Source organism: Lathyrus oleraceus, chromosome 1 (assembly GCF_024323335.1).
Source record: "Lathyrus oleraceus cultivar Zhongwan6 chromosome 1, CAAS_Psat_ZW6_1.0, whole genome shotgun sequence".
Lineage (NCBI taxonomy): Eukaryota > Viridiplantae > Streptophyta > Magnoliopsida > Fabales > Fabaceae > Lathyrus > Lathyrus oleraceus.
The window spans coordinates 286,480,202-286,552,290 of record NC_066579.1 but is presented as its reverse complement, the minus strand read 5'-3'; the positions used below and the strand labels follow the sequence as shown (position 1 = coordinate 286,552,290).

General features: G+C 39.2%; 1 long non-coding RNA gene across 8 annotated transcripts; it reads left to right on the top strand.

Moving 5' to 3' along the window:
- The first annotated feature begins 32,011 nt into the window (after positions 1-32,011).
- On the top strand, positions 32,012-63,309 carry LOC127130747 (uncharacterized). 8 transcript variants are annotated; one of them, XR_007806493.1, is made up of 7 exons: positions 32,012-32,549; positions 32,652-32,784; positions 61,324-61,506; positions 61,607-61,977; positions 62,078-62,503; positions 62,666-62,787; positions 63,002-63,309. It is a non-coding gene; the product is annotated as an uncharacterized LOC127130747 (long non-coding RNA). The 8 variants fall into 8 exon arrangements; XR_007806490.1 differs by lacking the exon at positions 62,666-62,787 and having other exon boundaries at positions 32,652-32,688; positions 61,311-61,506; XR_007806487.1 differs by lacking the exon at positions 62,666-62,787.
- Positions 63,310-72,089: the final 8,780 nt, after the last annotated feature.

Here is a 72,089-nt window from a genome sequence, read left to right as displayed (position 1 = left end):
TATAGACAATCAGGTACCTCAGTAGGAGCTTGATGTAAAGGATGGCGTTGTGCCTATTTAGTTGACTGTCAGTCGAGTCTATAGTTGGAGTCGCTCTGATATGTAACACGAGGGGAACAAGATGTCCTTTTACTCTTTTTATGTTGCATATATTTCCTTTGATTTTGATATTGAACCACTTTTCAAACTTATTATTGTTGAGGCATTTTATGCCAAGTATTTTTTAATTTATGTTGCTTATCAAATGATTTAAGTTTCAATTATATCGTTCATGTATGTTTTGTTATTGTAATGGTAGCATCCTACTTGAAGGATTTATGTGATATACATATTATATTTAATTATTTGTCGAGTCGGGAAGTAGGGTGTTACATAATGGTATCAGAGTAGGTCGGTCCATATGACCAGGTTTTTGTAATGTTGATTGTCCCCTATTATACGACATATGTGTGAACATTATCGATGTATTATTTATTCTAATGTATGGTTGCTGGTATGCAGAGTGATGGTTGGAGGAAACGACCGAGCTATTGTTGATGCTTTGGAGGCGATGGCTCAGGTGTTGCAGGGTTAGCGGAAATAGACTGACAATAAATTATGTGGATTGGGAAAGTTTCATAGAAATAACTTGCCAATCTTCAAGGTCATATATGATCTAGAAGGTGCATAAACGTGGCTCAGTGATATTGATAAGATTTTTTTAGTGACGGCTTATAATGAAGCTCATGAGGTGTAGTTCAACACTCATATGTTGTCATATGAAGTCGAAGACTTGGTGGGATAATCCGCGTCAGAGACTAGAGGTTACAGGTACAGAGATTACTAGTGTTACGTGCGCATTAAGAAGGAAATAGAGACTCATGGTACTCCTTCATTCTTTGCGGCTAAACTCACTGATCGATAAGAGACTCTGGATGGGAAACATAATTCTTTGGAATAAGCAAGTGCTTCTACTATAGAGTCTCCACCCTAAGTGGTTGTCGTCTAGAAGGCCCTGTAAGAAGAAAATGGGTCTTATAAGGGATGGATGAAGGAGTATAACAATGCTATTGACAACGGTATTTAAGGTGCGCTCATACTGCTTTTCATCAGGCCATCAGACATATTCAGTTTTTATGTCCTGGGATTGAGATTACTTTGGCTAAAATGGGCATGAAAAAGAATATCATGGACGGGGAAATAGTCAGTGACGACGAGGAGGCGACTGAAGGAGTGGATACCAAGGATGAAGCAGAGAAGTCTAATGGGGGCGTATGTTGTCCATGATTATTTTTTATTCTTTTGAAAATTGTAATATTTGGATTATGTTACTAGCCTCTTGGTCTTATGTATTAAAAGTTACTTTCTTGACATTCTTATTTTAATTCCCCACCTTTGTTTTGTTGCCTCAATGTCTTCTTTCTTGTCCCTTTATTGCTCTGTTCGTATTTTGTATGATTTTTGACGTTGTCAAGGACCCTTCTCGGACAAGGATTGAATCCTCTTGTCTTCCCCTAGGTCTTGGCCTAGTTTGGTTTCAACGTTTTTAAGGCTTTATCGCCTACGACCTTAGAGTGGCTAGCTCCAAAGGGGGGGAGGGGTACCACTTATGATGCAACGGTTGGCCTTTGTTTTCCTTATTTATGCTAAAACGATAATTTAAAAGCATCTTACAAATAGTATCATATTCATTAAAAAGTCAAATAGATGTAAGAAGTTACATTTTTCTTTGTGGAGTGACTGCATGTTACTTAAATGTTACACTTCTTGAGCTTCTTAGCATTCCATGTCCAAGGTATTGGTTCTCCGGCTAGTGTCTCCAAGTTGTATGCTTCTTTCCATGTGTTGGAATTAACTATGTACGAGCCTTTCCAATTAGATGCTAACATTGCATCACTAGAATTCTTTCCTCCTACATCACCTTGTCTCAATACAAGATTGCCAAACTTGAACTCTTGGGGTATCACTCACTTATTTTAATTAGCGATTGTTGCATTATTTATGGTTGCGCTCAATAGAGTTGTGGCACTTACTTTTTCCTCTAACATGTATACGTCTTCTTCGATTACATTGGAGTTATTGTCTCCAGTCAGGAAGTGAGCTCTCCTCCAACTCAATTCTTCAATTTCGACAAGGATGATAACTTTTGTTCCATAAGTCAATTAGAAAATATTTCTCTAGTGGTTAAATGTGGTGTTGTTCTATAGGCCCAAAGGACATGGAAGTTTATCTGACCATTTTCCTTGGGTCGTGGTTAACCTTCATTTCAACCCTCTAATAATTACTTGATTCATTGCTTCAGCCTGCCCATTGGTTTTAAGGTGTTCCACCGACGTAAAATGTTATTTAACATTCAACTTTTCCAAAAGGCCTTTGAACTTTCTACCAGTGAACTCGGTACCGTTATCTTCAATGACGGATTACGGAATTCCATACTATGCTAGGATATTTATTTTTAATAACTTCATAATATACGTTGCTATTAAATTTGACAATGCCTATGCTTCTATCCATTTGGTGAAGTAATTTACTGCCACGATCAGGAACTTGAGTTTCCATAGGGCTTGGGGGAAAGTTTCGAGGATGTCTATTCTCCACAATGGGAAGGGACACAAAGATGTCAATGAATGTAGCTCAGATAATGGTGTGTTATATACATCATTGTGTCACCAATACTGATCAACCAATAATACCCGACTCTCATGACTTTTCTTGCTAATGCTCGAGCACCAAGGTGCTGCCCAACAATTCCTTTGTCTATTTCGCGCAAGGTATATGTGGCTTCTTCCTTTTCTAAACACTTTAGCATGGGAGTGGACAATCATCTTATATACAATATTCCATATATTAAGGAGTATGAGTTGTCCCTCCTCTTTATGAGACTTAATTGTGATGGGTCAAAAGGAAGCCTTCCTTACTCTATATACCTAGAAATATGTGTCGTCCAAGACGTACATTCATTATTTTTTACTACCATCATCACTGTCGCGGCTGGAAAAATAACAGAGTCACCACCATCCTTTATTCGTTCCTAAGGGGAAGGTGTTAGACACCCCTTACCTCCATTGTATTCAATGGGATCCTCCTTTAATTCTAGGGTTAGTATGTTTATAAGGAATGTTTACTTTGTATAGATTAATTTTTTAATTATTTATCTATTTATTGAAAATTATTTTATTATTTAAAAGAAAATTGATTAATTGAGAAAAAAATGTTTTTGATTATTGTACTCGCTAGAGTCTTACAACTCTATGCCTACGTATCCTCAAATTTATTAAAGGATCAGAGCCCCGTTGTAACACCTATATATAATATATGTCTAGAATACATATTATACATAGTGTAAAACTGGTACTGAAATACATAAGCGCCTAGCAGCACAGTGTACATATACTAATACATGCCCAAAATAAATACAACATGGCACAAAATGTACACAAAATTGCCCAAAATAAAACTACTGATCTAGATCATTAGACAATGATCCCCAAAATATATACACAACGGAAAGTAAAGCCATTAGTCATCAGGTAAGCGAGACATCACTCTATCTTGCACTTACCCTTCTCCTGCTCAGAACCACCTGAAAAGTAATCAACAACATAGGGTGATATAATAATCTCAGTGGGTTCCCTATCTTATGGGTCCACTTGGCTCTATAGGGTTTTCTAATCAATACTCAACTCATATCCAACTCAAGTCAACAAGGGAACAAAGACTTGAGCGATGGGGAAACTAACTCGCAATGTATGGCAACATGCACCTGAGTTCTCACAACTCAACCACGATCATTATTAAGATCAAGAAACATCAATTCCTGAACGGACTTACGTCTAAGCCAGGCCCGGTTCATGCATGCTCGTATGATTCGACTTTCACGGTGGATATCGGGTCCTCTATGAGGCTTAATCCCCAGTTTAAGCGTCCGTCACCCGTATGGGAATCTAACCCACTTAGGGTCTCTTTCATCGTATGGGAATCCAACCCATTTAGGTGTCCACCTTTCCCCCACGTCCGCCGTGGTTGGGGCTCAAACCCAATTGAGGCTCGAATCATCGGTCTCACATCCCAATGCTAACTCATTTAAGCATACCAAATAGAGATATGCACCGTCACAGAAAATACACATTCTAAATACATGATCGGTTCCACAAAACATTGGTTCCACGAACTATAACAAAATCCATCAATCACAAGTGACTTCATTCACCATAATACACAAATAATAACATGACATATTCTATACAATGCGTATCATTCTCAATCATGGCAACAATTCGTCCACGACCTCCACATAAGCGTCGTACGAATGAATATCATATTATCATATTATCTAGGTTATAAACCTAACTCGTGACCTAATTTCAATCCTAGGTTAACTCACTAGATTCATCATGTAATTTTCACCATTAGCATGTACTCAACATAAGCATAGAATCACAATTGATTAATGGTTGGAAGAATGCATTTAGAAACACTTAAGAAATGGATTTTGAAGTTTTTAACTTAAGTCAATCGATTGGTTCCTCTCTGTGACGGTGTATTCGTCGCTATATGATTTATTGATTAAACCATAAGCAAGAGATACATTGAAATTTCGAGTCGCCACCGCACTTTTATTTATCCAAAGGATTGGCTAAAAAGCGAACAAAAGCCTAAGAAGTTTTACACGTAGAAAACTAATAAAAAGATCAGAGATTCTGGGTAAGGGGTAAATTACGCATTGGGAAGGTGTTAGGCACCCACTACGTCCTAGGTACTCCTAGGGAGCCCTTTTCACACTTGTTGTAAAAGATTGTTATTTGTTATGACATAAATATTGTGCAAACATGATTGGGATGATGAGGAAAGAATGTACAATTTTATTATTGGGTTATTGGGTTTGAACGGATGAACCCGCTGCCTACGTACCTTCCATCAAAGGTAAGGATCAAAACGCCGTAGTTCGGCTAAAAGATTTCCAAAAGTTGGTGGATTCAATTTTAAACACAAGCACTGAGGCTTTTCATTATCAATGGGAGAACACTCGACCAAAAACAACATCCACCATGCGAGGATAGCTTCGACGTACTAGAGGGGTTAGCCCTGTTTTCAGTACGGAAGTCTTACTGTCGACTCACTAAGGATAGGCAAGATTTACATCAACCACAATGATAATTGAAACCTATGGCTAATGCATGAAAAGATTAACAAATGGACAGAGCCAAAACAAGTGAATGAGTGAAGTTAATTGATTGTGATTATGAAAGTGAAGTCAGAGTATGATTAAGATTGATTTGAAAGAAGTATTATGAAAATGGAGTTTGAAAAGAAAGTCAAGGACTTGGGTCCAGGTTTTTAGTTTGAAAACATGAAGATGTTTGCACAACACTTATGTCAAGTTTGAAGGATGAAGTGTGAAAAGGTTCTAAGACATAATGGGGATGAATGGATGAAGATGGAAAGTAAAACTTCTTAGAAGGTTCACTTCTTGAAATCATATAGCAGATGATTCAAGTGTGTCCTTTGGAATGGAAGTAGATAATAACAAACAAACAAGCAAGAAAGCGGATATCGGATGCCAATCACTGGGCTTATACCAATCTCCTAAAATAAAACTGGATCTCAGATGCCACTCTATGGACTTACACTAATCTCCTCAAAAGAAAACAAAGATGAGAAATGGAAATCAACTGCCAATCTGTCTGGACTTAGGTTAACTCCACAGCATGGTCCTAGGAAATCCAATGCCACATTACAGGGACTTACAATGGATCCTCACATACAAGAACAAAAGCAACAATATGATCACAGGAATGCAAATGCCAACTTGCTGGGACTTACAGTTGCAACCTCACATAAACAGAGAAAGCAAAACGTGGATGTCAGATGCCAATCTGTCTGGACTTACTCTAACATACACAGTATGATCCTAGGAATACAAATGCCAACTTGCAGGGACTTACAGTCGTATCCTCACATACAAACAAACAAACCAACATGTGATCATAGGAGAGCAAATGCCAACTTGCAGGGACTTACAGTTGCTTCCTCACATACAATCAAGTAAATGCATCAGGCAAAGATAAGATGAGTGGCCAAGGTGATGGTCTTATACTCACTTCCATATCATAGGAGCAATGGCCAATGGATGGTCTTACAATTGTCCTCAATGGGTAAACAGCAATGATAATGCCACAAAGACAAATGATATGATCATGCACTAATGGCAATTGATGATGATAAATGCATAACATACAAGCAAACATGTGCATATGAAGCGATCAATCAATCAATGAATATCAAACAGCACACTCTATAGCCAAACAAGGAGGCTCATACAAGAGGGTTTGACTATGAAAGTCCACTGTAATAGGTATATGTCGCTCTTAACCTTGCCATTGAGAGGCTAAGGTGAAGCAGATGAAGAGGAGATGAGGGGTGTGCCTCATTGCTTCTATCTCAGGTCTGAGAGAGCATCAAATAATAGAAAGTGGGGGAGTTCAGAAAGATGGAACTCTTTCCCCATTATTGACTCGATTAGATCTTGGGTTTTTATCTCAATGCTTCAACCATGTAATGGGAGCAAAGAGAGGACACACTGAATAGTGGGGGATAGATTGCTTATCCCTACCTTCCACCAATTGCCTCAAATGAGGACTTTTCCTGCTTGGGACAATTTTAAACACACACAGGCATTGCCTCTTAAGGAGGACTTCAGACAGTTTGCCCGGTCAAATAACAGACCGGGTCTCCAGACTACATGAAGAAGAAGTAATTATACCTCAAAGCAAATGCTAAATAGCAAAGCAAGCAAGTTCAAAGAACTTAAGCAACTAAAGTACCTGAAAAGGTCAAACAGATCAGTATGCAATTAAACAGTTAAAAGCAAAGGAATGGGATTCACAAACAAAACAGATGATCAACTGTGCAAGGCACAAGACTCAAACACATGAGTCAAACCTATAAAACAAAGGTTAGCATATGGTAAACAATCAAGTTCAAACAAGTTTGAATGATCTTTGAGGCATTGGTGCTTAACCTGAAACAAGAACTCAATTGTAAGCTCAAAAGACCACTAGGACTAGCCTAGGGTCAAAGATGAAAGAAAAAGTCAAAACAGCAAGGAAAAGTCAACCCAATTCATGTTCAAACATTTAAGAAGCTATCTCAATTGGATTCACAATCAAATCATGCATCATTATCATTTCATGAACATTTGAAGTCAAAGTAAGGCAAATGAAAGCTCAAAGAAGTCAACAGAATGACTTGCATCAAAAGTCAACCCAAACAATCTCAAAAATCACCAAATAAATCACATTCAATCCTAACATCTAACATGGCAAGCATGTCAAATTTCATGGCATTTGGATGAGAGGAAGGCAGTCAATTAAAATCAAGAAGTCAAACCAAATTCAAGCATGCACAATGAAGGTCAACAAACATGGGTCAACTTCAAAAAAACATATCAAATTGAAAACAGATGAGAAATGGATGAGATTAACACCAATGCAAAGCTCAAGATGTCTAGTTATCACATATGAAATTTCATGATCATTCAATAAGATATGAGAATTTCACAAAGGAAATGGCAATGTGTAGCACAAAAAGTCAACATTTGACTAGGCAGGGAAGAAAATTCACAATCAAATGGAAAACAGCAAGATTAAATCCAAGAAAATTCATACACAAACTAGACATGTAAGAGATCATTCATGCAAACTTTTGGGATCATTTGGATGTAAGGAAGCATGTGAACAAAAATTGGGAAAATGCATATCATTCATGTAGCACCAAATGCAACACCTTACTTCAAAAATTTGTAACTCACAAACCACATATGAGAAATGTATAAACTCTATATGGAAACAAAGGTAAAGGAGTCTAGTTTCACCACAAAAAATTTCAGGGGCATTGGATACATTATGACAATTTCACAAAAGAAATGGCAAAGGGAGTCAAATGTGCATACATGTTAGGAAACCAATTACCAATTAAAATCCAGCCAATGAAAAATTAATTAAAAATCATAATCAAATACTAGACATCCATGTGAAGATGATGCAAAAATTCTCATGATTTTTGGATGAATAATGAATGAGAAATGAATTGTTGAAGTTTGATGAATAATTGGATGAAACATGAAACACATAGCATGGTATGGAGTCAACACAAAGTCAGCGCATGGCAATGTTGTAAATATGTATTTCATTTAGCAAAACGCACAGTTTTGGGGAAGGAAATGAAATGTTCTGATTGGTCCTCACCAATAGAACAGTAACTCGGCCAATCATGTTCAAATTTTCTGGTTTTAGAAACCCTTAGGGTTTATGCAGCATGGTTAACTTGGTTCATCAACAAATCAAACACGATACAACAGCATGGCCATGAAAAATGAATCATGTAATCACAAGCAAACACAGCAGTCAATCATGTTCAATATTTCTGGGCAGCCTTAGTTTTTTTAGAAACAGCAGCAGGGCATTCATGGCAACTTCATGCAAGTTCATCAACATCAAAACAAATTCAAACACCATCACACAACAGCATGGCATTAAGTAATGTTCACACAGCAACCAGACAACAACATACAACACAGTTCATATGGATTTTCTGGGCAGGGTAAGGTTTAACATGAACAGCATACATTCATCATCATCATGCAACTTGAAATTTCGAAATGTCCAGAAATCCAAATCAAGTATACCAATAGCATCATTAAACATCAGGCAGCACAAATATGGTGTCCAAATTCATTAAATCATCTTAGACAAACCAAATCGATGGGAAACATGTTTGTACACAAAAATGAAAACTCAGATTTAACACAGCATAGCTAACCAATTAATGTGATTCAAGTTGCAGTGGAACAAGCATACCAAGACCTATCTAAAACATCTCATGATTTGGTAAATGGTGAGGGTCGATTACTTACTTGATTTTTAAGAAATGGAGGAAACAGGGATGATTTGATGTTGTGAGTGCAAACAGATGAAGTTGAGGGTCGATAATGAAGGATGCTTGAAGAACCTTGGCTCAGTAGTGCTTGGAAAACTTCACAGCTCTAACTGCCATTGTTGTGTGCTTTGAAAAACAGAGTGAGAAGGAGGCTGCACAGGTGATGAATGGTGGTTCAAAGGAGCTCCAAATGTTGGTCAGAGCATGGAGGAAGCAAGAGTCCTCGAGGTTTTTTGGAACTTTTGAGCAGAAATCCAAAATCGTCCAAATTGCAAGTGAGAGAGTTTCTGGTTTTTGTGTTGTGTGGCTGCTGTTTTTCTAGGGTTGAAATGAGCAGAAAAGTTGCTTAAATATCCCTGTTTAACATCTGTAATCCATGTGCTAAATTGGTTTAGTTCAAATGAGGTGACTTGCCAAAATTGCTAATTTTGCATAAGTGTATATGGAGGGTGCAAGCTGGCACGAATGGGCTTGGAAAACAGGCTGTAAACAGACCTTTTTCTGCTGTTTGAACTCTGCTCATGAATTGCTCACTTGGTTTTGCTTATGTGAAGCCATTTGCAAAAATTGCCAAATTTGCACCTTGGTCCAAAATAGTAGTATGATGGTGGTATGTGCACAAATTGGACTTGGAACAAATTTCAAATGACATATTAAACATTTCCCAATTGGCCAAAGTGAGAAAAAGTGTTTAAATCAAAAAGTCAATGGTTGGTCAAACTTGATTTTAAATGAAAATAGGTCAAAAAATGCCATTTTGATTGGCAAGGTTTTGGTTCATGAAATTTATATTTTTGGAAAGAGGAGGAAAAATGTGGTTTGTAGGAAAAAACCCCACCAAATTTGGCCTTATGGTTCATGAGTTATGGCTCTGTGAAATTCACAAATTTCTGAAATTGAATTGATCATATCTTGACAACCACACATGGGATTTGAGAGTTCTTGGACTTTTTGAAAATGGGAGAACAAGATCTTCAACTTTCATGTTGGGCAAAAATTCATTTGAAGCTTGTATCATGATGTAAGTTGAGGATCAAGAAGTTTCCATTTTTGGCAGTTAAAATTACAGGTCCACTTTCTATTTTGGGAAATTTTCTGATTGACTTGATTTTCTTCCATGATGAGGTTTGACATGATAGATGAGGCTTATATAAGCATGAATGAACTCCTTCAGATCAATTCTATCCATCAAATCACTGATTAAATCCACAGTTGACCAAGTTTGACTTTCTGTTGACTTTTCTAGGGTTTTGCATGATTGAACCACTTCTGATGAATTCCAAACCCTAATTCCTTGAGAACTTGACTTCAAATGATGTCCCAAGTTGTATGAACTCTTGATTATTGATCATGGTGCCCAAATTCTGCAAGAATGGCCACCATCCACTACTTTGACTGACTGTTGACTGTCTTTGACCTAATTGCTGGTGATTGCTTCAACTGCAAGCAACAAGGTTAGACTGACAATATTTTTGTACTTTTTGGTTAGTAGACATATGAAAGGCAAAAATATACAAATGCAAAGCATGCTTGGTGATCAAGAATCAACCCACAAGGCAACCTACCCACTAGGAGGGAAGCTAAGGCATGCAGTGATCCTTGAGGCCATGATATGATATGATATGGGCCATGAGGGATCTTAGGGCCCAAAATTGGGGTCTTACAGATGCCCCTATTTAAGGTCATTCTAGCCGGAGAAGTGAAGTTTAGAAATCTTCATCTCGACGCGGTAGAATGGGCTTAAATAACAGTAATGAGACAAATTTTGGTCCCTAAGAGACCTCATGATGCAAATGTGTGCATGCAAAAAACAAAATTCTGTGGGGAATATGATTCACACAGAAGAAAAGACGATCCGTCGGAGTAACACACTCACCAGGAACAGAGACTCTGACAAGACTCTAGTTGGGGATAATAAAATAAAAAGAAATGCGTGAACGAGACACGACTCTAAACTGGGGAAAAACAGAAAACAGACTGGAGAACTCACTGGGGAGTGAAGGACTCACACTGGGGAAAAGAAACCCAAAGGAAAATAAATCCATGGGAGAGACACAAGCTGACTCCTGGGGAAAAGCAACAAGAAGTTCCACTGAGGGAAAGTACCAAAGAAAAATGAAATGTTACCAGGCATAAGGGTAACAAACTCAGGAAAATCTGACTCCACAGGGGGACCGAGGTCATAATAGGGAGCAGAAAGAAGGGAACACCAAGGATACCGGGTTGTAGGTATGTAACAGGTGACCGACCAAAGACGTGAATTGGTGTGTGTTCCAAAACACTCATCATCCTGAAGAGAGCTAGAAAAGCAAACTTGTTTATAGGACGGACATTCAATTCCACAGGGAAAATGAATCTTACTCTGAGGGGAAAACAATCAAAAGATTGACTCAAGAGCGGACGAGATATAATATCCATTACCGTCAGAACGTGGATAGAATACTCAGATGAGACATATTATTCATTACCGGCAGACCGTGAATAATATACTCGAAAGGAAAATTATCCTGAACCGGTTACTGGGTTGTTTATAGGATAAAATCCGAAGACGTGAATTGGTTTTCACTTCCAAAACACTCATCATCCGAAAGGAGGGCTTGAAAAAGCAAATCGACTTACAGGATGGGCATTCGAATCCGCAACGGGAAAACGAATCTTACTCAAATGGGGACACAAACCCAAAGAGTGCATGAGATATAATATCCATTACCGGCAGACCGTGGATAAGAATACTCGCATGAGATATATTATCTATTACCGTCAGAACGTAGATAATAAACTCGCATGGTAAGAAACACCAGAGATACCGGTTACTGGGTATATAATAGGTAATCTACCGAAAACGTGAATTGGATTCCACTTCCAAAACACTCATCATCCAAAACACAAACTGGTTAAAGGATGGCTATTCGATTCTACAAAGAATACGAATCTTGCTCGTTTGGGGAAAATCAACAAAGGACTCCAACTAAAGAGCGCATGAGATATATTATTCATTACCGGCAGACCGTGAATAATACACTCGAAAGGAAAAGACACCAGAGATACCGGTTACTGGGTATATAATAGGTGACTAACCAAAGACGTGAATTGGATTTCACTTCCAAAACACTCATCATCCAAAACACAAACTGGTTAAAGGATGGCTATTCGTTTCTACAAAGAATACGAATCTTGCTCAGTTGGGGAAAATCAACAAAGGATTCCAACTAAAGAGCGCATGAGATATATTATTCATTACCGGCAGACCGTGAATAATATACTCGAAAGGAAAAGACACCAGAGATACCGGTTACTGGGTATATAATAGGTGACTAACCAAAAAGAGAGACAATCGATACCAAGCATACGGGTAAACGAAAGACAACTCAAAGGATAAATTGCAAGCATCCGGCAATTATCCAACAAGAAAATATTCGACTCCGCAAAGGGACATAACGAATCTTACTCGACTGGGGAAACACCAAAGGGCTTCGACTGAAGAGTGCATGAGATATATTATTCATTACCGGCAGACCGTGAATAATATACTCGCATGGAAGATTATCCACAACCGGTTACTGGGTTAATAAAGGATAAATCAACCGAAAAGAAAGGTATCGGGATACCAAATTAGGTATATAATGATAACCAATCAAAAGGAGCAACAGACATTACCAACCAAAGGGTAAATGAAAGGCGATCTGCTGAGGATAAATTGCAAGCATCCGGCAATTATCCAAAGGGACTAGCTGGGGATGCATTGGTGTACAACCAATGATCCGGGGAACAAATCACTAGCATACGGTGAAAAGACCCACTGGGGATAAAATTGCTAGCATACGGCAATTATCCACAAAAGACTTGCTAGGGATATAAGTGCTGATCTGAGCAACTTATACAAGCAAAGGAAAATCAACATCAAGAACTGGATGAAGATAACCACAAAATTAGGGTTTACATCTACCGAATACGGGGTAGAAGACCAAAAACTCCGCGTGGGGATAGAACAAATCACAAATCCGCACGGGGAACCAAAATAAGGTTTATAACAAACCACAAACTGCTGAAGAGCAGGAAAATAGGATTTACAACTACCGGGTAGTAGGTAGAAAACCAAAAACTCTGGCTGGAGAATAAAAGGTGTATAACCGCAAATTCTGTTAAGAAAGCCAGGAAAGATAGGACTTACAACTGCTGGTTTGTAGGCAGAGGCCCAAAAACATTCCGCTGGGGAACAACCCACTGGGAAACACAAGACATCTGACAAATAGCCAATTCGGGAATGATCCGAAAAGACAGACTGAATAAAGACACGTCCTAATGAGGATGTAACTCAAATAGGAAAATCCATCCCAATATATGTGTTGGGAGGAAACGGAAGAAACCGTCATCCACGAGGATATATCTCAGTGGGGAACTGCAGAAGGAAAAGACAAACATTTTCTGCTTATGGGGTTGACTCTATATGGAGAGATTTATAACACCCGACATCTGTTTGGGGAGATCTATGAAGAGATCTATATCACCATAGCAGGAGACACGACAAACAAAAGATATATGGCAAGAAATGCAACATGAATATCTGAATGTTTATGAATATGCATGAATATGCGTGATTTATGTTTGATGAATGCTGACAAAACAGACAATTCTAACACAAACAGGTTCAGGAACAAAACGTCCGGTATTATACTTCCAGGGGAAAAAACCAGCTGGAGAGCCAATCTGCGGAGATCTACATGCTGTAAAGCAAAGGTCTGCGGGTACTGCTGAAGAAGCAGAGAATCAGAAATATCAGGAAACAACCCAATCAGGGTACAGAAAGTCACAACGGGCAGAACAGCCACCAAGACGAATCTGTAGGGGAACAAGAGAAAACCCAAAGTATCTGCAGGGGATCCCAGTGTCAACTGAGAAACAAAAAGGTGCATAAGCACAAGCGCAAGCTGCTGTAGAAGCAAATCCACATAACTCCACTGGGGGTCCACCCACTGAGGGGGAATGATATCATCCAAATAGAATCTTACTGCATAAGCAACTCTACTGGGAAAAACTGTCGGCTACTCTCTTGGGAACAAACCACTGAGGGAGGACAGATCAAACAAGCAGATTCTGCAACAAACCACTCCACTTGGGGAGAATACGCATAGCAAACTGATCACAACAAGTAGATTCTGCAATATAAGCCACTCTACTGGGGATCACAAACAGTCAGGAAATCAAATCCGTTCACGGAGGCTAGAGCCATCATCCGACCATACTGGGGGATTGAAGGAGTATTCAACAGGCAAGACTGCCACAACAAACATTCTGCAGACTAAGCTGAGGAAAAGATGGATGAAATACTGGGATATCAACCCAATCAACCACGGAATAGGAAAATAAATCCTGCTCTGCTGGAGAGAACAACTCTGATGGAGAGATAGTAATAATTCCGCAAACGACTTCGTCGGGGAAAAGGGTAAAGTACTGGGTATCAAACCACTGACTTACCGAGTCTTCAAAAAGAAAGCGATCGTGCTGAGGAAACAGACAACTCCTGCTGGCACACTGCATGGGGAGAAGAGGTAACAACTCTGCTTGCGATCCGGGTGGGGATATTAATGACAGTTCTACTCGCGACTCCGAGGGGAGTATCAGTCAATGGCTATACTCATGACTGCTGAGGAGATAAATAAAGTCTGGGGATATGACCCACTGGAGAAAGTGACGGGGCACCAAGGTGACGAACCATCAACCGCCGAAACTTCACAAGAAAACACCCATGCTAGGGGAACTGCTGCTGGAGAAAACGAAGTCTTCAACAACAAATCACTTGCGACTGTACTGGGGAACAACCCCAACAACAACTCCGTTTGAGGAACAGCCTCAACAAAGATCTGAAGAAAGAAGATACCACCAAACCAGGAATATGAACGAATGTCTTACCTGTTGGGAATCATGCCACCCTCGGGAGAGCACTGAGATATTCTCGAGTATCCTTTCAATCTTGTGAATGTTCACTTTGTTTAGAACAAATTTTTTTTTTTTTTTTTGAAAAATTTGATTTGTTTAAAACAATGACATTTTATCAATTTAAAACATGCAAAACATTTGTTGAATTGAAACAAATAAGAGTGCAAATAATTGGATAAAAAGCTCAAATTGATTTGATGGAATGGTAGTCTGCAAATGGCAAGACTCCATAGATCTGTACAAATTTGAAATCAGTGATATATATTGGAAGAGGGCTACATTGAACATAATGATCCTTTCTCTACCAATTTGAATCTCGATGTATCCGAAGCTTCAGTTGACGACGAATCGAGAATCTTCTGACGAAATGACGACTGATGAACCAGAAAGTCTTGTCAGGATGCAGTTACTTGCCAAATCCCTAATTTTTGCCTAGATTGCCCCAGGGTGAGGTACTCAATCTAGCGGGATGCGAATATATCATTCTTTTTCAAGTCTCTAATTTTTGCCTGGATTACCCTTGCGGGTTCTCCACCGAGACGCTCATTTTTGCCTAAGCCGCCCTTTCGGGTTCTCAACTTAGCGAGCTATTCTGTTTTTTTCATTTGTTTTTTCATTTGCATATACTTTTTTTTTTAAGCAAAGTATCTCTTAACTGCATCTGAATTCACAGGACGAGTGAAATCCTCCCCATCCATTGTTGTAAGCATCAAAGCACCGCCTGAAAAGGCTCTCTTAACAACATATGGACCCTCGTAGTTTGGAGTCCACTTGCCCCTGGAATCGGGCGCGAAAGACAAAACTTTCTTGAGCACGAGGTCACCTTCTCGGAACACACGAGGCTTGACCTTCTTGTCGAATGCTTTCTTCATTCTCTGCTGATATAACTGACCATGACACATGGCAGTTAATCTCTTCTTCAATCAAATTCAACTGGTCATAACGACTCTGAATCCATTCAGCATCAGTCAACTAGGGACTTGAGGGTATACTTTCTTTTTTCTTTTGAAGAAATCTTGAAAAAAAAAATTTTTTTTGCTGATTTTTGATTTTTCATCTTTTTCACCCTCTCTTTTTTTTTTTTTTTTTTTCTCTTTTTTTTTTTTTTATATATATTTTTTAATGCCCCAGTTTGACTGTTTTGCTGATTCTCATGATACAGCTGAATGAGCTTCCTTTGGTGCTCAAGAAGGCGGGTAATCTCATCAGGAATCCCCTTCAACATCATCTTCCTCTGCCTCAGATACAAGGACTTCAAGATTGGGAGATGGCGTTGGATCATTATGTTCAATGGGTTTGGAAATCCCTGCATAATGATTCTGGATAATGAAAAGCTTTTGAATTTAAACAAACAAATCATTTATGCAGATGAAAAATGTTGTTTTTGTTTTTCAGGGTTTTTTGTGATCACTGATTTCATGCAAAAGCAAAAAGTGAAAACAAAGGAAAAACAAATGTTTAACGATGCAATAATTGAATGAAAACATCATTGTATTAAATGCTTTGCCAACAATGTCATCACTTCTCCTTTTGGCATGGGAGAAGGGTTTTAAACAAAGTGAACAATTACTCTGATCTATGGATAACTGTAGGAACATCCACAGCGACCCAACAGTGGCAGACACCACCAGGTATGATGAAATTGTTCAGGTCCTCTGCATATCCTCTTCAATGATAGCAGCAACTTCTTCTTCAGGTTGATCATCATGGATAAATCCTCCACTTGCAAACAAACCTTGCTCCTTAAGTGCCCCAGAACAGTAGCCAATGCCAGCCCGGGATTGGTTAACCAGGAATAAATCCATCAACAGGAATAAATCCATCAACAGGAATAAATCCATCAAAAGCACTTGGTCTGGCAAAAATCCTTTGAGTCCACAATTCTCTTGCTCAGGATGATCCATCAATCTGGCAGAGGTGGCTCTGGTATAATACCGGCAAAGTGCGTCTTCAAAATAAATGAAGAGCCACAGGGGTCAAACCACAGGACGGGAGACCGGAACAAAACACCTGCTTATGCAAATGATGCATGAAGTGTTTATGCATATGCTTGTTCTTTATCAAAGGAACCCGAGGGTTTTATCTGCAAACTTTGAAATTTTTAAGCATTTTGATCATACATGAGAATATCTCATCAGATATATCAGGTGAAAAAATTTTCTCGGTTTTTTCATGTTTTGAAAATTTTTGCAAATAAACTCCTTTGAGTTCCTTGAAAATTTTCTTTTTCTGATGATATGGATGCGGATGAATGCATGAATGCATGAATGCAACAAACACACTCAAGGATCAAGCAAAGCACACCAAACAAAGGTCGCGGGAAAGCTCTATGTATCCCTAATATCAATCATCCATTTTGGTGGATTTAGGTTTTCACCTTATCGACACCCAAGTTCCATTGATATTAACGGTACATGAACCGGTTCGAACATTCTTAATATCAACCAGCCGCTTTGGTGGATTTTAGGTTTTACACCTGATCCGGGATCCATTGATATTAACAATGTTTGAACGACTCAACCACGAATCACGGGTTTGTTGAGAGTCACGAGCATGGAGTCTCGGTTAAGAACCACCCAAAGGGAGTGTACTAGGGTTTAAACCTGCCAGACATGTTCTATCAGAGGTTCCCATAATCATCGTTCCATCTTTCGAATATTATCGGAGGAACGAATACTCGTATTCCAAGAATATTCTCAAGAGAAACTCTTATGAGTGTAGTATCGCGTGACAATCGTATCAGAACTGACATCTGAACGACCTCCGCACTATGGTCCTAAAAATAGGCCAAGATGGGTTTGGTAAACTAAGGTCCTTGGCTTCTGCGGCGCATGATTGAAAGAATAATGCATAACCACAAATAACTTGTGTGACATTATTAGTTCAAAATGACCTCCACCAAGTGAATGGACTCGCAAGTCAACTGGCTAAGGAATACTCCACACCAGTCAACAAGACTATGCCATTCTCCTATCCTAGAGTGCACTCGAGTTCGGGTATAGAACTCATCTCACAGATCACCAAAGCAAACAGCAATTGTATATCAAGCAATTCACACATTACAATCAATACAGTCATCCCAAATTGTACAAAAATATGTCATATAACAAATAATAATATAGCACAACAAGGGTGAAAAGTAGGCAATACCACCAAGGATTCTGGTGAGATCTCCCCAGCAGAGTCGCCACTTTTCTGTGACATCTCCCCAGTGGAGTCGCCACTTTTCTGTGACGGTGTATTCGTCGCTATATGATTTATTGATTAAACCATAAGCAAGAGATACATTGAAATTTCGAGTCGCCACCGCACTTTTATTTATCCAAAGGATTGGCTAAAAAGCGAACAAAAGCCTAAGAAGTTTTACACGTAGAAAACTAATAAAAAGATCAGAGATTCTGGGTAAGGGGTAAATTACGCAATGGGAAGGTGTTAGGCACCCACTACGTCCTAGGTACTCCTAGGGAGCCCTTTTCACACTTGTTGTAAAAGATTGTTATTTGTTATGACATAAATATTGTGCAAACATGATTGGGATGATGAGGAAAGAATGTACAATTTTATTATTGGGTTATTGGGTTTGAACGGATGAACCCGCTGCCTACGTACCTTCCATCAAAGGTAAGGATCAAAACGCCGTAGTTCGGCTAAAAGATTTCCAAAAGTTGGTGGATTCAATTTTAAACACAAGCACTGAGGCTTTTCATTATCAATGGGAGAACACTCGACCAAAAACAACATCCACCATGCGAGGATAGCTTCGACGTACTAGAGGGGTTAGCCCTGTTTTCAGTACGGAAGTCTTACTGTCGACTCACTAAGGATAGGCAAGATTTACATCAACCACAATGATAATTGAAACCTATGGCTAATGCATGAAAAGATTAACAAATGGACAGAGCCAAAACAAGTGAATGAGTGAAGTTAATTGATTGTGATTATGAAAGTGAAGTCAGAGTATGATTAAGATTGATTTGAAAGAAGTATTATGAAAATGGAGTTTGAAAAGAAAGTCAAGGACTTGGGTCCAGGTTTTTAGTTTGAAAACATGAAGATGTTTGCACAACACTTATGTCAAGTTTGAAGGATGAAGTGTGAAAAGGTTCTAAGACATAATGGGGATGAATGGATGAAGATGGAAAGTAAAACTTCTTAGAAGGTTCACTTCTTGAAATCATATAGCAGATGATTCAAGTGTGTCCTTTGGAATGGAAGTAGATAATAACAAACAAACAAGCAAGAAAGCGGATATCGGATGCCAATCACTGGGCTTATACCAATCTCCTAAAATAAAACTGGATCTCAGATGCCACTCTATGGACTTACACTAATCTCCTCAAAAGAAAACAAAGATGAGAAATGGAAATCAACTGCCAATCTGTCTGGACTTAGGTTAACTCCACAGCATGGTCCTAGGAAATCCAATGCCACATTACAGGGACTTACAATGGATCCTCACATACAAGAACAAAAGCAACAATATGATCACAGGAATGCAAATGCCAACTTGCTGGGACTTACAGTTGCAACCTCACATAAACAGAGAAAGCAAAACGTGGATGTCAGATGCCAATCTGTCTGGACTTACTCTAACATACACAGTATGATCCTAGGAATACAAATGCCAACTTGCAGGGACTTACAGTCGTATCCTCACATACAAACAAACAAACCAACATGTGATCATAGGAGAGCAAATGCCAACTTGCAGGGACTTACAGTTGCTTCCTCACATACAATCAAGTAAATGCATCAGGCAAAGATAAGATGAGTGGCCAAGGTGATGGTCTTATACTCACTTCCATATCATAGGAGCAATGGCCAATGGATGGTCTTACAATTGTCCTCAATGGGTAAACAGCAATGATAATGCCACAAAGACAAATGATATGATCATGCACTAATGGCAATTGATGATGATAAATGCATAACATACAAGCAAACATGTGCATATGAAGCGATCAATCAATCAATGAATATCAAACAGCACACTCTATAGCCAAACAAGGAGGCTCATACAAGAGGGTTTGACTATGAAAGTCCACTGTAATAGGTATATGTCGCTCTTAACCTTGCCATTGAGAGGCTAAGGTGAAGCAGATGAAGAGGAGATGAGGGGTGTGCCTCATTGCTTCTATCTCAGGTCTGAGAGAGCATCAAATAATAGAAAGTGGGGGAGTTCAGAAAGATGGAACTCTTTCCCCATTATTGACTCGATTAGATCTTGGGTTTTTATCTCAATGCTTCAACCATGTAATGGGAGCAAAGAGAGGACACACTGAATAGTGGGGGATAGATTGCTTATCCCTACCTTCCACCAATTGCCTCAAATGAGGACTTTTTTCCTGCTTGGGACAATTTTAAACACACACAGGCATTGCCTCTTAAGGAGGACTTCAGACAGTTTGCCCGGTCAAATAACAGACCGGGTCTCCAGACTACATGAAGAAGAAGTAATTATACCTCAAAGCAAATGCTAAATAGCAAAGCAAGCAAGTTCAAAGAACTTAAGCAACTAAAGTACCTGAAAAGGTCAAACAGATCAGTATGCAATTAAACAGTTAAAAGCAAAGGAATGGGATTCACAAACAAAACAGATGATCAACTGTGCAAGGCACAAGACTCAAACACATGAGTCAAACCTATAAAACAAAGGTTAGCATATGGTAAACAATCAAGTTCAAACAAGTTTGAATGATCTTTGAGGCATTGGTGCTTAACCTGAAACAAGAACTCAATTGTAAGCTCAAAAGACCACTAGGACTAGCCTAGGGTCAAAGATGAAAGAAAAAGTCAAAACAGCAAGGAAAAGTCAACCCAATTCATGTTCAAACATTTAAGAAGCTATCTCAATTGGATTCACAATCAAATCATGCATCATTATCATTTCATGAACATTTGAAGTCAAAGTAAGGCAAATGAAAGCTCAAAGAAGTCAACAGAATGACTTGCATCAAAAGTCAACCCAAACAATCTCAAAAATCACCAAATAAATCACATTCAATCCTAACATCTAGCATGGCAAGCATGTCAAATTTCATGGCATTTGGATGAGAGGAAGGCAGTCAATTAAAATCAAGAAGTCAAACCAAATTCAAGCATGCACAATGAAGGTCAACAAACATGGGTCAACTTCAAAAAACATATCAAATTGAAAACAGATGAGAAATGGATGAGATTAACACCAATGCAAAGCTCAAGATGTCTAGTTATCACATATGAAATTTCATGATCATTCAATAAGATATGAGAATTTCACAAAGGAAATGGCAATGTGTAGCACAAAAAGTCAACATTTGACTAGGCAGGGAAGAAAATTCACAATCAAATGGAAAACAGCAAGATTAAATCCAAGAAAATTCATACACAAACTAGACATGTAAGAGATCATTCATGCAAAATTTGGGATCATTTGGATGTAAGGAAGCATGTGAACAAAAATTGGGAAAATGCATATCATTCATGTAGCACCAAATGCAACACCTTACTTCAAAAATTTGTAACTCACAAACCACATTTGAGAAATGTATAAACTCTATATGGAAACAAAGGTAAAGGAGTCTAGTTTCACCACAAAAAATTTCAGGGGCATTGGATACATTATGACAATTTCACAAAAGAAATGGCAAAGGGAGTCAAATGTGCATACATGTTAGGAAACCAATTACCAATTAAAATCCAGCCAATGAAAAATTAATTAAAAATCATAATCAAATACTAGACATCCATGTGAAGATGATGCAAAAATTCTCATGATTTTTGGATGAATAATGAATGAGAAATGAATTGTTGAAGTTTGATGAATAATTGGATGAAACATGAAACACATAGCATGGTATGGAGTCAACACAAAGTCAGCGCATGGCAATGTTGTAAATATGTATTTCATTTAGCAAAACGCACAGTTTTGGGGAAGGAAATGAAATGTTCTGATTGGTCCTCACCAATAGAACAGTAACTCGGCCAATCATGTTCAAATTTTCTGGTTTTAGAAACCCTTAGGGTTTATGCAGCATGGTTAACTTGGTTCATCAACAAATCAAACACGATACAACAGCATGGCCATGAAAAATGAATCATGTAATCACAAGCAAACACAGCAGTCAATCATGTTCAATATTTCTGGGCAGCCTTAGTTTTTTTAGAAACAGCAGCAGGGCATTCATGGCAACTTCATGCAAGTTCATCAACATCAAAACAAATTCAAACACCATCACACAACAGCATGGCATTAAGTAATGTTCACACAGCAACCAGACAACAACATACAACACAGTTCATATGGATTTTCTGGGCAGGGTAAGGTTTAACATGAACAGCATACATTCATCATCATCATGCAACTTGAAATTTCGAAATGTCCAGAAATCCAAATCAAGTATACCAATAGCATCATTAAACATCAGGCAGCACAAATATGGTGTCCAAATTCATTAAATCATCTTAGACAAACCAAATCGATGGGAAACATGTTTGTACACAAAAATGAAAACTCAGATTTAACACAGCATAGCTAACCAATTAATGTGATTCAAGTTGCAGTGGAACAAGCATACCAAGACCTATCTAAAACATCTCATGATTTGGTAAATGGTGAGGGTCGATTACTTACTTGATTTTAAGAAATGGAGGAAACAGGGATGATTTGATGTTGTGAGTGCAAACAGATGAAGTTGAGGGTCGATAATGAAGGATGCTTGAAGAACCTTGGCTCAGTAGTGCTTGGAAAACTTCACAGCTCTAACTGCCATTGTTGTGTGCTTTGAAAAACAGAGTGAGAAGGAGGCTGCACAGGTGATGAATGGTGGTTCAAAGGAGCTCCAAATGTTGGTCAGAGCATGGAGGAAGCAAGAGTCCTCGAGGTTTTTTGGAACTTTTGAGCAGAAATCCAAAATCGTCCAAATTGCAAGTGAGAGAGTTTCTGGTTTTTGTGTTGTGTGGCTGCTGTTTTTCTAGGGTTGAAATGAGCAGAAAAGTTGCTTAAATATCCCTGTTTAACATCTGTAATCCATGTGCTAAATTGGTTTAGTTCAAATGAGGTGACTTGCCAAAATTGCTAATTTTGCATAAGTGTATATGGAGGGTGCAAGCTGGCACGAATGGGCTTGGAAAACAGGCTGTAAACAGACCTTTTTCTGCTGTTTGAACTCTGCTCATGAATTGCTCACTTGGTTTTGCTTATGTGAAGCCATTTGCAAAAATTGCCAAATTTGCACCTTGGTCCAAAATAGTAGTATGATGGTGGTATGTGCACAAATTGGACTTGGAACAAATTTCAAATGACATATTAAACATTTCCCAATTGGCCAAAGTGAGAAAAAGTGTTTAAATCAAAAAGTCAATGGTTGGTCAAACTTGATTTTAAATGAAAATAGGTCAAAAAATGCCATTTTGATTGGCAAGGTTTTGGTTCATGAAATTTATATTTTTTGAAAGAGGAGGAAAAATGTGGTTTGTAGGAAAAACCCCACCAAATTTGGCCTTATGGTTCATGAGTTATGGCTCTGTGAAATTCACAAATTTCTGAAATTGAATTGATCATATCTTGACAACCACACATGGGATTTGAGAGTTCTTGGACTTTTTGAAAATGGGAGAACAAGATCTTCAACTTTCATGTTGGGCAAAAATTCATTTGAAGCTTGTATCATGATGTAAGTTGAGGATCAAGAAGTTTCCATTTTTGGCAGTTAAAATTACAGGTCCACTTTCTATTTTGGGAAATTTTCTGATTGACTTGATTTTCTTCCATGATGAGGTTTGACATGATAGATGAGGCTTATATAAGCATGAATGAACTCCTTCAGATCAATTCTATCCATCAAATCACTGATTAAATCCACAGTTGACCAAGTTTGACTTTCTGTTGACTTTTCTAGGGTTTTGCATGATTGAACCACTTCTGATGAATTCCAAACCCTAATTCCTTGAGAACTTGACTTCAAATGATGTCCCAAGTTGTATGAACTCTTGATTATTGATCATGGTGCCCAAATTCTGCAAGAATGGCCACCATCCATTGCTTTGACTGACTGTTGACTGTCTTTGACCTAATTGCTGGTGATTGCTTCAGCTGCAAGCAACAAGGTTAGACTGACAATATTTTTGTACTTTTTGGTTAGTAGACATATGAAAGGCAAAAATATACAAATGCAAAGCATGCTTGGTGATCAAGAATCAACCCACAAGGCAACCTACCCACTAGGAGGGAAGCTAAGGCATGCAGTGATCCTTGAGGCCATGATATGATATGATATGGGCCATGAGGGATCTTAGGGCCCAAAATTGGGGTCTTACACTCTCACATTTCTGTTTTTTCAAAATATGATGAGGATCAATCGATTGATCCTGAGTGTCAATCGATTGACTCAATGAAAATTTTCCACTGTTCATATACAACAAATTTGTTCAATCGATTGTAATGCAGTGTCAATCGATTGGTCCTGCTAAAATTACATTTTTTCTGCAAAACAAAGGGTTGTCAATCGATTGATGACAGAGACCAATCAATTGGTCCACTCTCATTTTCACTTTTTCACTTCTCAGAACACCATTTTTCCCTTTTAAACCATTTCCAACCAACCCACACTCCTTCTTCCAACCCATCCATCTCACTACATGCTCAGATACACATGTTAAACAAGAATTCCAAGTTCATAACCACAAGGATTTCAAGGTCATAACACAACCACAACAAATCATGTAATCACAATAATCATGAAGAACATATCAAGCATGTGTTCATAAAAACAACAATATCAAGAGAAGTATTCATCATATAGCATGGATTATTCATTATTATTTATGATTCTACAACCCTAATCTTCTAGAAACCTAGGGTTTCTAACTAGAACCCACCTCAAGAAATTGAATAGGAGAAGTTTTTGAAGATGAGATGAGGATAAAGATGATGGTGTTGGTTCCAAACTCTTGATCTTTCCAAGATTTCCTTCTTCTTCTTCACTAGCTTGTTTCCTCTTCTTCTATCTTTCCCTTTCTCTCTACTTATCATTTCTGATACATTGAGAAAACATTTGGCATGTGGGTAGTTGGTATATGATACAACATGTGGTGGTGAGTGAGTCAAAGATCATAAACAAGTGGCCATGAAAAATATATGTGGTTAGTAAGTGGTTACAGGTAGTAAAAAATATCTCAAGTAGCACCATACTTGTAATATTTGTTCTACTAGAGCTATTCACCCATTATTAGTGTTACCAAAATGTCCCAATTAATAAAAGGTCAGTCCTAATTAATATTAATTAAGTCAATATGAACTCACTATTTACTCTATTTATCCCAATCGGCAACTTTTAGAGCACATAGAAACTCAAGTGACCTCAATTAATAGAAATTTAGGCATTTAAGGAAATAAGGGGTATTACATCCTCCCCCCCTTAAATAAAAATGCGTCCTCGAATTTAAATATTACCTAGAAGAGATGAGGGTAAACTTCCCGCATTTCTGACTCCAGTCCCCAGGTAGCATCACCCGGATGTGATTCGTCCCATTGAACCTTACCAAGAGGAATATCCTTATTCCTTAATACCTTAACTTCTCGTCCTGCAATGCGACTTGGTAGAGGTTTGAAAGTCAGATCTGCTTCTACTTCTATTGAAGTTGGAAGAATAGGCTGAAGAGAATCTGGAATAAACTTTCGAAGTTGAGATTTGTGAAAAACATCATGCATTTATGATAGAGAAGGTGTTAAAGCTAATCGGTAGGCTACTTCTCCAATCCTCTCTATAATCTGGTATGGCCCTATATATCTCGGACTTAGCTTTCGTGACATAAATGGTCCTTTCAGTCTCAACCTCGGAGTCACCTTCATAAAAACATGGTCACCTTCATCAAATTCCAATGGTCTTCTTCTGTGATCCGCATAGCTCTTTTGTCAATCTTGTGCTTGCTTCATCCTATCGCAGATCATCCTTATCTTTTCGGTAGTCTCTTGAATAATCTCCAGCCCTAAGATCCTTTCTTCACCAACTTCCGTCCAACATAAAGGTGTTCTACATTTCCATCCATACAAGGCTTCATAAGGAGCCATCCCAATACTTGCATGATAACTATTGTTATATGCGAATTCAATCAATGGTAAATGGTCCTTCCAATTCCCTCCACTTTCAAGTACACAAGCTCTTAACATATCTTCCAGTGTCTGTATCGTCTGTTCAGTCTGACCATCCGTTTAAGGATGATTAGAAGTACTCAAACACAAACTCGATCCCATAGCTTGTTGGAATGCTTTCCAAAACCTTGAAGTAAATTTTGGGTCTGTATCGGACACAATGCTAGTTGGTACACCATGCAACCTAACAATTTCTGAAATGAACAACCGTGCAAGATGACTTGCCCTGTAAGTAGTCTTCACGGCCAAGAAGTGCATGGACTTAGTCAACCAATCCACTATCATCCAAATTGAATCATAACCACCTTGGGTCCGAGGTAACCCTACTGCAAAATCCATTGAAATATTATCCCATTTCCAAACTGGAATCTCTGATGTCTGATATTTACCTGCTGGCATACAATGCATTCTAACACATACTCTGCAATATCTCTTTTTATTCCAGGCCACCAATAGTCCTTCTTCAAGTCTTGATACATCTTCGATGAACCTGGATGTATAGTAAACGCCCCTTTGTGAGCTTCCTCCAAAACTTTTCTTTTCAGCTTGACATCATTCGGAATACAAATCCTTTGATTAAACAGAATGACTCCATCTGGTGACGGAGTGAAACCTGGTTGAATTGACATCTCTTGCAACTTCTCATCTATCAATTGTCCTTGTCGGATCTCTTCCATTAAGTTAGAAGTAACATTCAAATTTCCCATCATCACACCATCCTACGTCCAACTAAACTGAAGATTAAGATCTCGGAACTTTTCCAACAATGTGTATTCTAACATCATCAACTCAGCTTTATGTATCTCTTTCTGACTTAAGGCATCCGCAACCTGGTTCGCCTTCCCCGGGTGATACTTAAGCTCAAAATCAAAGTCCTTCAAATACTCCATCCATCTCCTTTGTCTCATGTTTAACTCTTTCTGGTCGAATAACTATTTCAAACTCTTGTGGTCATTAAACATCTCAAAATGTACTCCATACAAGTAATGTCGCCACACTTTCAATGTAAAAACAACAACAGCTAGTTCAAGATCATGAGTCGGGTAGTTCTCTTCATGAGGTTTCAACTGACGAGAGGCATATGCTACAACCTGATCATTCTGCATTAACACCCCTTCTAATCTTTTCTTGGAGGCATCACAAAATACTTCATAAGACTTACTAGAATCGGGGATGACTAAAACATGAGCAGTCGTTAGCTTCTCCTTCAAACTCATAAAACTCTTCTCACACTTTGAATCCCACCTGAAAGAAATTTCCTTTCAGGTAAGTCTAGTCATTGGTAATGTTATCTGCGAAAACCCCTTTATAAACCTTCGATAGTAACCTGCCAAACCTAAGAAACTTCTGACTTCAGAAGCATTCTTCGCTCTTTCCTAATTAATAATTGCTTGAACTTTAGATGGACCCACTGATACTCCTTCTTGTGATATTACATGACCAAGGAACTTCACTTCGTTCATCCAAAATTCACACTTACTTAACTTGGCAAAAAGTTGCTTCTCCTGCAGTACTGATAGGACAATCCTTAGGTGTTCTCTGTGCTCTTGAGGAGTACGAGAATAAATAAGAATGTCACCAATAAAGATCACCACGAACTGGTTGAAGTAAGGTTGAAATATTTGATTCATATAGTCCATGAAAACAGCTGGGGCATTTGTTACACCAAATGACATTACAAGGAACTCATAATGGCCATATCGGGTTCTAAATGCGGTCTTTGGTACATCCGAACTCTTAACTCTTATTTGATGATAGCCCGATCGCAAATCAATCTTCGAGAACACATAGCTCCTTTCAATTGATCTAACAAATCATTTATCCTTGGCAGAGGATACTTTTTCTTAATGGTGACTTTGTTCAACTGGGGATAATCAATACACAACCGCATACTACCATACTTCTTCTTTACTAATAACACTGGAGCTCCCCATGGTGAGACACTAGGTCAGATGAAATGCTTGGTTAACAACTCTTCCAATTGATTTTTCAACTCTCTCAACTCTAGTGGCGCCATGCGATACGGAGAAATGGAGATTGGAGCCGTCCCATGTATTAGATCAATAGAGAATTCCACTTCCCTTTCAGGAGAAAGAGAGGTGACATTCTCAGGGAAAACTTCCAGAAATTCACAAACAACAGGAATTTGTGTAACACTCAGATTATCGCTAGATTCCTTGGTGAGAACCAAGAGAACTGACTTTTCATTCTTAAATAAGAAATTAACCATACCAACCATACCTTCCAAGATAGTAGTTAATACATCCTTTGGAGTAGCTTCACTAGATGGAATGATAATCAACTTCTCTTCACATCCAATAAACACCGAATTAGCGGAAAGCTAATCCATTCCCCAAACCACACCAAACTTCTTAAGTGGTAAACAAATAAGATCAATCTGATAAATAATACCATTCACCGAGAGCGTACAATTTTCATAAATCAACGGTGTCTCAACCACATCATTTGTGGCAGTAGTAACCACCACAGGAGGAGACAAGGGAATTGCTTGCAAGCCAAGACACTTCATGCACTGAATTGATACAAAAGAGTGTGTCGCTCCACAATCAAACAATACAAAACAAGGATGATTATTGATGAGACACGTACCAGAAATTAAAGCATTGTTGCTCTTATCCTTCCTTGTATCGAAAGTATAAACTCGACCGACGCTCCTCCCCTGCATCTAATTCTTATTCTGAGGAAATTCCCTAGACATGTGACCTTCTCCTTGACACTTAAAACACCTAATTAAACTTACAACACATCGCCCAAAATGAGACTTCTTACATACTTGACATTGAGGAGGTTGGTTAGGTCTTGCATGTTGCACCTGTTTTACTTTAAAAGCCTGAGATCTAGGCTTAAACTGGCTACATGGCCTCCCTTGGTGTCTCTGTCCACTCCTATATTGATGCCTTTCTTCTTGAACTTTCTTCAAATTATTCTCAGACACATAGCATTGCCTTAACAATTCAGCATAAGAAGTGAATTCCCTTTGAGATACACTATGAGAAATTTCACCCCTTAGACCAAACAGAAACTGATCAATCTTCCACCTCTCATCAGGTGCTTACACGACTTGCCTAGAGTAAGCAGCTATATCTTCGAACTTCTCGGCATACGTAACTACTGACATAGTACCCTGCCTAAGCTGTTGAAATTCAAACTCTTTCTGAGTCCTCAAAGAACTAGGAAAATACTTATCGAGGAAAATAGTATTAAAATGCTCCCAATCCCTAGGTATTCCTTGATTGGTCATAAGAGTCGAAGTATTCTCCCACCATCTCACAGCTGGACCCTTCATCATGTGAGAAGCAAACACAACCTTATTCTCTTCGCTATAATGCATTATCTAAAAAATCCTTTCCATGCTGGTTATCCACTCCTGAGCTTTCACAGGATTCAGCCCACCATGGAATTCAGGAGGACTCATACGGAAGAAATCTCGGAAACTACCACCTGCAGCTTCCTGTGGAACCCCTTGAGGATGCAAACCACCATTCCACTGTTGCGTCATCTGTTGCATGAATTGGTTCTGTTGTTGTTGCATATGTTTCATAAATTGAGGCCATTGAAAACCTTCACTACCACTTAGCGGTTCAGAGTCTGAATTCTGGGTTCTGAGTCTACCACGACCTCTGCGTCTGTCAGTCATGATCCTGAATGTCATACAAATAGGATTATGTTGATCAGGCTTAATACTATGAATATAACACCAAGGACAATGATGACAACCCACATATGAGGCAGAAAGAAATACTTATAATATTTCATGGCTAGGTCGAGGATACTTTCTTATCCACCACACATACACATACTATGTGTCGCATCTCGAAAAATACAATTCCTCGCGATGGTCACGGAAAAAATTATGTTCGAACAGAGTCGCCACCGAACTTTATTTATCCCAATGAAGGAATAGGAAAATATCGATAAAACCTTTTTAAAAAAATGGAATAATGGTCGTCGCAACCATATTCGGGTTCGGGAGTCGATTACGCAAGGGGAAGGTATTAGCACCCCTCACGTCCGTTGTACTCAATGGGAACCTTTTATTCTAATTTGCTATTTGAATGTTAGTTAAATGTTATTTGCTTTCTTCGAGTAATTAGAGTTGATAATAGAGATGGATGAAGACCTTAGAAGGGGAAAGGGAGGTTTTTTATTAGTGTGCTCGCCAAAATCTCACAATCTCGTGCCTACGTATCCTTATGGTGCAATAAGGAAGTCAGAGCATTCGTAGTTTGGGGAACTACGGTTTTTTGTTGGTGTCTTTTAATGAACGACTGTGTAGATCACGTTCTAAAGGCTAAACGCTGGCTTGTCTACTCTCGGCGGAGGCTTAAGCATTGGTTTGTGGTGCGCATTAGAAAGGGTTAACAGTGTTCTTTTGAAAAGAATTTTTAAGTTGTTGGTCGCACGTGGGCGAGACATTAATTTGATTTGTTAAGGTGTTTTGAAGAACGACGAGAGATTGAGCAATGTGGTGTACACCAATCGTTCAATTCTTTCGAGGAATAATAAGGCGAACGCCTTCTACTCCTTTTTCGTTCGATTGTTTTGAAAGTTTGTTTGTGGATGTTGAATATGTATGGTAGTGAGGCGTACGCCTCCTACTTGCTTATTCAAAGAATAATGAGATGTACGCCACTTATTCCTTTATCCAAGTTTATTTAAAATGTATTAATCGGAAGTCGATGATTCATGCAATATGGAGAGTGCCAATTATTCAAACAATCGAGAGATGGTGAGGCGAATGCCTCCCATCTTTTATCATCCGAAGTTTAATTTAAGAAGAAAGGTTTTTAAATGTTGTATTTGTTATAAAAGATGATTTGAATTTATTCGATCGCGTTTTAATTTGATGACGATGATTCGAGCAATATGGCGTATGCCAATTATTCGAATAATCGAAAGATAGTCAGGCGATCGCCTCCTATCCTTAATTATCAGAAATTTAGAATTAAAAGATTTTGGAATTTGTAGTTGATTTAGAAAATGATTTGAAATGTTATAGTCTGATGTTTTAATCGGACGACAAGAAGTCGAGCAATATGGCGTACGCCAATTATTCGAGAAATTGAGAAATAGCGAAGCGTACGCTTTCTATATTCTTTTTCATACCAAGTTTATAAAAAGATATATTTTTAGTATTACCCTAATTTAAAAAGATGATTTGTATTTTGTATGATTATTAAGGTTTTAGTTGAATGACGAAAATCCGAGCAATATGGCGTACGCCAATTATTCGAAAAATCGAGAGATAATGAAGCAGATGCTCACTATTCTCCTTTTCATTCAAAGGTTAATTATTAAAATAAGGCTTTTAGAATTTATAAATAATTTGGAGAAGTGATTTTTATTTTATGGATTTTTAGGGTTTTAATTGAATGACGAAAATCTGAGCAATATGGCGTACGCCAATTATTCGAATAATCGAGAGATAATGAAGCGGATGCTCATTAATCTCCTTTTCATTCAAAATTAATTTAAATGATTTTGGAGAGTATATTAATTAAATATGTCGAATTTGAATTTATTAGAATTAATCGGGTTTTTGAGAAAAGTTACTTGGTGTTGGACCGCGACAATTAAATTGTTTTGAAATAATAAAATATAAAATGAATTATTCCCTTAATAACATTGATAAATTAATTAGTTACTTATTTTAATTATGATCTTCTTAAGGATGGAAATAATAGACTTTGAAAATAAAGATCGAAAAAATCATGGTGAAGATAGAAAAACTATTTTAGCTCTTACTAAACCATTATTATGGTTCTTATATCATCCTAATACTAACATAAAATTGGAAAAACTAAAAATCAAATAAGATGTAGATGGGGAATGAGAAGCAAAATGGGGTTTGAAGTTTAAACAAACCATAGGGCCTACAAGGCCCAAGGACTTTGTCTTTGCGAATTCAGGTTGGGCCTTAAGCCCTAAACCCTTCTCACATGCTGACCTAGGCGGTCACCAAGGGGAAGAGGAAACGTTTTGCCTCCGTTATCCACCAACCATTGCGAACACGTGGCTATGAATGATGATCTATCATTACCAAATGGCCAACCGGCAGTGAATCGCTCCCTTCAAATGCTTAAAGAAAAAACGTTGTTATCTCCCTTAAGATCTCAAACCGAAAAACGCTTCGGTTCCCTCTCCTTCTCTCTTCTACCTATTTTACTAAATCCAAACTCTCTTCTCTGTTAGTAAAAGAAAACCTTAATCCAACAAATTAAAACAACAACAAAAGCGATCCCTTTTTTTTACCGATTCAAACATACGCAAGCGAAAACTTAAGAGTCACAAAATAACCAAACAAATCACAGCAATATGGTAAGAGATACACAATATTTCTACAAAAAGGCATAAGGATTAATGCAGAAGGAAGTGATATAAAGTTCTCCGGAAAATAGAGTTTCCGACGAGTGTACCGGCGATATGACCCAACCTCGAGGTATTTTGATTTCTTCTCCCTTTCTTCCTTCTAAACTTTGGATCCTCCTCTTCTACGCCACGTCTTTGCTGTTCTAAGTGCTCGTGGTAGGATAAAGGTCTCCAGGTACTTTCTTCCTATATGAATCGTCTCCTCGAAATGTTTTGCTTGCGTATTGTCGTCGGTCCTTACTGAGAGAGTTTAAGCTCGTCTTTTTCAGATTTTCAGTGCGAAGATCCGAAAAGAACTTTTAAATGGAGCTTTGGTGAGGGTTGAGTTTCGATTTTAGCAGGGTAACGGTGCAGAAATTCCGGTTGTCGTTAGTGATTCAGTGCCTCCTTTTTATAGGGTCGAGTACGAGGTTCAATCGTCCTCATCTCTTATGAGCTGGCAAAAATCTGCGGATGAATCAATCCGTTAAAAAAAATTTCTTCCAGATTTGGTGGTCCTTCCTGTTAACGTGGTCCCAAAATGCAGGTGTTTAAGGATTTGTCTGTAGTGGACGAGAAAGCGACGGGGTGCGGTGAAATTCTTCTTTACTGCAGTAAGAACTTTAACTTGATCTTTATGTTTCTAATCCTTTTATATAACTGGAACTTTCTCTTTTCATCCAGTCTGGTAACCGGTAATTCTTGTCTTGGCAGGTTTTATTCCTCCTGAAGCGATTCCAATTCTTCACCAATATTTAGCTTTCCTTGATTTGACATAACCTATTTTATGGATATTTTGCAATTTGAATAGGTGGGATAATCTGCAGGTCTTTGTTACAATATTCACATATCTATGCGGTTTGGCCAATTGTTGTAAGTTTGTGCTCCGATTTTGCAGTAGGTTTATGTTGTGACATGTGCATGTCTGCAAGGTTTGGAAGGTTGTGTAATTTAGACCATCACTGTGTTTGAATTAAGCATGTTCATGTCTTTATTTTATTAATGCTCTTATGCTTAGTTTCAGTGCGAGCAGGACGCAATTTATGGTTTTGTAGCAAGTTTAAGATCGTGTTCAAGAAACTATGGTATCCAACAACATACTTTGGCTTTGGCATAATAGAAGTTAATTCTTTCACCTCTGCATTTATGTACTACAATCTTTATCTTTTCATGGGTGTATTGTAGGTTGCTTGGACCCCTCTGGACATGCTTAGCACATTGCAATTCAAGCTAAGTTTTAATGCAAATAGTTGTTGATGCAGGTAATTGTTGATGTTGGTTATGCCATGGTATGCTGATGGCTCGAGAATGTCGACAGGTTTTGAAATTTTTGCAAGCAGGCTGCAGGTTGTGTTTCATATATGTACTACTGCAGGATATATTGCAGGCTGTTCATAATGCCAGACATTGGCCATGGAGTCTTATAATTCCCATTCGGTATACCACAATCACCTCTTGTTCATAGCCTTGGCTTGCAACATTAGCTACCAATGCTCGCGAAGTGCTAAGCCATGATTTCATTATGCCGTTGATACTCAGTCTTGTGCGATTTCTTTGAAGGAACGTCGACACTACAGGGGTGATGCACACTTTATCATATTGGTTCACAAGGTGAGTGTAGCAATGTGAATTTTGTAATGACCTTGGACCTTGGCTGCTCTGAATGTCACTTTATCATTTCTCATGGTTTTAACTCTTCTGAAAACAAACCGTATGACATGCTGCCGGTTTCATATATCACCTACTTTTTGCAGCTTATTCCTTTTGGTACAGGGTGGTTGTTAGAATTTATGGACAACTCTGTCATGATTTTAAATGAAGGCGAGAAAGGTTGAGCCAATATTGGAGCGAGTATATTTGCAAATTCTGAAGCTCCCTTTCAAATGCTACAGACTGTTAGATTCTTAACTATCTTGTACTTTAAGCCAAGTCTCAAAATGCATTTATGGCACCAATCTATAGCAGTTACTTGGCTTAGCATGATATGGAATTATTGCTGACTTGAATTGCAATTGTAACGTGATGCTATGCTTGGTCTTGCGAGGTATTTCTTTTGGTCATGGATAACTTGGCGTAGTGATAATGATATCATGCTAGGCGTTTTTGCAGGTTCAATATCTCACAATGGGCTTGGAGAAAAAGATGCAAAATAAGTGATCCTGAACTCGGGTGATGAAACATGGACAATTGAGGTTTTGCTGTAGGTTGAACATGGCTGCAACTTGCCGTCACCACGACATCATTATTCACAGTTGGCTTGGTTTTGTAGTTTGGACTTAGACGGCCTGGCTAGTGGCGTTCCGAATTTGTACTACATTAAAGCATCAGTTTGTTGTGGCTGGAACTTTTGAGCTTTCTGCAATTACTTAGGCTTTTATTTGGAATGCTGAGTTTTGGATAGTTTGTAGCCTTACATTGCTTTGGCTATGTCTGCTGCATTCATGGCTTTCCCGTCCAACCACCCTTTTTATGTTCTATACGTTTTGGATATGTATGCTACTTCAGGATATGTAGACTGGATAACGTTTAATGGAAAATTGGGTCATGGATGTTAGCAAAAGTGATTATGAAAATGGATTATGGATGTTAGTGGATAACTGATTTATGATAGATATGAATGAGTTTGAATGTGGATTAATTGAATCTAAATGAATTGAATTTGAATTGGGCCTAAAAAGAAATGTGGGATGGGCTTAACCAAAAATGAAATGATTAAATTTTCAAAACCAACTCAATTTTTCAAAATCAATATGGATCGTCCAACCCGACTCAAGCTGAAATTAATTCGGAAAAGAGTAAAATGATTTCGAAAAACCAAATTTATTCTTAAAGGCCAAATCTAACCTCCGAATCAACTCTAAACTTCAATAGTTGGTTTTGGAAATTGTATTTGAACAAAATGAGAAATAATCAGAGCACATATTATGACTTGATGGCCAAATGATGACTATACATGCCATGGATTGGTGAATTCCATCGACGCAACTCGAAAATAAGATTGAACCAAAATCAAATGAACGAACAAATATTGATCTAGTTATGCACTCGAAATACCTGGCCAAGAACCAAACAACTAGCTAAGAAAAAGTCAAGGATCAGGACCTAGATGAGATATTACCCACATGGCCATCTGATTAATAGGACATGTCACAACTCACGATGGTCAAGGCATGAACCAACCGTGATTGCTTTAAGGTTATAAACACCAATGAAAGCTTCAAACAGTCTGGACAAAATTGGGGTATCACAGATGCCCCTATTTAATTACCATGAACTAGAAAGTAAGAATGACAACAGTCTTCATACATTCGTAGTGAAGGATAATTAAATACAAGAAGACCCGAATTTGTCCTTTGAAATACAGTAGCAAAAGGTTATCGGAAGGTAAAATGAAATAGTCGAGACTCTCTTGGAATCGTCAGAACAATATCTTGGATGTCCTAATCGAGATATACAAGTAATGAAATGATACCTCAACTGTACCTAAGACTTTATGAGAATTAGCAGAACAATGTCTCTTATAAATGTATGAGACTCTTCACATAGATGAAGCAACATCTCAAACAGCAAAAGATGAGATTCTCTGTATCGAGTCGAAGCAGCATCTTATATGATAGAATTAAGATATTCCGAACAAAGGAATGATGTCTTAATTGAATCTAAGACTCTTCGAGGATACTAGAGCAGTTTCTCAAAAGAAAAACTAGAATAAGACTCTTCATATTGATGATGCAGCATCTCAAGCAGTAAAGAAAATGAGATTCTCTGTATCGAGTCGAAGCAGCATCTTATCTGATAGAATTAAGATATTCTGAACAAGGGAACGATACCTTAATTGAATCTAAGACTCTTCGAGGATACTAGAGCAGTATCTCAAAAGAAAAACTGGAATGAGACTCTTCATATTGATGAAGCAGCATCTCAATCATCAAAAATGAGATTCTCTGTATCGAGTCGAAGCAGCATCTTAATCTGATAGAAATAAGATATTTCGAACAAGGGAACGATACCTTAATTGAATCTAAGACTCTTTGAGGATACTAGAGAATTATCTCAAAAGAATCTGAAGTGAGACCCTTCATATTGATGAATCAACATCTCAAACAGTAAAAGTGAGATTCTCTGTATCGAGTCGAAACAGCATCTTATATAATAGAATTAAGATATTCCAGCAAGGGAAAGATACCTTAATTGAATCTAAGACTCTTCGAGGATATTTAGAGCAGTATCTCTAAAAAAAATCTGAAATGAGACTCTTCATATTGATGAAGCAGCATCTCAAATAGTAAAAATGAGATTCTCTGTATCGAGTCGAAGCAGCATCTTATATGATAAAATTAAGATATTCCAGCAAGGGAAAGATACCTTAATAGAATCTAAGGCTCTCTGAGGATACTTAGAGCAGTATCTCTAAAAAAATCTGAAATGAGACTCTTCATATTGATGAAGCAGTATCTCAAACAGTAAAAATGAGATTTTCTGTATCGAGTCGAAGCAGCATCTTATACGACAGAATTAAGATATTCCAAACAAGGGAATGATACCTTAATTGAATCTAAGACTCTCCGAGGATATTAAAGCAGTATCTCTAAAAAAATCTGAAATGAGACTCTTCATATTGATGAAGCAGCATCTCAAACAGTAAAAATGAGATTCTCTGTATCGAGTCGAAGCAGCATCTTATACGACAGAATTAAGATATTCCAAACAAGGGAATGATACCTTAATTGAATCTAAGACTCTCTGAGGATATTAGAGCAGTATCTCAAAAAAAAGGAAATGAGACTCTTCATATTGATGAAGCAGTATCTCAAATAGAGAAATGAGATTCTTCAGATAAATGAAGCAGTACCTCGAATATTCGTCTGTTGGGGGAATTTTTGAGAAGAAAGGACTCCTTTGAGGGAGATTTACTAGAAATGCTCTGCAGGGGGAAAAGCTCATAAGAGACTTTTTAGGGTAACCTCTGCTTGGGGAGCAATGATTGTAAAGAAAAATACTGGGAATATCATTATTAATCATAAAGATTGAAAAATGATCTGCTGAGAAATAATCCCATGAGCATATGCAGGGTAATAACTTCACTTGGAAATGAGGAATGTCCAAGATATACATGAATGACCTTGGATCCTGATATTTTATATTTGATTTTTGTATAATGTCCCAATTTAAGTGGGAATTCCATGCATGGGATGATGCATGAGATGCATGCAAGTATGCAATTTTGCTGGGGGTATTTGGCTGTGCATGTAGGAATGCGAATGATTTTTGTTTTGTTGAAATTCCCATTTTGTGGGAGTGTTACACATGAGTATGCTGATGATTGATATGACCTCTTCATGGTGAACTTTCCTATTTGGTAGGAAAATTACGTTTGTTATTGATGCACATGGTGCATGTGATGTATGCGGGTATGTGAATGGGTAATTGGGACATGCCCTGGTTAGGGCGTTTTTGCTTTGGGTGATGATGCCAACGGTGTGGACTTTTGTTGTGATGGAGATCAAAATTTTATGCCCCACTGGGTGATTTTGGGAATATATTTGGGATGCTTCAAGCCACTGAAGGGTTCAGACTTCTCAACACACGATACTCCAACTATGATTTAATGTTTCTGTTGGAAATGCATTAGAGACTTGCCCTGATTTGGCTACACCATGAGTATATCTATGAGAGGTGTTGATTAGCAATTGGAATGAACGTAGGTGCCTGCACACAGTCCTACACCTCTATGAAAGACAAGAGCAAACTTGGAGACTAAGAGGTTTATCCTTGTAACATTTCAAAACCAATTTTATTACTTCATTCAATTATGTGTTTTTATTTTCTCCAAAATCTTTAAAAGTGATGTTTATCAAAAATAAAGGTGCTTTGCAAACAAACAGATAAAATACAAAATAATTTGGGCACAACTTTTGTCGAGAAAATTTCTCTTTTATTGATTTGACCCTTGAATGGGCGATTGTACATAAAGATGCAATTCCTCAATGAGGTAATTGCTGTGTTTAGAAACAAAGCGGCAATAAAACTGAGTTCCTATTGAGTCTCCACACTGCTATGTATAGCACCTCAAATTTGCACCCCCCATTTGTACATTCATTTCATTTTTTAGGTCATTTGACATTACGCTAACATTACATTAACATTGCATAGCACATTGCATTTCATCAGTCAAGACTGGCATCAGGAGGATTCATCTGTGCAAGAGACCAAAGCATTTCCATGAGAAAAAAGGCCCTTTGTTTGTTATAGAGAGCTTACATGAATCAAGGTTCATTTTGAAGCAACTTGACCAAGTGTTAGAGGCTCAAAGTCCACAGTGCAGTTTCAGGTCATCTAGGGCCCATAAAAGTCAACTGCAAGTCAACTGAGGACTAGGAGGTGGAGAAATGGTTTGAGACACTTCATTCATATCCCAAAGAAGTTTATTCATCAGGTCAAACTCATACCTTGAAGATTTTGAAGTCAGATCAAAAGTTTCCCAAAATGGAAAGTGACCTGTAATTTCAAGTTTCCAAAAATGGCAAGTTTTTGGACTAACTTCAACTTGACTTTCCAACATCAAATAAGCTTCAAATAAATTTTTGTCCAACATGAAAGTTGAAGATCTCTCTCTCCCATTTCCAAAAAGTCCAAGGTCATGAGCATCTGATACATGGTTGAGGAGATATGATCCAATCATTGCCAAGTGTGCATGGAACTTCAAAAGGCCATAACTTTTGGCTCATAACTCCAAATTGAGTGCTCCTTTTTGCATAATTCTTCTCATGACATGTAGTTTCCAAATCATTCATCACATTACATGAAATTTCATCACATAATCATTTTCTTATTCATGTGATTTTTGGAGGGAAAATCATGAATTCAAAATTGGTGCATCATATGGACTTTTTAACCATTCCAACATGTTTATAAGAGGATTTTAAGTGAAATTGCATGGCCATTGTTATTGTTCACTGGATTGCATGCATGGGGTGAAAAAACCAAATTTTGCACAACACCTCTTTTCTCATTAAAATTTAATTAGCCAAGCCTAAGCATGATTAGGAAATGGATTAACATGTCATATAAATAGCTAACCATAACAGAATTTTCATTTTACACAATTCTAGATCTAGATTGAAAAGTTCCCTTCAAAATTTCTCTTCTTCTAAATTCAAAAATTCTTCAAAGAACACTTGATTTTTCTTCCATATATATGTTCTCTGGTATTGATTTAGTGTAGATCAAGCATTGGATCATTGAATTCGAGCAGAATTTGTGCATATTCCAAGCAAGAACATGAAGATGGAAATTATTGATTGAGCTAGATCCAAGCATCTCTAGGCCTCAATTTCAACTTCAAGCTTCATAACAGTGATATAGGAGTGAATTTGGATGCTTGCCAAGCCTTGAACCTACTACTGCCATTGTTGGAGCTTCAAGAGGTCACAATTTCGAATCTCTTAATTCCTGCTTTTATTGTTGTAATGTTGTAGTTCATTGCTTGCTGATTCCACTGGTATAAAGAACATGAAATTTGGTGCAATATTCATGGAGATATGATGAATCTAAGTTTAGAATGTGAAATTTTCTTCTCTTCGATTTGCATGATTCTTTAGGAACTAGGATAAAATGATAGTGGATTTGGAACCTACATGTCAAGACGAATCGATTGGTATATAATTTCGTAAATTCTGGAAAAAAAATATCCACGTGTCACTGTTCACCACCGTCTCCATGAAGAAGACGGTGGTTTCCACCGTGCGCCACCATGAGTGCTGCGCTAGGGTTCTTGACTGTAGAACATGCTGCAAGCCTTGTTTGATCCAGGTTTCTCCCTTCGATTCCCATGGAGCGCGTTTCTGTTTTCTTTTTTTCATTTTAATTGCCTAGCCTTGAAACGACGTCGTTTCAGGCAGCGCGCGTCCCTCACTTCGATCCTGGCCTGTGCCACTTTCAATTTTCCAATTCATTTCATTATTTCTTCATGTTTTGCAATTTTTATTTCATTTTATACATGATCTTGAAAATCATAACTAATTGAATAATGATCCAAATAATTCCAGGTTTTTTTCTACATGATCCTTGAGATGTCTAGAATTTTATGGTTTTGATTTTATGATTTTACCGTTTCTGGAATTTGAATTGTGTTAGAGTGATTGAACATGTATGCTTTTGTGACCTTGCTTCATTCATCCTATCATAAAATGCTCATACATGATCCAAATGCCATGAAATTTTGCATGATGATTCTTAACATGATGATGGATTTGTGTGATTTTATTTGGAATTTTTTGCTATTTCCTTCACTGTTTGGGACATATGTACTTTAGGTGTGACAATTTGTGTCACACAATTGGATGTCTTGCTTGTGCATTTTCATTTCTAGGTCAATTGGATTCTGTTGATTCTGATTTTTGGTATGATGATTTTGTTGGACATGTTGTATGCTCATAAAAATTTCCAGAATTGTTTGAGTCTTTTCTATTTTAATATGGAATTTTGATTCTTGTTGACCAAATATATGCTTTGAAATTGCCTTGTGCTTATTATCATGATTGGTTGGTGGATTTACTTAATGCTTTTGACTTGGTCCTTTTTAGGACATGTTCTTGATTGAATAAATGTGATTCATGTTGAGTTTTAGCTTCTGTTTTGACTTTTTTCCCCACCTTTGACCCTAGCCTTTGAGCTAGTGGTTTGTTCTCATCTTTTGGACTTTGTGTTTCAGGTTTCAAGCAATTAGCCACATTGGTTGATTTGATCTCATCACTTGAGATACAAGTTATTTTGGTTGACTAACCTTGCTGTTTTGTAGGTCTTGTGGATGATGAATCAATTTAGTTTGCTTGCATCTTATGCCTTGCATTGATGTTGTCTGATGATTGGTTGTCTCACTGTTGGACTTTCTGTTTGATTTTTCTGAATACTATACTGATTGTTTGGTTATTTACACAGGTACTTTAGTAGCTTTAACTCATTGCTTGAGTTGCTTGACTTTATTTGTGGTTGGCATACCACCCAGGTAATGACCTCTGACTTCATGTAGTCTGGAAGACCTGTCATGTTATTTTGGCAGGCACCTGTCTGAAGCCCTCCTTAAGAGGCAATGTTTATGGTTGTTTATCTTTATGCCTTGTACATGTAAAGACCTCCTAAGTGAAGAGGCATTGGCAGATAGAAAGGATGTGAAATCCATCCCCAGCTACTCAGTTGAGTCTTTCATCTTGCTCGCACTACGTGCTGATGCATTTTGAATAAACACCCAAGATCATTGTCCAGAGTCAGTCATGTGGAGTAGAGTTCCTCATTCTGGACTCCCCCACTTTCATTGTTTCAAGCTCTCCCAGGCCAGGGATAAGAGCTATGAGGTCTTGCCCTCATTTCCTATTTCATCTGCTTCACCCTAACTCTCAATGTTAGGGTTAAGAGCACAAAACACCCTTTCCAGTTGGCTTGACTGTCGAGGTTGACATGACCCCTTGACTAAAGCCCAGCCTTGTATGAGCCATTTGTTTGCATACAGTGTGTGTGCTTGCTCTCTTGTGCTTGTGTTTGCTTACTTGATTGATGTTTAGGTTAGCTTGCTTCCCGTGCGAGTTAGGATTAGAGACTTCAACATAGGGATCGTATGCATGACAACTTCTAGGCTCGAGTCGTAGTCTCCCTAGTAGTCTGTTATCTCCCTAGTCTCTGGTTTGGATAGAAGTTCTTTCCCTGTTAAGGGGAACTACATCGCCCTGATCCTCATACCAGATGAGGTACGTAGGCAGGAGATGAACAGATCTCTCAGGGAGCCCCTTTTTCTTTTTCAACCCCTTGTGTTGTGTGGAGTCTGATGTAAGTCCAGCGATTGGCATTCAGTTTCCTGTTTGCGTTTCTTTGTTTGGAGTCTGACGTAAGTCCAGCGATTGGCAGTCGGTTTCCTGTTTGCGTTTGTTTGGTGTGCGTTAGCCGAGGTACGAGTGCTCTGATTCTTTCTCTGGTTGGAGAAGATACGTATGCACAGGATGCGATATCCTAGCGAGCACGTTTCCCCCCCGAACTACGTCGACTCTGATGTCTGTGTCTGACAGACTACGTAGGCTCAGGATGTGATATCCTGCCGAGTCCCGCTTTCTCCGTCTTTCGTATGTATTTCCTTCCAGCTTGTGCAGTTCTTGAGCAGTCTTTTTAGCAACCTTTCTTCTATTCTTTCTGAGCGTGGATCCCGTCGAGTACGACGGATGCGTAGGGGTGCTAATACCTTCCCTTCGCATAACCGACTCTCGATCCCATCAATCTCTGGTCGTGAGACCATTTCCTTTCCAGGTTTACTTCGAGCGTTTCCTTTCCCTCCTTTGGGATAAATAACGCACGGTGGCGGCTCTGTGTCTTTTCCCGCCGGTTTTTTCGCGTAATGCGACACTATGATCCTTATGTCTTTGATAATCCAAGCACCTCGCCTTTGAAAAAGTCAGGTAGATTGATTCTTTGTCTTCGAGGGATATGCTAGATGCCTGAAAGTACAGTTCTTTGCCTTGGAATTAATCCCTAACTTTTTCCTGGATCGCCCTTTCGGGTTTTTGATCCACCGGGATACCCTTCTTTCCTGAGCCGCCCTTTCGGGTTTTCAACTCAGCGGGTCAATTTTTTTATTTTTATCCCTACTTTTTGCCTGGATCGCCCTTTCGGGTTTTCGATCCACCAGGATAGCCATTTTTGCCTAAATCGCCTTTTCAGGTTTTCGATTTAGCGGCTTTTTATCATTCCACTTTTCTAGGCAAAGTACTTTTTAACAGCATCAACATTGGTAGGAACTGGCAATTCATCACCATCCATAGTTGCCAGGATTAGAGCGCCTCCGGAAAAGGCTCTAACCACCACAAATGGACCTTCATAATTTGGTGTCCACTTCCCCCTAGAGCCCTTGTGAATGGGCAAGATTTTCTTCAGCACCAAATCACCCTCTTGAAACACCCTGGGACGAACTTTCTTGTCGAATGCCTTCTTAAGCCTCCTCTGATAGAGTTGACCGTGGCCTAAAGCTTTTAAGTGTTTCTCCTCGATAAGGTTGAGCTCGTCGAACCTTGATTGAACCCATTCTGCCTCGTCTAACTTAGCCTCCATTAAGACTCTCATCGAGGGAATCTCCACTTCTATGGGGAGAACTGCTTCCATGCCGTATACTAAGGAGTACGGGGTTGCCCCTGTTGAAGTTCGTACTGACGTACGATAACCATGTAACGCAAAAGGTAGCATCTCATGCCAATCCTTATACGTGACTACCATCTTCTGGATGATCTTCTTGATATTTTTGTTTGCAGCTTCAACAAACCCATTCATCTTAGGTCGATATGGTGACGAGTTGTGATGCTCGATCTTGAATGTTGTGCATAGCTCCTCCATGGTCTTGTTGTTGAGATTGGACCCGTTATCAGTGATGATTTGGTTGGGAATCCCATATCGACATATGATGTTGTTTTTTAAGAAACGGGCGACCACGTGCTTTGTGACATTCGCATAAGATGCGACTTCAACCCATTTAGTAAAGTAGTCTATGGCCACCAAGATAAATCTATGCCCATTAGATGCTTTGGGTTCTATCATCCCGATCATGTCGATGCCCCACATAGAGAAAGGCCAAGGTGATGCTATAACATTCAGTGGGGTAGGCGGTACATGTATTTTGTCAGCATATATCTGGCATTTGTGGCAGGCTCTAGTGTAATGATAACAGTCGGCTTCCATCGTTAACCAGTAGTAACCTGCCCTCAGGATTTTCTTCGCCATGGAGTGCCCATTTGCGTGTGTGCCGAAAGACACTTCGTGTATGTCCTTCATAAGCTGATTAGCTTTGTGTTCATCCACACACCTCAACAAAACCATATCATAATTCTGCTTGTACAATACCTCCCCATTCAAGAGGAACTTTGATGCCAGCCTCTGGAGGGTCCTTTTGTCAAGGCTAGAGGCCTCTGCCGGGTATTCCTGCTTCTCTAGATACCGTTTGATGTCAAAGAACCAGGGTTTACCATCTGGCTCTTCTGTCGTCAACAGGCAATGCGCGGGTTCATCAAAACGCCTAATTTCAATGTGAGGTTGATGGTTGGGCCATATTAACTTGTACATGGAAGCCAAGGTTGCCAAAGCATCTTCCATCTGATTCTCTTCTCGAGGAATATGAGAGAAAGTGATTTTGTCGAATTTTGGGAGTAACTTCAGCACATAATCCCGGTATGGAATTAGGTTGGCATGTCTTGTTTCCCAATCACCTCTGATCTGATGTATCACTAGGGCGGAATCCCCAAATACTTCTAGCACCTTGATCTTCAACTCAATAGCTTCTTTCAACCCTAGTATGCAAGCTTCATACTCAGCCATGTTATTTGTGCAGGTAAAACAGAGCTTTGCAATGAATGGTAGATGGAAATTCTTGGGAGACATCAGCACTGCCCCAATTCCATGGCCTATTGCATTTGAGGCGCCGTCGAACATGAGAGTCCAGCCTGCTTTTGGCTCTAAATTCTCCTCTTGTTTGGAGTCTTCAGCATCCTTGACAACCATGATGTCCTCATCTGGGAAGTCAAACTTCAAAGGTTGGTAATCCTCTAATGGTTGGTGGGCAAGATGGTCTGCTAGTACGCTTCCTTTGATTGCCTTTTGTGCAACATTTCGAATATCGTACTCCGATAACGATATCTACCATCGGGAAATCCTACCAATAAGAGCTGGTTTCTCGAATATGTACTTGATGGGATCCATTTTAGATACCAACCAAGTCGTGTGAGTTAGCATGTACTGTCTGAGACGCTTAGCGGCCCATGCAAGTGCACAACAAGTCTTCTCGAGTAAGGAATATTTGGTCTCGCAATCATTAAACTTCTTGCTCAGATAATATATGGCATGCTTTTTTCTACCAGTCTCATCTTGTTGTCCCAATACAAAGCCCATGGACTCGTCAAGCACTGTTAAGTACATGATGAGGGGTCTCCCTTCTGCAGGAGGCATCAGAATCGGCGACTCTTGTAAGTATTCTTTGATTTTGTTGAAGGCTATTTGTAGGTGTTTAATTGGCTGCATTATATGGTAAAACACTAGATGGGTACTAATGTCTTGACTGATGTCATGACATGTACGTGTAACTACATTGTAGTTACTGCAGGACTAGCTAACACAGGATTTATTGAATGTCAAACTGGATGCTGTGACATTCATACCTGTCAACAGATACTAAGGAATAGAACAGCAGGAGTTCTGTTAGAACTTAGTATTTAAGTGCAGTCTGGTTATCAAGGAAGAACCAGACCTGGCATAAGGCCTACTGACTGAATGTCAAACTGGATGTTATGACATTCATCATTGAAAGCAGTTGCTGAAGATTAGACAGAGTGGTGGTCTGTTATACATCAGCATGTAACTTAGTTTGTTCTTCAAGAGAATAACAGAACTAACTTAAGGCCAAATGTGTAAATGTTAAGTTGGACACTTTGACATTTATTAATGTAAGCTGTTACTGTAGTATGGTCATTTTGATCATGTACAGGTCAGCAAAATTGTACAGTCTGTTTTCTGGAAAAACAGACTCAGCATATGGACCTTGATGTCAAGCTGAATGTCGTGACATTCATGCCTGACAGCATATGCTAAATTGTAGGTTGTTCAGTTTTCTGTTTCAGCTTTTTCTCAGGCTATTCTTTAGGGATTCAACAGCTGAGAGAAAATCCAGGAAATTAACAACCAAGCTACATTCAATGAACCTAACAAATAGCCTATTTGTTAGTAACCTAAATGTTGAATTTATGGGAACTTGAGTGACCTTAAATTCAGGATAATACAGGTGCAAAAGCCCAGGTGCTGCAATATAAAAAGGAAGGCGTTCCTTCATTCAGTTTCAGGGATTTTGAGGCGTGAAGATTAAGTGTGTCCATCATACTTCACTGCTGTATTTTTGTGAGTCTTGTATTAGACGTATCTTGTAAGCCAAGTCATTATCAAGTAGATGATAGCTTTGGCATAGGGTGTTCATTGAGTTGTAAGTGTTGTGTCACTCAAAGCTTTTAAGCGTGAGTGCTGTGTATCTTGATTTAAGCTGTGAAGCATAATCAAGAGTTGTTTTTGAAGTGTGACTTCAAAGTGTCTTTAATATCACTGAGGTGATTGAGGGGGAGTGAGTAGGAACTCTGATCTTAGTGTAAGATTGAAATTGCATTGGGTAGGGATTAAGTGATAAGTTGTAAACGGGTGAGTTTAGCTTTGAATTGAGTCACCTTGAGAAAAGGAACCTCCTCCACTCTGTATGAAATATGGAAGGGCAGAAAACCCACTGTGAAGTACTTTCATATTTTTGGAAGTAAATGCTACATTCTCACAGATCGTGAACAGAGAAGGAAGCTAGATCCCAAAAGTGATGAAGGCGTATTTCTGGGATACTCCACTAACAGCAGAGCCTACAGAGTGTTCAACTACAGGACCAATGTCCTGATGGAATCCATAAATGTCATTGTGGATGATAAAGAGGAAGGAACCGATGTCATGGAGGATGTTGAAACATACCTTGACAGTCCAACTGACAGTCCAGTCAAGTCTGAAGAAGTACAGGAACCTCCTCCTGAATGTGAAGTAGAGGCACCCACCAAAGTGCCATCTATCAGAATTCAGAAAGACCACCCTAAAGATCTTATCATAGGGGATCCCACCAGTGGTGTAACTACAAGGTCAAGAGGAATAAACTCAAATTCCTGCTTTGTTTCCAAGGTTGAACCGAAGAATGTGAAAGAAGCCCTGACTGATGAATACTGGATCATTGCCATGCAAGAGGAACTCGAGCAGTTCACAAGGCATGAAGTATGGGAGCTGGTTCCAAGACCTGAAGGGTCCAACATCATTGGTACCAAGTGGATCTACAAAAACAAATCTGATGAGAAAGGAGTAATTACTAGAAATAAAGCAAGACTAGTAGCTCAAGGATACACTCAAGTCGAAGGGGTAGACTTTGATGAGACATTTGCTCCTGTGGCTAGACTTGAGTCCATCAGATTGCTGTTGGGGGTAGCCTGCATCCTGAAGTTTAAGCTATTCCAAATGGATGTGAAGAGTGCATTCTTGAATGGCTACCTGAATGAAGAAGTCTATGTGGAACAACCCAAAGGGTTCTGTGATCCTAACCAACCTGAGCATGTATACAAGTTGAAGAAAGCCTTGTATGGGTTGAAGCAAGCACCCAGAGCTTGGTATGAAAGGTTAACCGAATTTCTGACCTCAAATGGATACAGAAAGGGTGGCATAGATAAAACCTTGTTTGTGAAGGATGAAGAAGGCAAAATCATGATAGCTCAAATCTATGTTGATGATATTGTCTTTGGTGGAATGTCAGAACAAATGGTTAAAAAATTTGTTCACCAGATGCAGTCTGAGTTTGAAATGAGTTTAGTGGGAGAACTTACCTATTTCCTTGGAATGCAAGTAAACCAAATGGAGGACTCTATGTTTCTCTCCCAAAGCAAGTATGCCAAGAACATAGTTAAGAAGTTTGGTATGGATAATGCCAGGCACAAGAGGACTCCTGCTCCCACTCATCTAAAGTTAACCAAAGATGATGGAGGGCCTAGTGTTGATCAATGCCTGTACAGAAGCATGATAGGTAGTCTGCTGTATCTGACTGCAAGTAGACCTGACATCTCTTATGCAGTTGGAGTGTGTGCCAGATACCAAGCAGAGCCCAAGGTAAGCCACTTGAATCAAGTTAAAAGGATTCTCAAGTACATCAATGGGACGTGTGACTATGGGATGCTGTACTCACATGGGTCTGAACCTGTCCTATCTGGGTACTGTGATGCTGATTGGGCTGGAAGTGCTGATGACAGAAAAAGCACATCAGGTGGATGTTTCTTCTTAGGAGAAAACCTCATATCGTGGTTCAGCAAGAAGCAGAATTGTGTCTCTCTGTCCACTGCGGAGGCTGAATACATAGCTGCTGGAAGCAGTTGCTCCCAACTGGTTTGGATGAAACAGATGCCCACTGAGTACAATGTCTCTCAAAATGTCATGAGATTGTTCTGTGATAATCTCAGTGCCATCAATATCTCCAAGAATCCCATCCAACACAGCAGGACCAAACATATTGACATTAGGCACCACTTCATCAGAGATCTGGTGGAAGACAAGGTGATCACTTTGGAACATGTAGCCACGGAGCTTCAACTGGCTGACATATTTACAAAGGCGCTGGATGCTACTCAGTTTGAAAATTTAAGGAGCAAACTGGGAATATGTCTCTCTGAGACCTTATAGCAACCACTGATGTTTGGGATAAATTGTTTAAGATCTCTGCCTATTAAACAATTTGTACTAAGTTATGATTGGTCACCAGATCATACCTATGCTACTTGCAACAAGGGTGGATACAAGAGGGTAAGGAGACACCTCACTGTGAGAAGGCCAATGTACCTGCAGGAGTTCAAGGATGCTGTTCATGCCGGAGTGGTTATGGATGTCAGAAACAAAATCATGGCATCTGATATGGTGGTACCTACTGTAAAGCAAAAGTGGGTGATTACTTGATCGAAGCTGTGAAGCAAGATCAAGTGGATGTGAACTTGGTTGAAACTGTGTAGTAAGACCAAGTCTGGAACTCTGTCATTGTGCTCTGGCTATGTTGTTGGCTTTGGCAACATTTTTGACAAAAAGGGGGAGTAATAACCACCACTACCCCTGACAAACAGAGTGGGTCTCTACAACAGACTCTCATGACAGATCTGAAGATTCCCCCCTGCAGCTGATGTTGAAGTTTAGGTGCAACTTCTAATATGTGTGCTGCTATGTGAAGTTTTTATTTAACTTCCATGTGTGTGAGTGTGCTGCCACTCTGAGTGTATTAGCTAGTATTATTTCCTGCTAGGTGTGTAATTCCGCTGCCATGAACTCTGTTATGGGGATCAAAGTGTTTTAGCCAAAAATTTGCCAAAGGGGGAGTTTGTAGGTGTTTAATTGGCTGCATTATATGGTAAAACACTAGATGGGTACTAATGTCTTGACTGATGTCATGACATGTACGTGTAACTACATTGTAGTTACTGCAGGACTAGCTAACACAGGATTTATTGAATGTCAAACTGGATGCTGTGACATTTATACCTGTCAACAGATACTAAGGAATAGAACAGCAGGAGTTCTGTTAGAACTTAGTATTTAAGTGCAGTCTGGTTATCAAGGAAGAACCAGACCTGGCATAAGGCCTACTGACTGAATGTCAAACTGGATGTTATGACATTCATCATTGAAAGCAGTTGCTGAAGATTAGACAGAGTGGTGGTCTGTTATACATCAGCATGTAACTTAGTTTGTTCTTCAAGAGAATAACAGAACTAACTTAAGGCCAAATGTGTAAATGTTAAGTTGGACACTTTGACATTTATTAATGTAAGCTGTTACTGTAGTATGGTCATTTTGATCATGTACAGGTCAGCAAAATTGTACAGTCTGTTTTCTGGAAAAACAGACTCAGCATATGGACCTTGATGTCAAGCTGAATGTCGTGACATTCATGCCTGACAGCATATGCTAAATTGTAGGTTGTTCAGTTTTCTGTTTCAGCTTTTTCTCAGGCTATTCTTTAGGGATTCAACAGCTGAGAGAAAATCCAGGAAATCAACAACCAAGCTACATTCAATGAACCTAACAAATAGCCTATTTGTTAGTAACCTAAATGTTGAATTTATGGGAACTTGAGTGACCTTAAATTCAGGAGAATACAGGTGCAAAAGCCCAGGTGCTGCAATATAAAAAGGAAGGCGTTCCTTCATTCAGTTTCAGGGATTTTGAGGCGTGAAGATTAAGTGTGTCCATCATACTTCACTGCTGTATTTTTGTGAGTCTTGTATTAGACGTATCTTGTAAGCCAAGTCATTATCAAGTAGATGATAGCTTTGGCATAGGGTGTTCATTGAGTTGTAAGTGTTGTGTCACTCAAAGCTTTTAAGCGTGAGTGCTGTGTATCTTGATTTAAGCTGTGAAGCATAATCAAGAGTTGTTTTTGAAGTGTGACTTCAAAGTGTCTTTAATATCACTGAGGTGATTGAGGGGGAGTGAGTAGGAACTCTGATCTTAGTGTAAGATTGAAATTGCATTGGGTAGGGATTAAGTGATAAGTTGTAAACGGGTGAGTTTAGCTTTGAATTGATACTACTAATAGTGGATTTCCTCCCTGGCTTTGTAGCCCCCAGACGTAGGTCATGTTAGACTGCACTGGGTGAACAATTACTTGTGTTATTTACTGCACTTACTGTTAAGTTCTGCATAATCCCTGTCTGTGCAGAATTGGATGTCATAACAACCAGTGTGACATCCAAAGTCTGATAACTAGAATTTCACTATTTGGCAGTCATCATTCCACTCCACGCCTTGATTCTTCCTTAGAAGCTTGAATATCGGTTTACACGTGGCGGTAAGATGAGAGATAAACCGGGCGATGTAATTCAGTCTTCCCAAAAAACCACGGACTTCCTTCTCAGTTCTTGGTGATGGCATGTTCTCAATGGCTCGAACTTTGTCAGGATCTACTTCAATTCCCTTTTGGCTTACAATAAAGCCTAAAAGCTTCCCAGATCGAACCCCAAATGTGCATTTGTTAGGATTAAGTCTCAACCTAAACTTCCTCAAACTAACAAACAGTTTCTCCAGATTAGTAATATGTTCCTCTTCTGTCTGGGATTTGGCAATCATGTCGTCTACGTACACCTCGATCTCTTTATGAATCATGTCATGAAAGAGAGTCACCATAGCGCGTTGATATGTTGCCCCAGCGTTCTTTAATCCAAACAGAATTACCTTGTAACAAAAGGTGCCCCAAGGGGTAATGAACATGGTCTTCTCCATGTCCTCGAGATCCATTTTGATTTGGTTGTATCCAGAGAAACTATCCATAAAGGAAAATACAGAGAACTGGGTTGTGTTATCTACCAATACATCTATGTGAGGTAATGGGAAATCGTCTTTGGGACTAGCTCTATTTAAGTCTCGGTAATCTACGCACATGCGGACCTTCCCATCTTTCTTTGGTACCGGTACAATATTGGCAACCCATTGTGGGTACTTAGCGACTTCGAGGAAACCAACGTCAAACTGCTTTCTCACCTCTTCTCTGATCTTGAGAGCCATATCTGGTTGAGTTCTTCTTAGGTTTTGTTTGACGGTAGAGCATTCTTCTTTAAGGGGAAGCTAGTCTTCACTGCATCTTGAAGCACGGCGCCTACCCTTACTTCTCTTTTGTCTTCTTCCGTTCCCAGGTTGATAACCTCGACGTCCTCCTGGTGTGGTTGAATGACCTTTTCTTCTTGTCTGAGCAATCTGGCCAACTCTTCAGGGAGTTCACAATCTTCCCTCCACTTCGTCTTCAGCTTGATAGATTGGACAATCAAAGTCATGCCAGACCATATCAGTGTCGTTATCAATGGTCTCGGTGGTGTCTCTGCATGTTATGATTTATGCAGTTTATTTAGAAAGTACATGCATAAAAATTGATGCCATTTTTTTTGTAATAGAAAAACAAAAGGAAAGGAACAAAAATTTGAATGAAAATCTCCATTTATTATTGATATAAAAACTCTTAAAAAAAGATAAAGGAGGCCATACAACACGCCACTGTGCCTTGGGCAGAGCATAGGGTTTTGTCTAAAATAATAAAATTACTTTTGAAAAAATTGAGGGACTTCCACAACCTTCCAGTTTGTCAGTTCTTCATTAGGTGCGGCTTGTCGTATCCAGCTAGACACCCCCTCCTCATGATCTTGAACATTGATCATTGCCACCTGGTTGCCAAAAATGTGACCAGTGCTGGTAAACGTTTCCTCTACAGGAGGGATCTGCTCTTTATCATGTTGGTTACCGGCTTCAATTGACGATGGGTCATACCCTAACCCAAACTTGTATCGCTTCTGGTTCACTTCCACCACTTTGCCCCAGTCTTGAACATTTTCACTTTCCATCACAGCCTTAGCTCCTTGCCACGAGGCCATGGACGGTCCTAACTTCGGAGTCTCCAATTTCTTTTGGACAACCATCATATTTACCACTTCCAAGGACTGGAATGGTGTCTCGGTTATCTCGCCATCCACCTCGATATATCGGAAAGATGTTAAGTGGCTAACCAAGATATCCTCCTCCCCTCCAATCACATTCATCTTGTCATTTGTAATGAATTTTAGCTTTTGGTGTAAAGTGGAGGTGACGACACCTGCAGAGTGGATCCATGGACTCCCAAGTAAGCAGCTATAACTGGGATGTATGTCCATAACCTGGAATGTGATATTGAAAAAGGTTGGGCCTATTTTGATTGGTAGGTCAACCTCTCCTATCACTGCTCGGCTTGAGCCATCGAATGCTTTTACAATTAGGGTACTGGGCTTCATATTCATCCCCTCCATTGGCAGCTTTATCAAAGTGGTTTTTGGCATGACGTTCAGTGAGGAACCTGTGTCTACTAATACCCTTGATAGTATAGTGTCTATGCATTTCAAGGAGATATGTAGGGCCTTGCTATGGTTCTTTCCCTCAACTGGCAGTTCATCATCGTTAAACCCCAAAAATTTTCCAGTGGTTATACAAGCTATCACATCGTCAAACTGTTCTATCGTTATGTCTTTCGTGATATGTGCTACGCTTAACACTTTCAATAATGAATTCCTGTGTGCTTCTGAGTTGAGCAACAGAGATAACATGGAGATTCTTGAAGGTGTTTGATTCAACTGGTCTACCACTTTATAATCACTTTTCTTGATTATCCTTAGAAATTCCTCGGCCTCCTCACGAGTGACCGCAGCTTTAGGAGATAGGTGCAAGTCTTGCATTTCTCGATTAGGGATAGGGATTTGGATAGGAGTAGCAATTTCTTTCCCTTTGGCTTTTGTAGAAGCATCAACAGCCCTTGGCGCGAACACTCGGCCACTGCGCGTCATTCCAGCTGGCCCCATAATTGAGGTGACGTTTGGTTCATTGATTACCACGGGTCGGTCTTCCTGCCCTTGCTTAAAAGCTCTGGGCTGATATATCCATGGTACCGCCTTCTCATCTTTATACGCAAACGGTGCTGGACACTCTATCACCAATGGGCTTATAGGGATTTCCACTTTAACCTCATCATAAGGGATGTCCACATTAACCTCATCATAAAGGATGTCCACCTTAACCTCATCATAAAGGATGTCCACCACGACGGCTATCTCTTCCTCTCCCTTGTTCTTGACACGGCGATTTATCTGTAACTCGCCTTAATCCAACATTTGTTGTATAAAATTCCTCAACCCTTTATCATTCTCATCATTGACTAGCTCCTCCGGACTAGACCACTTTTTAGCAGTTGTGCCCCTATCCTGGCGATAGGGGTTTGAATCTCTTCAACCTTAAGAATCAGTTCTCCCTGATCACTTTCCTCAATGGCACTGACGGAAGCATCTCCATGTGTTGGCATGGGATTAGTGTTCACGTTCGGGCGTCTCGGAGTGAAGGTGACAACCTTTGCTTCAATCAGGTCTTGTACCCTATTCTGAAATGCAAAACAATTCTCCAGGGTATGGTCGGGCGCTCCCATGTGAAATTCACAATGGGCATTAGCATCATATCCTGGTGGATATGGAAAGACAGTCGGTTTTAGCTCCCTCAATGTCAGAAGGCCCTCCTTTTGCAAATATGGGAATATTTGGCTATAAGGTACTGGTAGAGGGTCAAGTTGCCTTCTTGGAGGCCTTGGCCTGAATTGTCTTGGTGGTGCGGTGTTCTGCTGTTGACGATGTTGTTGATGATGTGGTTGATACATTGGTTGTTGTTGTATGGGTTGTTGATAAGGTATGGGTACCACGGCGGCGACTTGGCCATATGAAGCATGTTGCTTCCCTTTATAGCCTCTAGATACAGCGTTCGTTTCACCTTCTCTTTTCTTCTGGAAGCCTCCAGAATACTTTTTCGGTGCGCTAGGGGTTGCCACGGCTCCTGAAATCTTTCCATCCCTCAAACCCTTTCCTATGCGATCTCCGATTGTGACTAGATGCGCAAAATCGGAGGCTGCACTACTCACCAATCTATCAAAGAATGGGTCCTTCAGCGTGTCCACAAATATTCTAGTCATTTCCTTCTCAGACAATGGTGGCTCTACCTGAGCAACCAACTCTCTCCATCGCTGGGCGTATTCTTTAAATGACTCCTTTTCTTTCATTTCCATCCCTTGTAACTGCATTCGGTCGGGCGCCATATCCAAATTATATTTGTACTGACAGAGAAATGCGTCAGCCAAATCTTCCCAGTTTTGAATCCGCCCTTGCTCTAAGCTCATGTACCATCTTAGAAACGCTCCACTCAAACTGTCTTGGAAACAGTGTATAAGCAGTTTGTCATTTTCGGTATGAGCATCCATTTTCCTGAAGTACATCACTAGGTGACTTCTTGGGCAAGTCTGGACTTTGTATTTCTCGAAATCAGGAGTTTTAAATTTAGCCGGGATGACCAAATTTGATACTAAACGCATGTTCATGGCAGAGGCGCCGAAGATATTATTCCCTTCGATAGCTTTGATCTTCTTTTCCAAGGCACGAAGCCTATCTGCAGCAGGGTCTGGAAGTATCTTAGGCTTTGGTTGATCAGGCACATAGAAAGCTTCATACGGGTCATCTCCCATTTTGGACGCATAATGAGCAGGCGCCTCAGAAGGCTCTGCACGATCCCCATCTCCTTTGCTTCCTACTAGTATATGAACCAGACTCTTCTTGGCATGGACAAAGCTCTCGTCTTGGTGGACCAAACCCGATGTGCTATCATTCCTCCTAGCCCCAGCTTCTGCATCTGCAACCCTCTCTCTCTGGGCAATGGCGAGCATTGTTTCCAGCAGTTGATCTATCTTCTCTTGGATCGTATTGATGTCTGACCTCATGGTAACTTGGTTAGCCTCCACTTCCTCTAACGTCATCTTGTAGTTGCTTCGCGTCTCGTATCGGTGTTGATTAGTCAGTGTTACTGGATAGAGGTCAAAAGGTTGGGTAAGTTTTTGCATTTTTATGAAGCATGATGCATAATGAGGATGCGAATGTCATGCATATTTTACTTTCAGGGAATTTTCATCACTGTTGTAGTTATATTAAGCATTTGAAGAAAACATAAAGTCAAGAAATAAAAATGAGGATCATCCTCCTCTATTCAAATGTTTAAAGTATGGAGTACAAAGGCATAACCTCCCAAATCGATACAGCTCAAATACTAAACTGAATATAAGACAAACAAAAGAATCACACAGCAGTCTTTCGAGTTATGAGTTCTTCTAATTTAATCTTAAACCTCTTTATCATCCCCTCACACATCATAACAAAACATATTACAATGGGATGCGTGCCATGTTGGTCCAATCCTTCCACTGCCTCTCTCAACCTCCAAGGCATTTCTTGGGTCGTCCAGTTGCAGAATTGTACCAAACTGTTGAGCTTTGCATGGTACCCATCTTTGTCCACTTGCAGGAAATTGATAGTTCTCCAAAAGGTATTGTAATCCTCAATGACTTGCTCTCTTTCCCTTAGCCATATCACACTGTCTTGGTGGAATGCCTCGAATCTATCTTTCCAATGTTGAGCAACATCTCTAGCATCTTTTGCTTCTTGACATTTCTCGGCCCAAGTTGTAGGTGTGACTCGAGAAGCTTCAAGGGCTCTTTCCTTAAGTCGGCGCTCGTGCTCGGCTTGGGTCTCAGCATTATGGAGGGAGATAGTGAGATCTTGTATTTTAGCCTCCAATATCTCTCTAACTTCTTTTTTCTCTTCTGTAGCTCGTAGCCACCATCGCTTATTCTTTTGGCATTCTTTCTCAACTTGTCTCAACCGCTCTTTAATGGTTTCTAGGCAGTGATTAGCTTGTTCCATGCCTACCTTCACTTTCTTTCTCTTATGTTCTTCCTTGTCGACCTTTTCCTCAGTCGCTTCAAGCTGGGCCTTCTTCCTCTCTAGTTCCCACTTTATTTCATTTATTTCATTTGAAACTTGCTGGAAGTTGGTATGTAGATCTTCATTTTCTCGTCCAAGTCTTGCTATAGTAGCTCTCATCGCTTCCACTTCTTCCATGGAGACAGGGATGGGTTCTGGTGGTGGAGGTTGAGTTGGAGGATCGAGGATGAATGGCAGCTTGATCTCTTGACTTCTTCTGGTGACCCATTGATGATAGGGTTCTATATCCCCTATGACACCCTTTCCTTTGTCTTGTCCTCTAAAGCGAACTTTCTCCCAGGCTCGGATAAACCTTCTCAGCATTACGGGATCCTCCATATCATGGAACACAAAACCTTCTAACAACTGGTCATCTGGCTTGTATGTGATAGGATAACCCAACTGCCTTACTGCTAAAACAGGATTGTAGTTAATGCATCCTTTTGACCCTATTAATGGTACATTCGGAAATTCTCCACAACTAGTAATTGCATCTTCTACATTCAAACCATGAGGATACCAAATAATGGTATTTTCAGTGAGTCCTACTAGCTTTTGAGACCACTCATATCCATCCATACTTTCAATTGTATCAACTTCTTTGAACACATGAGAGACAAACCATTGGTAAAGGAGTGGTATGCAACATAACATCAATCCTCCCTTCTTCTCAAAGCGTAAGTGCAAGGTGTGATAAACATCTGCTAGGAGTGCGGGCACTGGATCTTCATTCTTAACCTTGACGGCCCAAAACACGCTAATAGCTGCTGCATCAATTAACTTCTCCATATTAGGAAATAACACCAATCCAAAAATAAGTAAAGCCATAATAGTATCATGGGCTTTCCATTTCTGGGCTTCAGCAAAGTTTTGAGCAGTTTTCTCCAGGTACTCTTGTGGAATTCCTTGTACCTTCCCCCAAATTTTGATGTTAGGGGTTAGATCTTTGACTGGGATGTCTAATACTTCTGCCAACTCTTTGGGTTTAGGGATTTGACCTAACCCCTTGTATGGTCCCTTCTTCTTCTTAGGAGAGTGCAATATTCTTCCGAATTCTTCCAAAGTCGGGGCCAACTGGAAATCTCTAAAGAGGAAACTTCTGAGTGGTGGATCATAAAACTGGGCTAGTGCGGTAATAGCATCCTTCTGTACTGGTACAGACAACAAGTGTAGAATCTTCCCATATTTGAGTGTGAATGTGTCTCGATGAATATTAGTCAACCCATCTCTGAATGCAATGAACCCCTTCACACATGGTACCTTAGCTTTGATTTGGAATGTTTTTTTCTTTTCTGACTCCATTTGTTCTTGAATGCTTAATTAACTGAAAATTTTGAAATTCCCTGAAAATAAAAAGTGTGTAAATGATTTTGCTATGCTCATAATGAATGCAACATGATGTTTATGCAATGACAGGGATCCAGGTTTCACATATATCACAAGGTTCAGCTTAGCAGCGGTTCTATGTCTTTTACCCCACACATCAAGGATTGCTCCTAAGGTTATCCATTATCATGATAAGAACTTAGAGTCATGGACCAAGTTCAGTCTTCCATCGCAATAATGGGCTAGCCACATTGAAATGGAAGTTCTGAATTGGTCTACTCTAAGTGGGATCCTCGTATTGTTCGAACAGGGTGTAGACCCTTCGGTTCAATACTACACGATCACCAATCATGAAGACGGACTTCAGTTTAAGATGAGGTTCCCAGAGTCATGGATCATGTTCAACGTTTCCTCATAATAATGGGCTAGCCATATTAGGATGGAAATTTTGAACAGATCTATTCTGGGTGGAGTTCTCGTATTGTCCCAATGAGGTGTACACCCCTCAGTTCAATACTACACAACTCTGGGTTCTAAGTTCTTCTCAAAGCTCGGGTACGGAGCTTATCTCACAACATGTGTCAAACACCATAGATCACCCAACATAATAGCAGAATAAATTACATAGCATAAATAATACATCAATATACCAAAGCAAATAAAAGCGGTATTTTAACGTCCAAAGCAAATTGACTAAGTTAGGCTTGACTCTCTCTAGCTTGGAGCATCTTAAATATCCCAAGCAGAGTCGCCATCTGTCGCATCTCGAAAAATACGATTCCTCACGATGGTCGTGGAAAAAATTATGTTCGAACAAAGTCGCCACCGAACTTTATTTATCCCAATGAAGGAATATGAAAATATCGATAAAACCTTTTTTAAAAAATGGAATAATGGTCGTCGCAACCATATTCGGGTTCGGGAGTCGATTACGCAAGGGGAAGGTATTAGCACCCCTCACGTCCGTTGTACTCAACGGGAACCTTTTAGTCTAATTTGCTATTTGAATGTTAGTTAAATGTTATTTGCTTTCTTCGAGTAATTAGAGTTGATAATAGAGATGGATGAAGACCTCAGAAGGGGAAAGGGAGGTTTTTTATTAGTGTGCTCACCAAAATCTCGCAATCTCGTGCCTACGTATCTTTATGGTGCAATAAGGAAGTCAGAGCATTCATAGTTCGGGGAACTACGGTTTTTTGTTGGTGTCTTTTAATGAACAACTGTGTAGATCGCGTTCTAAAGGCTAAACGCTGGCTTGGCTACTCTCGTTGGAGGCTTAAGCATTGGTTTGTGGTGCGCATTAGAAAGGATTAACAATGTTCTTTTGAATAGAATTTTTAACTTGTTGGTCGCACGGGGGCGAGATATTAATTTGATTTGTTAAGGTGTCTTGAAGAACGACGAAAGATTGAGCAATGTGGTGTACACCAATCGTTCAATTCTTTCGAGGTATAATAAGGCGAACGCCTTCTACTCCTTTTTCGTTCGATTGTTTTGAAAGTTTGTTTGTGGATGTTGAATATGCACGGTAGTGAGGCGTACGCCTCCTACTTGCTTATTCAAAGAATAATGAGGCGTACGCCACTTATTCCTTTATCCAAGTTTATTTAAAATGTATTAATCGGAAGCCGATGATTCGTGCAATATGGCGAGCGCCAATTACTCAAGCAATCGAGAGATGGTGAGGCGAACGCCTCCCATCTTTTATCATCCGAAGTTTAATTTAAGAAGAAAGGTTTTTAAATGTTGTATTTGTTATAAAAGATGATTTGAATTTATTCGATCGCGCTTTAATTTGATGACGAAGATTCGAGCAATGTGGCGTACGCCAATTATTCGAATAATCGAAAGATAGTGAGGCGAACGCCTCCTATCCTTAATTATCGGAAATTTAGAATTAAAAGATTTTTGAATTTGTAGTTGATTTAGAAAGTGATTTGAAATGTTATAGTCTGATGTTTTAATCGGACGACAAGAACTCGAGCAATATGGCATACGCCAATTATTCGAGAAATTGAGAAATAGCGAAGCATACGCTTTCTATATTCTTTTTCATCCCAAGTTTATAAAAAGATATATTTTGAGTATTACCCTAATTTAGAAAGATGATTTGTATTTTGTATGATTATTAAGGTTTTAATTGAATGACGAAAATCCGAGCAATATGGCGTACGCCAATTATTCGAATAATCGAGAGATAATGAAGCCGATGCTCACTATTCTCATTTTCATTCAAAGGTTAATAATTAAAATAAGGCTTTTAGAATTTATAAATAATTTGGAGAAATGATTTTAATTTTATGGATTTTTAGGGTTTTAATTGAATGACGAAAATCCGAGCAATATGGCGTACGCCAATTATTCGAATAATCGAGAGATAATGAAGCGGATGCTCATTAATATCCTTTTCATTCAAAATTAATTTAAATGATTTTGGAGAGTATACTAATTAAATATGTCGAATTTGAATTTTTTAGAATTAATCGGGTTTTGAGAAAAGTTACTTGGTGTTGGACCGCGATAATTAAATTGTTTTGAAATAATAAAATATAAAATGAATTATTCCCTTAATAACATTGATAAATTAATTAGTTACTTATTTTAATTATGATCTTCTTAAGGATGTAAATAATAGACTTTGAAAATAAAGATCGAAAAAAATCGTGGTGAAGATAGAAAAACTGTTTTAGCTCTTACTAAACCATTATTATGGTTCTTATATCATCCTAATACTAACATAAAATTGGAAAAAAAAAATCAAATAAGATGTAGATGGGGAATGAGAAGCAAAATGGGGTTTGAAGTTTAAACAAACCATAGGGCCTACAAGGCCCAAGGACTTTGTCTTTGCGAATTCGGGTTGGGCCTTAAGCCCCAAACCCTTCTCACATGCGGACCTAGGCGGTCACCAAGGGGAAGAGGAAACGTTTTGCCTCCGTTATCCACCGACCATTGCGAACACGTGGCTATGAATGATGATCTATCATTACCAAATGGCCAACCGGCAGTGAATCGCTCCCTTCAAATGCTTAAAGAAAAAACGTTGTTATCTCCCTTAAGATCTCAAACCGAAAAACGCTTCGGTTCCCTCTCCTTCTCTCTTCTACCTATTTTACTAAATCCAAACTCTCTTCTCTGTTAGTAAAAGAAAACCTTAATCCAACAAATTAAAACAACAACAAAAGCGATCCCTTTTTTTTACCGATTCAAACATACGCAAGCGAAAACTTAAGAGTTACAAAATAACCAAACAAATCACAACAATATGGTAAGAGATACGCAATATTTCTACAAAAAGGCATAAGGATTAATGCAGAAGGAAGTGATATAAAGTTCTCCGGAAAATAGAGTTTCCGACGAGCGTACCGGCGATATGACCCAACCTCGAGGTATTTTGATTTCTTCTCCCTTTCTTCCTTCTGAACTTTGGATCCTCCTCTTCTACGCCACGTCATTGCTGTTCCAAGTGCTCGTGGTAGGATAAAGGTATCCAGGTACTTTCTTCCTCAATGAATCGTCTCCTCGAAATGTTTTGCTCGTGTATTGTCGTCGGTCCTTACTGAGAGAGTTTAAGCTCGTCTTTTTCAGATTTTCAGTGGGAAGATCCGAAAAGAACTTTTAAATGGAGCTTTGGTGAGGGTTGAGTTTCGATTTTCGCAGGGTAACGGTGCAGAAATTCCGGTTGTCATCAGTGATCCAGTGCCTCCTTTTTATAGGGTCGAGTACGAGGTTCAATCGTCCTCATCTCTTATGAGCTGGCAAAAATCTGCGGATGAATCAATCCGTTAAAAAAAATCTCTTCCAGATTTGGTGGTCCTTCCTGTTAACGTGGTCCCAAAATGCAGGTGTTTAAGGTTTTGTCTGTAGTGAACGAGAAAGCGACGGGGTGCGGTGAAATTCTTCTTTACTGCAGTAAGAACTTTAACTTGATATTTATGTTTCTAATCCTTTTATATAACAGGAACTTTCTCTTTTCATCCAGTCTAGTAACCGGTAATTCTTGTCTTGGCAGGTTTTTTTCCTCTTGAAGCGATTCCAATTCTTCACCAATATTTAGCTTTCCTTGATTTGACATAACCTGTTTTATGGATATTTTGCAATTTGAATAGGTGGGATAATCTGCAGGTCTTTGTTACAATATTCACATATCTATGCGGTTTGGCCAATTGTTGTAAGCTTGTGCTCCGATTTTGCAGTAGGTTTATGTTGTGACATGTGCATGTCTGCAAGGTTTGGAAGGTTGTGTAATTTAGACCATCACTGTGTTTGTATTAAGCATGTTCATGTCTTTATTTTTTTAATGCTCTTATGCTTAGTTTCAGTGCGAGCAGGACGCAATTTATGGTTTTGTAGCAAGTTTAAGATCGTGTTCAAGAAACTATGGTATCCAACAACATACTTTGGCTTTGGCATAATAGAAGTTAATTCTTTCACCTCTGCATTTATGTACTACAATCTTTATCTTTTCATGGGTGTATTGTAGGTTGCTTGGACCCCTCTGGACATGCTTAGCACATTGCAATTCAAGCTAAGTTTTAATGCAAATAGTTGTTGATGCAGGTAATTGTTGATGTTGGTTATGCCATGGTATGCTGATGGCTCGAGAATGTCGACAGGTTTTGAAATTTTTGCAAGCAGGCTGCAGATTGTGTTTCATATGTGTACTACTGCAGGATATATTGCAGGTTGTTCATAATGCCAGACATTGGCCATGAAGTCTTATAATTCCCATTCGGTATACCACAATCACCTCTTGTTCATAGCCTTGGCTTGCAACATTAGCTACCAATGCTCGCGAAGTGCTAAGCCATGATTTCATTATGCCGTTGATACTCAGTCTTGTGCGATTTCTTTGAAGGAACGTCGACACTACAGGGGTGATGCACACTTTATCATGTTGGTTCACAAGGTGAGTGTAGCAATGTGAATTTTGTAATGACCTTGGACCTTGGCTGCTCTGAATGTCACTTTATCATTTCTCATGGTTTTAACTCTTCTGAAAACAAACCGTATGACATGCTGCCGGTTTCATATATCACCTACTTTTTGCAGCTTATTCCTTTTGGTACAGGGTGGTTGTTAGAATTTATGGACAACTCTGTCATGATTTTAAATGAAGGCGAGAAAGGTTGAGCCAATATTGGAGCGAGTATATTTGCAAATTCTGAAGCTCCCTTTCAAATGCTATAGACTGTTAGATTCTTAACTATCTTGTACTTTAAGCCAAGTCTCAAAATGCATTTATGGCACCAATCTATAGCAGTTACTTGGCTTAGCATGATATGGAATTATTACTGACTTGAATTGCAATTGTAACGTGATGTTATGCTTGGTCTTGCGAGGTATTTCTTTTGGTCATGGATAACTTGGCGTAGTGATAATGATATCATGCTAGGCGTTTTTGCAGGTTCAATATCTCACAATGGGCTTGGCCAAGGCTTGGAGAAAAAGATGCAAAACAAGTGATCCTGAACTCAGGTGATGAAACATGCACAATTGAGGTTTTGCTGTAGGTTGAACATGGCTGCAACTTGCCGTCACTGCGACATCATTATTCACAGTTGGCTTGGTTTTGCAGTTTGGACTTGGACGGCCTGGCTAGTGGCGTTCCGAATTTGTACTACATTAAAGCGTCAGTTTGCTGTGGCTGGAACTTTTGAGCTTTCTGCAATTACCTAGGCTTTTATTTGGATGAGTTTTGGATAGTTTGTAGCCTTACATTGCTTTGGCTATTGTAGCGAGGTATTCGTTACCATTAGAGATATTGACTAAATCCAAGGTAAATCATACAAGTCGAGTCGCCGCCACACTTCTATTTATCCAAAGGAATGGTTAGAAAGCGAACAAAAACCTAAAAGTTTTATCGAATAAAAAACTAGTAAAAATGTCAGAGATCTGGGTAAGGGGGTTGGTTATGCAATGGGAAGGTATTAGGCACCCAAAGCATCCTAGGTACTCCTAGGGAGCCCTTTTCACATTTGTTGCAAAGGTTGTTGTTTTTTTTTTGAAAATTTATTTGTGCCAACATGATTGAAGGGATGAGAAAAGCGTGTATGTTTATCTAATGTACTACTTACTAAAAGAAGGGTCAAAAGAAAATGACTCGCACGGACGTCGCATCCACTGCATACGTATCTCATCTGAATCTGAGAATCAGAGTCTTCGTAGCTCGGCTACCTATGGGTTAAAGAGGAGTGTGCTCGCTAAGACATCGCGTCTTATGCCTACGTATCTCATCTGGGATGAAAATCAGAGCAAAACGTAGTTCGACCACCTATGGGGTAAGGGTTGTGTTTGAGGTGAACGACGTTACTACACAATATACCGGATGCTCGACCTTTGGAGACTTACTCGCCTGTAGTAGAAGGAGATAACGTGTTCTTAGGAGAAGAAAAATCAATGAGTTTGGGGTGTTTAGGGATGCTCATGCAAAAAGGCAGTCCTAGATGAAGGAACCGCGCTACCTTAAATGACATGCCACGAGAGGCTATACGAAACCTAAGAAATCGGTAACATGCGGGAAAAGTAAAGGGATCGAGAGATCTACCATACGGATAAAGATCCGAAGTAACAGCAATTAGATAAATAAGAAACCCAAAGACTCTTCCAAGCTAAACACCATCAAAGAAAGCGAGTCAGTACAGGTAATCGGAATAGACCTCCAGGTGGTATCCCATAAATAAAGTGGAACACCAGGCAAGCCATCTCTGCAAGAGTCATATGAGCCCTCACAAAACAAAACTCAACAAACAGGTTAGAGAAACAAGATAGGGTAATCAAGAGTTGCCCCCAAATCAAAATGTAACCACATGAATCATGCCATTAAAATTCACAAAAAGCTCACAAAAAGCAACCAAGGGTAGGAGGCCTAAACCTCTTGTCAAACACATGCATCAAAAGGGTATCAAATTCACCCATAATACCTCATACATTCAGAGCATTCAAATTAAAAGCATAAAGTAATGGGAATAAGGCAAACCTGACTGGAGAGATCGAATGAAATTGAATTGCCCGGTTGGGTTTGCAAAGCAATCTGAGGGTTTATATGAGAGGGAATTGGTTCTTTGCCGATGAGTTCCCTTCAGTCTCTGGAGGTTGCTCTGAACTCTGTTAGCTCTTCTCTCACTATCTTTTTCCCTGCCAGGTGTAGCACCTCAAATTTGCACCTATCATTGTGCATATCATTTCATATTAAGTCATAGCATATCATGATACATTGCATAACATTTGCATTGTCCCCAGTTGCCTCAAGAGCAAGCAAGCCAAGAATTAGGTCAAACTGATCAGGAGATCAGTCAACCAATCAAGCCAAGTTGTTTCTCAAGGAATCAAAGCCCTAGGGTTTGTCCAATTTGTTCACATGACTTGGAAGTCTATTTGAAGTATTCAAGTCAAGGGTTGAAGGCTCAAAGGTCATCAGTCAATGCATAGCCAGGCAAAAACCCTAGACAGTCGACAATCAGTCAAAGCAGTGGATGGTGGCCATTCTTGTGGAATTTGGGCACCATGGTCAACAATCAAGAGTTCGTATGTCTTGAGACATCATTTGAAGTCAAAGTCTCAAGGAATTAGGGTTTGGAATTCATCAGAAGTGCACAGTCAAGTCCAAAACCCTAGAAAGTCAAAGTTGGTCAACTGTGGTTGATTCTTTGGATTTGATGGATGGAAATGGTTTGAAGGAGCTTATTCATGTCCTAATAGGCCTCATTTGTCATGGCAATCAACATCATGGAAGAATCTGAAGCCAATCAGAAAATTTCCCAAAATAGAAACTGGACCTGTAATTTCAACTGCCAAAAATGGAAACTTCTTGATCCTCAACTTGCATCATGATACAAGCTTCAAATGAATTTTTGCCCAACATGAAAGTTGAAGATCTTGTTCTCCCATTTTCAAAAAGTCCAAGAACTCTCAAATCCCATGTGTGGTTGTCAAGATATGATCAATTCATTTTCACAAAATCTTGAACTTCAAATGGGCATATCTCTCAAACCATAAAGCCAAATTTGGTGGGGTTTTTTCCTACAAACCACATTTTTCATCCTCTTTCCAAAAATATAAATTTCATTCACCAAAACCCTACCATTCAAAATGGCATTTTTGGACCTTTTCCATTAAAAATCAAAGTTTGACCAAACTTTGACTTTTTGATTCTTTGACTTTTTGTACAATTGGCCAATTGGGATTCACTTTATACCATATTTGTGACATGTTCCAAGCATCAAATCATGTTCATACCACTATTGTATCATCATTTAGGACCAAAGGCAAAATTGGCATATTTTGGCAAATGGAGTCATTAAGTAAAAACAAGTTGGTATTTCACTATGCAGACCAAAAACAGGTGGATTATAGGTCATCTGCAGCTGGTTTAAGGGCCCAAAATCGTGCCCAACACACACCTCCATTTCCACTTGCTCCACTTAGCAATTTTGGCAAATAGATTCATTAAGCAAAAATCAGTTTAGCTTTTGATTAAGCAAGCCTAAACAGCACATATAAGTGCATTTTTCTGCCATTTGCAACCCTAGCCACCACTTGAAAACCACAGAAAAACTGCATTCTCTCTTCTCTTGCAAATTTGCATTCTTGCTCGAATTGGAAAATCAGCAAAGCACACAAGGAACTCTTGCTTCCTTCATCAATTGGACCATCTTTGGAAGCATTTCTCTCCATCAAAACTCAACTGTATTGCAGCATATCAACTGTTTTCTTCGTGGACACAACAATGGCATTTGTAGATTTGAACGCTTACAAGCCTTTCTGAGCCAAGGTTCCTTAAGAATACATCACCATCAACCATCATTGGCATCTGTTTGGGCGTGTAACCTTCAAATAAGCACTGTTCCATTGATTTCCTTCAAACAAGTGAGTTTTTCGATTGTTTGGTTTTGTCAAATAATGCTATGCTTTAGGTAGGCCTTGCTTCACTGATTCTAAGGAACTATAATTTGTTTGAAATGATGAAATATTGCATGAGATATTTGGAAATAAAGTTCTGTGTTTAGTGGTAATGTTGCTCGATGCATGAGATTCAACATGTTTTAATGCATTTGGCTTATGAATTTGTGATGCTTATGCTTTGCTGAATCGATTTCTATGTTTAATGTGGATTTCTGGGCAATCCGATTTTGCTCATGTTTGAATGGTAGTAATGATACTTTGCTGTTGGAACCTACATACTTGCCCAGATTTTGCTGGAAATTAGGTTTAGTTGTTGTTAGCTGTTGCTTGCATGAGTTTTATTGCCATGTTAGTTGTGGATTATTGTTTGAGAAATTCGTGTTTTGATGATTTAATGATGACTGATGATGAATGCATAGTGCTGTTGGTCAAAACCCTAATATTGCATAAAATTCCCAGAAAGTATGAAGCTCGATTGGCTGTTGTTGCTGTGTCCCTCGCATGTTACTGTTCCATTAGAAATGGACCAATCACGTTATTTCCTGAGCTTCCTTTAAGCGCTGCCGTTTTGTTAAATGAAGCGCATATTTACGCTTTTGCCACTGTTGACTAATTGTTTGACTTGCCATGCCTTGTATTTTGTTCATTTTGCTTCCAATATTCATCTATCTTCCACAATTCATTTCTCTTTCAATTTTCATCCAAAAATTATGAGAATTTTTCCATAATGTTCATGATTGAATCTAGTTTTTAATTGTGATTTTTAATGATTTTTCCATTGGCGGGATTTTAATTGATAATTATTTTCCCAACATGTATGCATAAATGATACATCTTACCATTTCAATTGTGAAATACTCATGTTACATCCAATGCCTTTGAAATTTTTTGTGATGAAACTAGACATGTTCACCTTCATTTTGGTATAAAGTTTGTGGATTTCCCATTTGTGGTTTGCTGGTTATGAATTTTTGAAGTCATGTGTTACATTTGGTGTCACAACATGAACATGCATTTTCCCTAATTTTGTTCACATGCTTCCTTGCATCCAAATGACCCCATTTTTTGCATGAATCATCTATCATATGTCTAATTCATGTATGAATTTTCTTGGAATTTATTGTGCAATTTTCCATTTGATTGTGATTTTTCTTCCCTGCCTAGCCCATGGTTGACTTTTTGTGCTACATGTTGCCAAATCTTTTGGGAAATTCTCATAACATATTGTATGATCATGAAATTTCATATGTGATAATTAGACATCTCAAGCTTTGCATTGGTGTTAATCTCATTCATTTCTCTTCTGTTTTCAATTTGATATGATTTTTTGAAGTTGACCCATGCTTGTTGACTTTCATTGTGCATGTTTGAACTTGGTTTGACTTCATGATTTTAATTGACTGCCTTCCTCTCATCCAAATGCCATGAAATTTTATATGTCTACCATGTTAGATGTTAGGATTGAGTGTGATTTATTTGATGATTTTTGAAATTGTTTGAGTTGACTTTTGATGCAAGTCATTCTGTTGACTTTTGTGTGCTCCCATTGCCATGTTTTGACTTCAAATGTTCATGAAATGATAATGATGCATGATATGATTGTGGGCCCAATTGTGATTGCTTTCTAATTGGTTGACTCTGACTTTGAGTTGACTTTTCCTTGCTGCCTTGACTTTTTCTTTCATCCTTGACCCTAGGCTAGTCCTAGTGGTCTTCTGTGCTTACTATTGAGTTCCTGTTTCAGGTTAAGCACCAATGCCTTGAGGATCATTCAAATGTGTTTTAATTTGGTTGTTAAATGTGCTAACCTTTGTTTTGTAGGTGACTCATATGCTTGAGTCTTTGTGCCTTGCACAATTGGTCCCTCTGTGGTTGACTATTGGTTCATTTTCTTTTGATTTTGACTGTTGACTTGTTTACTAATGAGTTTGACTTTTTCAGGTACTTTAGTTGCCTAAGTTCTTTGAACTTGATTTCTTGCTTTGCTTTTTAGCATTTGCTTTGAGGTATAAATCCTTCTTCTTCATGTAGTCTGGAGACCCGGTCTGTTATTTGACCGGGCAAACTGTCTGAAGTCCTCCTTAAGAGGCAATGCCTGTGTTTGTTTATATTTGTCCCAAGCAGGAAAAGTCCTTCAAGTAAGGCAATTGGTGGAAGGTAGGGATAAGCAATCTATCCCCCACTATTCAGTGTGTCCTCTCTTTGCTCCCATTACATGGTTGAAGCATTGAGATCAAAACCCAAGATCTATCGAGTCAATAATGTGGAAAGAGCTCCATCTTTCTGAGCTCCCACACTTTCTGATATGCTCTCCCTGATCAGGGATAGAAGCAATGAGGCACACCCCTCATCTCCTTTCATCTGCTTCACCTTAGCCTCTCAATGGCAAGGTTAAGAGAAATCTTTGACCCTATTCCAGTTGGCCTCAGTGCCTAACCCTCGTGTGAGCCCCCTTGTGTGCATATAGTGTGTGCTACCTGTGCCTTTGTTTGTTTGACTTGCTTGCTTTCGCCCTCGTTGCGATCCTTTCTTTCGCCCTCGTTGCGATCCTTTCTCTCGCCCTCGTTGCGATCGAGACTTTTCCTTTCTCTCGCCCTCGTTGCGATCGAGACTTTCCCTTTCTCTCGCCCTCGTTGCGATCGAGTCTTTTTTCCCTCCGTGGCCGAACTACGGCAACTCTGATTCTCATGTTCAGGTGAGATACGTAGGCACGAGACGCGATGTCTTGCCGAGTTTGACTAACCACTAACACTATTTCTTTTCTCTCACCCCTGTTGTGATTGAGATATCCCCTTTCTCTTGCCCTAGTTGCAATCGAGACTTTGCTTTTTCCTGTGTCTGTTCAGGATAGGTTGGCCCTTGTGCCATTTAGCTAGAAACCTTAACTTAGGGTTGACTTTGCATGACAACATCTAGGCTCGAGTCGTAGTCTCCCTAGAGTTGTGTCTCCCTCTGTTATCTGGTTAGGCTAGAACCTTTGTCCCTGCGTAGGGGAACTACATCGCCCTGATCTTCATACCAGATGAAGTATGTAGGCAGGAGATTGAGCTGATCTCTCCGGGCGCCCTTTTTTTCTTTTTTGTGTGTGTTGTCTGACAGTTATAGGCTGAGTCCCCGACTCCCTATCTATCTGTTGTGTTGTTTTGGTTCGGATGCTGACATAAGTCCAGTGATTGGCAGTCGGGCTCCCCGTTTGCCTGTGTTTTGTGTGTTTGTGTGCGTGTCAGCCGAGCTACGAATGCTCTGATTCTTCTCTCGTCCGAGAAGATACGTATGCATAGGATGCGATATCCTAGCGAGCATGTGTCGTCTCCCCAGTCCGAACTACTTCGACTCTGATGTCTATGCCTGATAGACTAAGTAGGCCCAGGATGCGGTATCCTGCCGAGTCAGTTTCAGTCATTTTCTCTTGTCTCTTTTCAGCCAGTGTGTGCGAGTATTTGAGCAGTGTTTAGCAACCAATTTTCCTTCCTTGTGTGCGTGGATCCCGTAGAGTACTACGGATGCGTAGGGTGCCTAACACCTTCCCTTCGCATAACCGACTCCCGAACCCATCCTCTTTGGTCGCGAGACCATGTTCTTTCCTAGGTTTACTCTGAGCGTTTCCTTTCCCTCTTTTGGGATAAATAACGCACGGTGGCGGCTCTGTTGTTTCTTTCTTTTCCCGCCGGTTTTCGCGCGATGCGACACCAGGGTAATAGGAATAGAATGGCTTTTTGTTTCACTGAAACTCTGAATTTATAACCTGATATTTGTGGACCTGTGGGCTCAAATGAGAGAGGCCCAAGTCCAAAAATTTTCTGTTATATTTTATTTATTTATTTATTTATTTATTTATTCTTTTCTTTTTTTTTCGTTTTTTCGTTTTTTTTTTCGTTCTCTTTTTTTTTTTAAACACGTGGGCTTCGCCTAGCGAGCATGACAGTTCAAGAAATTCCTCTGAGCGTAGGTGATTCTGGTGGCTTTTCTTGGGACTCGCTAGGCGACCCATTCTGCTCGCCTAGCGAGCATGACAGCTCATGAACAAACTTTTGCTCCTTCAAGATTAACGTTTTGACTGACGAATAGACCCCATTTGAACCTGTTGGAAGTATCTCAAGCCATTCCCTTGTGTTGACTGATCATCTAAATAGAACCCACAAAGTGTCTTGGATGATACTCAAGCTTCAAATAAAAGATGTTAGTGACACATTTTTGTGCTTTTGGTTAGTAAACAAAAGTAAGAGAAACAATGATGTATAATTCAAGCATGCTTGGTGATCTCAAACCAATCACAAGGAGTCCCACCCAACGGCAAAGGGAACCAAGATGCTAAAGATCCTTGAGGCAATGCAAATGCAATGTTATGATGCCATGAGGGATCTTAGGGTCAAAATTGGGGTCTTACAGCTATGTCTACTGCATTCATGGCTTTCCCGTCCAACCACCCTTTTTATGTTCTATACGTTTTGGATATATATGCTACTTCGGGATATGTAGACTGGATAACGTTTAATGGAAAATTGGGTCATGGATGTTAGCAAAAGTGATTATGAAAATGGATTATGGATATTAGTGGGTAACTGTATTATGACAGATATGAATGAGTTTGAATGTGGATTAATTGAATCTAAATGAATTAAATTTGAATTGGGCCTAAAAAGAAATGTGGGATGGGCTTAACCAAAAATGAAATGATTAAATTTTCAAAACCAACTCAATTTTTCAAAATCAATCTAGATCGTCCAACCCGACTCGAGCTGAAATTAATTCGGAAAAGAGTAAAATGATTTCGAAAAACCAAATTTATTCTTAAAGGCCAAATCTAACCTCCGAATCAACTCTGAACTTCAAAAGTTGGTTTTGGAAATTGTATTTGAACAAAATGAGAAATAATCAGAGCACATATTATGAATTGATGGCCAAATAATGACTATACATGCCATGGATTGGTGAATTCCACTAACGCAACTCGAAAGTAAGATCGAACCAAAATCAAATGAACGAACAAATATCGATCTAGTTATGCACTCGAAATACCTGGCCAAGAACCAAACAGCTAGCTAAGAAAAAGTCAAGGATCAGGACCTAGATGAGATATTACCCACATGGCCATCTGATTAACAGGACATGTCACAACTCACGATGGTCAAGGCATGAACCAGCCGTGATTGCTTTAAGGTTATAAACACCAATGAAAGCTTCAAACAGTCTGGACAAAATTGGGGTATGACACTATGTAATACATATAATATATATAATATTAAGTAGTGACACAAAATATATCAATTGATATTTTATATTCCAATACCAATTGACCAATTATTAATGTTACCAAAAATGTCCCCTCTTATACTTATTAATATTGGCCTGTCTCTTTCATTAATAATTAATCTCTACAGAGTTCACTTGTAACTCTATTGGTCCCAACTGACAACATTTAGAGCACATAGGAGCCCTAATTGTTTCAATTGACAAAAGATAGCGTACCTAGGAACTTAATTGGTCTCAACTGACAACTAATTGAGCATTTAAGGGAATATGGGATATTACATTCTCCCCCCCCCCTTAAATTGAAATTCGCCCCCGAATTTCCTCCAGTCCACAAGTAA